General features: G+C 25.9%; 4 protein-coding genes across 6 annotated transcripts; 3 read left to right on the top strand and 1 right to left on the bottom strand.

Annotated features, from left to right (window-relative positions):
- Positions 1–9,393: 9,393 nt before the first annotated feature.
- LOC145836846 (uncharacterized) lies at positions 9,394–10,083 on the bottom strand. Its single transcript, XM_082944618.1, has one exon. The coding sequence runs from the start codon at positions 10,081–10,083 to the stop codon at positions 9,394–9,396; it is 690 nt and encodes a 229-aa protein (XP_082800744.1).
- Positions 10,084–38,593: 28,510 nt separating this feature from the next.
- LOC145836845 (uncharacterized) lies at positions 38,594–39,199 on the top strand. The gene has a single exon (XM_082944617.1). It carries the CDS (start codon positions 38,594–38,596, stop codon positions 39,197–39,199), a length of 606 nt encoding a protein of 201 aa, XP_082800743.1.
- An 8,700-nt stretch (positions 39,200–47,899) lies between these two features.
- LOC145835623 (GPI-anchor transamidase component PIGT-like) lies at positions 47,900–50,244 on the top strand. Of its 2 annotated transcripts, XM_082943298.1 has the most exons (3): positions 47,900–48,032; positions 48,263–48,417; positions 48,662–50,244. In XM_082943298.1, exons 1-3 carry the CDS (start codon positions 48,026–48,028, stop codon positions 50,054–50,056), a joined length of 1,557 nt encoding a protein of 518 aa, XP_082799424.1. In that variant the 5' UTR covers positions 47,900–48,025; the 3' UTR covers positions 50,057–50,244. The 2 variants fall into 2 exon arrangements, with proteins under 2 accessions (XP_082799424.1, XP_082799422.1); XM_082943296.1 differs by lacking the exon at positions 47,900–48,032 and having other exon boundaries at positions 48,156–48,417.
- A 137-nt stretch (positions 50,245–50,381) lies between these two features.
- LOC145835887 (ribosome quality control complex subunit TCF25-like) lies at positions 50,382–68,748 on the top strand. Of its 2 annotated transcripts, none has more exons than XM_082943638.1 (15): positions 50,382–50,532; positions 51,641–51,781; positions 54,589–54,674; positions 58,786–58,974; positions 59,369–59,471; positions 60,956–61,055; positions 61,645–61,738; positions 62,252–62,344; positions 62,884–62,989; positions 63,615–63,734; positions 63,937–64,025; positions 64,881–65,039; positions 66,677–66,815; positions 67,355–67,458; positions 68,030–68,748. In XM_082943638.1, exons 1-15 carry the CDS (start codon positions 50,398–50,400, stop codon positions 68,232–68,234), a joined length of 1,863 nt encoding a protein of 620 aa, XP_082799764.1. In that variant the 5' UTR covers positions 50,382–50,397; the 3' UTR covers positions 68,235–68,748. The 2 variants fall into 2 exon arrangements, with proteins under 2 accessions (XP_082799764.1, XP_082799765.1); XM_082943639.1 differs by having other exon boundaries at positions 67,355–67,462; positions 68,030–68,062.
- Positions 68,749–72,089: the final 3,341 nt, after the last annotated feature.

The raw sequence follows: 72,089 nt of genomic DNA, 5'->3' as shown, positions 1-72,089 counted from the left end.
ATAACAAAACCTGTTCCTTAATACATAATTAATTGGCCTGTTAAAGTGCTTGGGGCCTTGGGTTTTTAAGTTTTGTTTATAGTCAGTGTTCTCAGCATTTATCAGCTACTACGAAAGTCCAACAAACGCTGGGTTATCTCAGTATTAAAGATTTGAATGCAAATATGAAGCAGGCTCTCCCAAGAAAAGTGAAACACGTTGTTCAAATAAAAGCGGTTCTAGTTATACAAATAAAAGTAAAACAAGTTGTATGGATAAAAGTTAAACTAGTTACTCAAATGAAGGCTGAACCAGTTGTTCAAATAATGTGGAGTCAGTTGTTCGAATGAAAGTGATACCAGCTTTGGAGTGAAACCATTTGTTCGGGTGAAGTTGGAGTAGGATATTGTTGTTCTCTTTTCGGAAGCACCAGAATTATAAATTTTGTGTTATAACTTTTGTGTTTTTATGTTAATTTTAAACCTTAATTAGTTAAACTCTTTTTTTTTCATTTTTAATGTACAATTTTTGTTTATTTTTGTCTTTTTGTTCTATGTCTTTCTGTATAAGTGGCCTAAGTTTTGATGCCTGGGTCCTTCGTATGACAATAAACTTACAATAATAATAATAATAATTCTAAAAATGGATCAAGTTAAATTATTGTTCATTTATGGAAAAGAAAGACAGAAAATTAAACTTTTATATTGCATTGAAGAAACCATTATAGCTAAAATAATGAAATTGGTGCCCAGAATAGTAGTTTACAGAGCTTCAGTCTGGCAAAGAGGTAATTTGAAACAAAAAAAACTACTTAAAAAAAACAGTTTCACAATTAAAGATATAGAAAAAAATATAAAACTTAATTATTATACCTTTAATGCAAATTTAAATGAAAATTAATTATAAAAATTTAACGTTTGAGATCATAGAAAAAATCTATTAGTGTTAGTCAGGAAATATCTGTAGTTTATGTAATGTAGAAAAATTAAAATAAAAATTTTTACCATGTTAAAGGATCATTTTGTTTTAAATCAAAACAATTCATTAAATGTAAACATTTAATCATATTTAGCTGTGACCTTAACTTTAAATTGCTTTCATATTTGTATATTGTGCCTTAATCAAAGCTTTTAGAAATTTTTAATTCATTTTATATGAGTATTTCTAGCAGCATTCAAGAAATTTAAAATAATGATTACAAAATCATTTTTGATATAGTTAATAAAATTTAAAGTTTATTTTTGTGTTTTGCAGAGTTTATCGTCTTTGCTATGAAAAATATAGTATTATAATAGTTTTATAGTTTATTGGATGACATAAATAATCCAATAAAAATATTTTATCCTTGGACTTAAAGCACAAAGAATCTTTCGGTTATCGAGTTGACACCAAAGATACCTTTAAAGGACTTGTCTAAGACAAATCTTTTTGTTAATTTTATCTTCTAGATCTTAACTGATCAAACTAAAGTTCAAAACTAGGCTCTTTATACTTTTGCGCATACTTTCTTTCAGAATATTCAAAACAAAAGCACAAGCTGTCTTGCCTAGTGGACAATGTTGCAAGTATCATAATATTTTTTGTTTGTTTATTATTCTCGTTAACGTCTAAGTTGCAATGTGAATACTCGATCCGTATAACAATATACATGTAGGTGTGACCATGCGGTTAACGGTTGGCGAGCTTATTTCGTTTTTATAACGAAGTCAGTGATGTAATAATACAAAAACTAATCTGCTGGTTAAAATACTATGAATAAGGCTTTAGTGGCTTTAAATATATAACATATTATAAGACATAATAATCTTTTATCCAATAATTAATTGATCAATGCTGGTTAAGATGTTTTTGTTAGATATCAGTAAACTAGTTTTTGTAGCTTTTAAAATAGTTTATGTGCATGGCTTATTTAGAACTTATACTTTCTTAATATTTTACTGCTACATTTATTCTAAAAAAATCACATATAAAATAGTTTCATGTGAGCTTCAGTTGTTTAAAAATTAAAGCTAATATCAATACAAAGTTTTATTAATCAAAAACTTCAAACTAACAATATAAAAATAACAACAATTTAGACGTAAAATAACAGTAATTAAAAATTTAAATCTACTAAAGGAATAAACATAAAGAAAATTATTTTTAACTTATTTTACTCACTTAAATTTTAAGATAAAAACTAAACATTAAACATGCTTAACTACAGCTATGAAATATAGTTTCATACCTTTTAAATCTAACTTACATTTAGTTGTTATAGTTTTAAAATTTTTAAACTAAAAATAACACAATTATGATCATTTATAAAAGAATTTAATAAAATAACCTCAAACCTTGGTGTTTTATTTACTTTCAAAAATGGTTATTTTATACTCTTACGGTAGTTATATTTTTATGTCTTATACTTAGATTATATTTGCGCATATTATTAAAATTAATCGAAATATATTAACGTAAAATGAAATATTAAAACTAGCTGATTTACTTAAAATAATCTAAATAAATGCAAAAATATCAAGTTACTAGTTAATTATACAGTTTATAATTTATATTCTTAAAATTAAATAAGAAATATAATTTAATAAAGTTACTAAGCATTTATGTGCAAAATAACTAACATTAAATAAATCTTTATGCAAAAATTAAATTAAAAAAAGCCGTTTTACACATTGAAAAAAATTGCAAAAAATATAAAAGCTTTGAAAGATAGTTTATATTTTTATTTTATGTATTAAACTTCTCGAGAATTTTTGAACTTTACTTGTGTTGTTATTGTTAGAATTTAATATTAATTTTCAAATAGATTTAATCGATGTTAAAAAAAAAAAATTTGTATATAACTCTCTAGTTTTTTTTTTAATTTTATGAGCGAACTGATAAAAAGTTCTTACTACAAAGTTTTTAGACTTGGTGAATAAATAGATATTTTTTGGTGAACTTATGTTTTTCTCAAAACCGCATTATTACAATGACATCAAACTATTGCAACATGAAGATTGCGTTAGTAAATTTTAATTTATCTTTTACAAAATTTGAATGTTTCGATTCAGTCTTTTATTTACCTTTTAAATGAAAGAAATTGATAAAGCAAGTTTTTACAACAAAAAAAAAACATATTTACTCTTTTTGATAAAAATAAGCAACCAACTTTAACTTTATTATGTGGTTTTATTCTGTATGTCTAGAAATGTTAAATACAACAATCTAAACGTAAATTACTTAATATTAGCATCAAGCTCTTTAAACATAACTTAAAACTCATATTTTTCAAAAAAGCTTTATGAATCAACTTTTCATGCCTCAAGTTTGATGTTTATCTAATCAGGTCGCTAGCTATATATACTGCCGTGTTAATATAATATAACATAATAAATTGTTAGTTTTGTATTACACTAATTTTTAAACCTTAGTAAAATTTAATGACTTCTAGGACAAAGTATAGTTCTACTGTTCTTTAAACTATATATTTAATATGAATTATCCTTGTATAGTGTATAGCTTCTTTTATGTTGAAAAAGAGGCAGTAACAAAATTAACTATGAAATAGAATGAAAGATAACCTAAAAAACCTTCAAAGAAAAAAAGTCTGTGCTACTAGAATTATATAAAAGTTTTTGTGTATATTAACCAACGCAAACGATAAAATTTAAAAATGATTCACACAGATTTCATTTGTATCAACATTACTTACTACCGATACAGATAGTTTGGTAATTATGTTTAAAGCTGGTTCAAATAATTTAAGTTTAAAAATAAAAAATTTACATGAAAGATTGTTATTGTCGTATTTAATATGGAGGAAGTGCAACGTATACGTCTTAACATTAACAAGTTTAACAAAACGATCGATCATACTAATTCGATGTTCATTTGTTTGATAAACCCTTTTGTTAAACTAAAGCATGTCTCCCGGCATATGAAAGTTCTTATGCTCTGCAGACTTTTGCCGATGTTTTTGTTGACCATAAGCAATTATGAACAGATCATTAGGTAGTTTTGCTAATCAGTTTCGAATTTTTCTTTAATTTACTATTAGTTTTAAATTTGCATTTAAATAATAAAGTTCTATTTTATATTATTTTATTTTCAAACGTGAAACGTATTCGTTTAATACTAAACACGTAACTGTTCCTACACTTAAAGTAAAAAAATTAAAGCTTAAATATTTAAAGAAAAACGAAGCAGTATAATAAAAGTTTTTCATATTAAATTTAATTAAATTTATAATATGTAATAATTGATTTTTTTCTGGTTTATGTTAAATTATAAACAACACAATATATAAACAAGTTTAAATTAGTAGTTTACAAGGTTCGATTTAAAAGTACATACTTTTTAGAAAATACAGTTTAGTTCATAACTTAACTTAAAACTTGAAAATTTATGTTTTACTTCAGCAAAAAAAAACATTTTTAACTAATTGAACTAGTTTTTTTTTTTGTTTATAATAGTCAAACTATGATAAATAGTATTTTTTTTACAAAAATTTATGCTTATAATTTTTTTTTTTCACAGAAGTACTACAAATAACATTACTTAATTTTATAAAAACTTATACTAACTTTAGAAGTTTCATTTAAGTATAAATAGATAGTAAAAGCTATAATAAAAGTTTCAGTTTTAATAAAATAGTTTAATTTCAGTAAATTAATTCAAAAAATCAAAAAAGTTATGATGTTAAATGCAATTAGTACTGAAAATAGTTCTTGATTGATAAAAATAATTAATAAATTAGATTTAGTTTAAGATATTATATACTGTGTTTAACTTTTTATTTGTCAAGCTCTTTAGTTGCTGATGATAACACTATCATAAACTGTTTGTTAATTTGAAAAATTTTACGGTTTTTACTTTTTAAAGTTCTAGTTTAAAGACCTGATTAGTTACTTAAGTTGGGTTACTTAAGTTGCATAAATGATTATTTTAAAAACAGGTGTTTGTTAGATATGCAATTTTTAATATGTATAGATTGATAAAAAAAAAACATTATAATTCGTTTTACCAATGCAGTATAAATATATAGTAAAAATTTATAAACCTTTAGGTGTTATTACATACGAACTAAATTTTTTTTGACAAATAATCTTGCTTTACTATAACACTGTTGAGAGTAAAGTGTAGCAGACAGTTATCAACTGTCATTTAATAGACAAATAAATTTAAATAACAGTTTAAATTTTTCCAGATTTTTTTTGCATACTTTAGCAGTAAAACGTTATAAAATAAGTTAAACTTTTCAACTAACTTTTTTATTCTATATTTTTATTTAAGCTAAAGCTAATTTGAGTTTTTATTTTTTCATCCTGAAACAAATGTATGAATGTTTAAATTATTAAAAACACTCAATTGGTTTAATAAGCCCAGAAATCTCTGACCAAAAATAAAATCATGTAGCAATTAGTAATTATTAGTTATCTATTTAACTTTTTCGTTAACTATAAATAAAGAGCAGTAAGAAAACCGCAAGTAATACTTAAGTAAAACCTTAAATTTGTTTCAGCATTTTACTATTTGTTTGTATGATTCCAAAATGGTTCGACTACTGAAGATCAGAACACAACCTTTTGAAAGTGAGGATAAAATGAGAGAAACTTTGGCTTCGTGGTGGGCAGATTTGTCAAGTGACATAACCATCAACATCCACGCTTGTAGTAGATGTTTCGCTTATATAGTTTTTATGACTGATGATGATACTATTCCCTTGTTAGAGGCTGTGCCTGCTTCACTAGATGGTCTAGGTAGTGTTTATGTTGAAGAGTTTTACGAATACGAAGTTTGGGAAGAAGTTTTACGCTCAGATACACTTAGTTATCTCAGGACAGACCCGAGGTATGTAATGTATTGCTACCCTAATCCACCTTTCACATATAGCCTGGAAGACTACCCTGGCCGCATTGATAAATCCGTGCCTGCTGATGAATCTGGTGTCGCTGATAAACCTGATATAAATAGTGAAGCTGATCCAACAAATGATTCTAGTCACACTAAATCTGGTTCATATAAAAATGAGAGCAATGATAAAAAAGATGAATGTCTTGATAAAACTGTTCCAAAGGACAGTTCTTCTCCTGTTGATGAGCTTGCCTCTGCTGATAAGTCGGATTCAAATGGTGAAGCTGATCCAACTGATGATTCTAGTCATACTGATTCTAGTCAAGCTAAAGACGGAAACGATGATGAAAAAGATGATAAATGAAGCTGGTATGAATTTTGTAGGTGTTGCTTGCTTATTCGTTGATTTCTTGCAAATGTTTTATGTTTTGTTGTTTGTTCTGTAATGAGTAATTGATTTAGGTTCGCTTTTGCATGCTTGTTTGTTAACGAATCTTCTTGTAATTGTAATAAATCACGAAAAATAAGATTATTGTTTGATTTATGGTTTTTTAATAAAATACTATATACAAGTTATGAACACCTAAGGTTAAAATAAGCTCTTATCTGCAATTGTATAATTAGTAAATTAGCTTCGTTTCAAAAATAGTTGTGTGTAGTGGACTACAGTTTTGGCAAACTCTACCTTTAATAACAACCAGTAACTAAAAATTTTTGTGTTTTTTCATTAAAAGTTAGTTTAAATTCAAAGCATCGCCTAACAGTTTGATACAAAACTTATACTATAACTTGCATGATCTGATTGTTATTCAAAGTAAAGTTTGCCAGACCTGTGAAATTTTCTGAGCTATAACTGAAAAATATGTGTGTTACAAAATTGTTAATAAATATATTTTATAACTGATATAATCGAGTATGAGACTTGATAGTCATGTTAAATCTATCTAAAATAAATTTGTTAGACTTAGAAGTTCTAAACACAGTCATATTGTATTACTTTTTGTTGTTGTAAATTTAAATTTTTGCTTAATTAAAATAATATCGTTTAAAACATTTCTTTTGAATACGGTTTAAACATAATCATAATGTTTGAAATAACAAAAAAAAATCAATAGAATTTAATACTAAGCTTGGTTCTTTACATGAGTTGTTTAACTACGTAAAAACAATTCAATTCTAATCCTAATTTTCTATATATTGCAAAACATTCTTTATATGTAGATCATATACTTAGCATAGTCTAATTGCTAAACAAATGAAAATAATGTAAACGAATTAAGTACTATTTTTTATAATATACTACTATATCTATAATCGTTTTTAAGGACTCTTAAGTAACCATAAACACTGAAAAAGGAAATAAACTAATACTGACAGCTATACAAAACTCTATTTTTATCAAAATCAGGCCACCCAGATTTAACGTAGTATTATTCCTTACAAATAGGACTGTTAGTAAGCACCAAAACGTTTAGAATTAACTATACCTAGTAGGATTTAGATGTTAAAATGAAGTAGATAAACATCATATATTTTATTTATTTAAACTTGCTAGCTTTGTTCATTGCTGCTTGATATTTAAATTATTACTCATTAAAACAAATGTAATTTAGGACTAAGTTCGTAACATGACTGATAAAAACTGAAGTATTTAGAAACAAACAATTGAAATATTAACCCTTTTTTTACGAAATAAATAAAACTTTTGACAAGAATATAATATATTAAGCTCCTAGAACGATAAAAATTAACTATAAAATATATTCATATTTAAAGTAGATAAAAATATATAGAACTCACAAAAGTTTATGAACTATCTTTAATCCATTATGCTAACTTAGGATTAGTTCGATCTGATTGTTCAGCATGATCAGATTTAATAGAATTGCAAAACTGACAATGTTATCCTTACATTGAAAAGAACTAGTAAAATTGTTTGAAACACAAATAAGCAGAATCTTAACACAGTTTAGAAAGGAACACAATTGTCAGAGGCTAGAATCATCAGTTAACATAAGTTGACTTAGGTGATGCGAACATTGCTGACAGTTTTGAAATTATATCCCTTGTTGCGACAGTAAATACGCACTACATTAGTTATTTGTAACGGATTAAACAAGTACTAAAGTTTCCCGAGAACTATTGGTGTGTCGAGGTTTTACAAAAATTTCACCAATAGAAAATACGGCTTCAATTTTAAAATATCAAACTTGAAAAGTATGAGAAGTATCATAGTAGACAGTTTTAATTTTACCTTTCAAAAGATACAAACTACATTTTTATTACTATATAAACAGCTCAGATTTTTTAAGGAGTACTGTATTAAGTAAAGCTGCATGACATGTAAACAAAATTAATGGTTGTAGACAAATACAGATACCTTTTGATAAAAGCAAAATACTAAATTAAGTTTAAATAACACACATACTAACTAATACTGGCTTAACTTGATTTGTGCAGTTTTTGAGAACTTTTTTTTCAAAAAATTAAAATTAAGAAATAAACTGTTTTACATACTTTACCTATTCGAAAAAAATTATTTTAGCCAAAAATTATTAAATCTCGTTTATATATGATGAATTACCGTAAAACTTTTACTATGAAGCTAATATAGTACAATGTTTGAAACTTAAAACTTTTTATATGTTTTGTAGTAACATTTTTATTTTCATATTATATCAAAACGAATTAAAAAGCTAGGTTAGTTTTATTTCTTTTGGGTTAAAAGGAAAATGTTAAGTAGGTATAACAAACAAGTTTATCTGTTAAAACTAGAGATGTAAAAGAAATTAACCTGAAAAATATTTTATACATTTCTTAATTTTTTCTTAAGTACTGTCTATTTTAGAGCGTACAAGTACTAACATGTAAGGTATTGTTCATGATACATCTTGATCATATTTATAATTAATTTATTATAATCATAAATAAATAAAGTTCTAACGAAAGTCACTGGTTTACTGAAGGTTTTCACAGTAAGTTGGTTAATCTTAACTAGTAGATAAAAAATTTCTATTGGTTAACGTTTTTCTTAAGTTTTTTCAAGTTTACAAATTTAGATATTATAAATTTAATATTTATTTACTCGTAAGAAATTGTAAAAGGCATGTGATATAAGACTTGATAACCGAAAGGTGTTTTGTATATCCGGGCCTTCAGCTAACAATCTGCATAAATTTAAAAATTACTAGAAAAGGAGCTGTCTACCTATATTTTAGTATGATAATAAACAAAGATCAGTATTTATATATTCTCAACTAATGCTAATATTGCAATAATCATTTTGATGGTTTCCGTACTGATTAACTAGTTAATTACTTAGTAGAATTACCTTTTAATTTATTAGAATCATTGAGTAATACATCGAATTACGCATCGTCTTACTAATAAATTATTTAGCGTTTAGTTTTCATTACCACAACAATTAATAATTTTTTTATGAATTTATTGCATACAAAATAAAAACAGATGCTGACAGAAACATAATATATAGATAAACAAAATAATGCTACTCACAACAAAAAAAAACATTTATAACCGAAAGAAGCTAAATTATAGAAAAGGTCAAACTACAAGTTTAACTTATTGTTGGTCCTTGATATCCAAGAAGCTTCTCAAAGCTTCAAGTGCATCTTCCAATATCTGTTCACGACTTATTTCGTTTAAATACTGCCTTCGTATAACCATGCACTCATCATACGCTTTACGAACAATATCAACAGCTCTTAATTGGTCATTACGGCTTAAGTAAAGTTTAGAAAAAGTAATTCCCAGTCTGAGCCTTATTTGGTGACAAGGATTGACATTCTGACTTGCCCATTCCTTTACTTCCTCTAAGTTTTGCAAACTTTGCTCAACAAGATCTAGTTTCTTGTTATCAGGAGCAACACCAGCACTTAATGATAGCAAAGTACCTTTGAAAAGTTTGTAAGAAGCAGATGCAGTGTCGTTATTGTTTAACAACAAACAACTGTCAATTAATTTAACATATACATCTGTTAACTGTTTAATATCACTTACAACTTTAATCTGAAAGTTTTTGAGACTTTCGATTGCATCTACACTTGAAAAAGTCATCAAATTAATCAATGGCCCTAATTCTTTGTTCAAACATTCTATCAGTATGTTTGTTTCAGCAACTGTGAGTGGAGTTTTTGAAGGTGAGTTACTAGTAACAATGTATTCAATGAGGTTGCGAGCATACCTATACCAACCATTTCCAATACACATTTTGGCTAAAGCAACAATTTCATCTCTATTGGAGTCAACCATATTGTATTTATAATTATATAAAACACTGAACTGTTAAAATATATTGTAAAATAAATATAACAAGTTCAGTATTTCAAGAATACGCTAAGATAAGTACTTTTATTATCTTATAAAAAAAATCTTAATGTTATTTTTTTTAAGCTTTGTTAAAAGAGTTAAACACTTCTGCAAAACGTTTGATAGTATTTAAGTTATTCGCTTAATGAATAGATGAAAATATCTTGAAATCTCACAAGGAAGTCTAAAAATTTTATTTTATTTACAACAAATCTCTTACAAAATTCCAGTTAACCTAAATTTTCTTAAAAACAGTAGTAAAGATCTGTTATCTTAAACGTTAGCATATTTGGTAGAATTTAACAGAAGTATGTCGAAACTTGATTTTCTTTTAATCAATGAAGCAAGTGATTGAGTTAAAACTTAAAATAAAAAGCAATCACGAAGTCCTTGTATTGATTATCACAAGTAAATTCCTGTAGTATTAATTATACGTCTAAAAAAGTCTCAATTAGCTATTTCTAATATACAAAATCTAAAAGGTTGTTTTTAAACTGATATATTAGCATATATTCTTTTTATTGGACAGCAGTATTTTTGTTATAATCTTTTTGTAATGGTATAGTTTAATAATGTAGATATACTTTTTTTAATGAAAGTTACAAATGGGTAGAGGGTTTTCTACTTTTAATTGATACGAGTATCTTAAAGTAGATAATCTACAATTTATTTAATTTTGTTTAACACCTTAATTTTTTTAAATAACTTGATAATTACTGAGTTTATCTAATTCTTATATAAATGTTAACTTTGTATTATGTAACTACAAAGTATTATTTAAGTATGAATACTTTAAACTTGTTTCCTTAGGTTTTGTACCTTTTAATTTTTTACTCTTTTAAAATTAGAAACTTAAAAATACATCGTTCAGCAGTATACATTGCAGTTTCAAATATTTTTTTTCTTCTAATTAAGCAGTGACTGCGTGAAATTCTTCAAATTAAAATAATTAATTCTGTTGTAAACCTATTTTATTACTATTTTTACTAGTCATTTCCGGTATTTATAATTGTAAGTTTTTATGTTTTAATGTTTTAGCCGATAAAACTAAAAATAAAAAAGTATAAATTTTAGTTTTAACGGTTTGATAGCATAAAATACATTAAATCATTAGTTGTTTGTTCAGTAACATAATTTGTTGAATGAATTCTTATCAAGTTTACTATATTATAAAAAAGTTAGAAATATTTTTCTACCCGATTCAAAAAGGTTTAAAATAAGCTTGACATTGAGATTTAGATACAAATGGCAATTCTTATTATTACACTTTTTTTTAGATGTGGAAATCATTGATTTCTTATACTTTTAAGTTTTTTTAAAACAAAACTTTAAAAGAGCGACAATTATACTAGGAGTTCAGCAAATTCATCTATTAACGTATAAATTTAATAACATTTAATTAAAAACTTTAATACAAATTTAACAATTTTGAAACTTACTTTTATAAATTTCTTATTAGCTTGATTATTAAATGTTTGTGTTTTAGATTTATAAATATACATATTAAAAATAGTTTTTTCTTAAATTATTAGAAATTTAAAATATTGTTACGTTAGCTTAACAAAATTATACAGTTTTTAAAAGAGCAATTTTATTGTTATATACTTTTTAATGGTATATTTTAATTTATTTAGTAATTTGATCTATTTAAAATTTTTATTTATTTAATTTAGTACTTTTTATAATATAGAAACAGAAATATACATTTCATAAAAAAAATGCATAACTTTTAAAAGCATCTTTGTAACAAAATGTATATTTTGTTGTTTTTTAAATGACCACCAGAGGGCGTTACACTACTGTTTATAAAATCACGAACAAAACTTTAAAAATGTTTGTTATTGCGCTTTGTTAGCCATAAGACCGTGCGGACGGCACAGCAACTTTAAAACTTTAATACACTAATTGAATTTAAAACTTATTTTGTGATTTTCATTTTATAAGATCTCTGTGTTTATTTTTATTATTTTATTACATTATGCTTAGTTAGCCATAAGACTGGGCAGAAGACACATCAACTTTAATACACTAATTTATTTTAGGACCTTTTTTTATGATTTTCATTTTGTAAGATATCTGGTGTTTATTTGTATTATTGTGTTATATTGTGCTCAGTCTTGCTATCGTTGTGCAAGAAGCACATCACAACTTAAGACTACGTATTATTAGTAGTGATGTACCGGACCCGGACTTTTTTTTCAAATTAGAATCCGGCCGGAACCGGACCCGGACTTTTTTTTCAAATTAGAATCCGGCCGGAACCGGACCCGGACTTTTTTTTCAAATTAGAATCCGGCCGGAACCGGATCCGGACTTTTTTTTAAAATTAGAATCCGGCCGGACCCGGATATCAGACAAAAATGACAATATCCGGCCGGACCCGGACCCGGATAGTGAGTCCGCTACATCACTAGTATAAACTAGCCTGAGTCAGAATGAGGTTTTTAAAAACTGAAAAAAAAAGAACTTTAAACTAATAATAAGTAGAACAGCTAGCCACAAAGTTTACAAATTTAGGTGTTATTTACAATTAAAAATCTGAAATCAAGTTCTTGAACAAAATACACTAGAAAATTACCAAATATTTAAAACTGGATCAGCTCAAACTCATTCAAAATTTAAAAGAAAACTAGCCTGAGTTTTTATAAAAAACTAAACTAGCCTGAGTCAGTCCAATATTTTCTAAAATTCCCAAAAATTTTCAAACTAGCAGGGTTGCCACTGTTTAAGTCAATAAAACTAGCTAGAGTGAGTATAAACTAGTGATGTACCGGACCCACAATTTTGGGTCCGGCCGGATCCGGACCCGGACTTTTTTTTCAAATTAGAATCCGGCCGGAACCGGACCCGGACTTTTTTTTCAAATTAGAATCCGGCCGGAACCGGACCCGGACTTTTTTTTCAAATTAGAATCCGGCCGGAACCGGATCCGGACTTTTTTTTAAAATTAGAATCCGGCCGGACCCGGATATCAGACAAAAATGACAATATCCGGCCGGACCCGGACCCGGATAGTGAGTCCGCTACATCACTAGTATAAACTAGCCTGAGTCAGAATGAGGTTTTTAAAAACTGAAAAAAAAAGAACTTTAAACTAATAATAAGTAGAACAGCTAGCCACAAAGTTTACAAATTTAGGTGTTATTTACAATTAAAAATCTGAAATCAAGTTCTTGAACAAAATACACTAGAAAATTACCAAATATTTAAAACTGGATCAGCTCAAACTCATTCAAAATTTAAAAGAAAACTAGCCTGAGTTTTTATAAAAAACTAAACTAGCCTGAGTCAGTCCAATATTTTCTAAAATTCCCAAAAATTTTCAAACTAGCAGGGTTGCCACTGTTTAAGTCAATAAAACTAGCTAGAGTGAGTATAAACAAGCCTGAGTCAGAATGAGGTTTTTAAAAACTGAAAAAAATACTTTAATCTAATAATCAGTAGAACAGCTAGCAAAGGTTGACAATTTGGTAGTAAAGTTGTGGACTGGTTGTGGTACACTTAACTTATTATTACTACCCATCATAATTAAATCCTACCTTACTTAATTAATATCTAACAAATACTAAATTCTAACTGAGACTACTTTCTGTAACCAAACACGACAGTTTTGAGTGATGAATCTTTTATATAAAACACAACAAGAAATACTAGCATATACAAAATTATTAATTAATTTGGTAACACTTTGAAAACTGGAAGCTATTTAAATCTATATCAAAAAACTTAAAACAATAAACTAAAAATTAAATAAAACTTTTAATAAAGAAGTAACTGTAAAATTTTAAATAAACTATTAAACTATAAACCTGGCAAATATTTAAACAATTAAACACCAGTTGAAATATTCACTTTTAAAACACAACACTACTTACAATATTCAATCACTAAACAGTTCAAGATATTTTGTTGCTTCAAGCTGCACACCAAACTAACTAACTGCTTACATATAAACTGCCTGTCGTGTTCTGATGTTTTGTTGCATCAGTATTTAGTTTGAAACATTTCGTCATATGATTCTCATTGGCTCGTACATTCGACCGTATTAACTCTAAATATTCTTTGAGCTCAACTTTAAACAATAAATAATGCAAGTATTCATTCCAAAGTTTTCAATTTTACAACATATGTGAAGAGTTGCATTTCTGAAATGCTTATTTTCATAGTTTAAATGTAAACAAATGTAAATTAGTCACGTGTACAAAATGAGCCAATCACAGTAGGTGTTTAATTTCAACTGACGAAAATGACTCTTATTAATTTACACAGGGTTTGTTTTTATAAAAATACTTTTCAGTATGCCCTTTTTTACTAACTAGATCCGGGTCCGGCCGGATCTCTGTTAGGATCCGGCCGGACCCGGATCCGGACTTTTTTTTCAAATTAGAATCCGGCCGGAACCGGATCCGGACTTTTTTTTCAAATTAGAATCCGGCCGGAACCGGATCCGGACTTTTTTTTCAAATTAGAGTCCGGCCGGATCCGGATATCAGACAAAAATGGCAATATCCGGCCGGACCCGGACCCGGATAGTGAGTCCGGTACATCACTAGTATAAACAAGCCTGAGTCAGAATGAGGTTTTTAAAAACTGAAAAAAATACTTTAATCTAATAATCAGTAGAACAGCTAGCAAAGGTTGACAATTTGGTAGTAAAGTTGTGGACTGGTTGTGGTACACTTAACTTATTAGTACTACCCATCATAATTAAATCCTACCTTACTTAATTAATATCTAACAAATACTAAATTCTAACTGAGACTACTTTCTGTAACCAAACACGACAGTTTTGAGTGATGAATCTTTTATATAAAACACAACAAGAAATACTAGCATATACAAAATTATTAATTAATTTGGTAACACTTTGAAAACTGGAAGCTATTTAAATCTATATCAAAAAACTTAAAACAATAAACTAAAAATTAAATAAAACTTTTAATAAAGAAGTAACTGTAAAATTTTAAATAAACTATTAAACTATAAACCTGGCAAATATTTAAACAATTAAACACCAGTTGAAATATTCACTTTTAAAACACAACACTACTTACAATATTCAATCACTAAACAGTTCAAGATATTTTGTTGCTTCAAGCTGCACACCAAACTAACTAACTGCTTACATATAAACTGCCTGTCGTGTTCTGATGTTTTGTTGCATCAGTATTTAGTTTGAAACATTTCGTCATATGATTCTCATTGGCTCGTACATTCGACCGTATTAACTCTAAATATTCTTTGAGCTCAACTTTAAACAATAAATAATGCAAGTATTCATTCCAAAGTTTTCAATTTTACAACATATGTGAAGAGTTGCATTTCTGAAATGCTTATTTTCATAGTTTAAATGTAAACAAATGTAAATTAGTCACGTGTACAAAATGAGCCAATCACAGTAGGTGTTTAATTTCAACTGACGAAAATGACTCTTATTAATTTACACAGGGTTTGTTTTTATAAAAATACTTTTCAGTATGCCCTTTTTTACTAACTAGATCCGGGTCCGGCCGGATCTCTGTTAGGATCCGGCCGGACCCGGATCCGGACTTTTTTTTCAAATTAGAATCCGGCCGGAACCGGATCCGGACTTTTTTTTCAAATTAGAATCCGGCCGGAACCGGATCCGGACTTTTTTTTCAAATTAGAGTCCGGCCGGATCCGGATATCAGACAAAAATGGCAATATCCGGCCGGACCCGGACCCGGATAGTGAGTCCGGTACATCACTAATTATTAGTGAGACCTTTTTTTTTTCGTTTCAGCATTTTAAGAAATTAAGAACTTTTAAACTTGTAGAATATTTGTTGTGTTTATTTTCGCAGTTTAACTTACCAGTATAATACCTGCTTTATCACTTTCTCAATAAGCTCACTTCATTAAAGAGATTATATATATTAAGTTTATTACATACTTATCAGTTACTAAATTAAACTTTAAGAGTTAGGTAAGTTCAGTAAAAGCCTTAAGAGTTAAACGATCAAAGCGTTTATCACCAAATAGGGAACTTAACCTAATTAAAAGTAGTTCCTACTCCGTGCCTAGGACTACAACTTAAGTAAAGTTTGCATTTTTAAGTCCAGTAATAAATAAATAATAATATATGTGTTAAAATCAAGTTTCAATACGAATTAGTTAGAGCAGTGGTGTTAACAGTGTGAGCACAATAAAGTCATATTAACTATTTTACTGTGCGTTGAAGTTTTTGTCGACCGAAATAAAATATTTTTACCTATAATGTAAACTTTCCAATAGAAAAAGATATTTACAAGAAATTTATTGGTGCTTAACATATTTATTTATTATAAAGACTCTCATAAATAGAAATAGTGTTTATTTTTAACAAAAAAAAATTTAGTTTGAACAGCAATTATTTTTAGATAATTTAGTTTGCACAGCTTTTGAAAAGATAGAAGACATCTCGATCAGAGCTCAATAAATTAAACTGAACAATTTAAAATCATAAATAACTTCATTAATTTTTTGCAAAATAATTTTTAACTACCAAACAGTAAAGCATATTTTTTCCTCTTTTAACATATATAAATATATTAATATTTTATCAAAAATTATTATAATAATTTATTATATTAAAATTTTGTCTTAAAATAGGGGTGAGCAACTTATAAGTTTTGATTACATAAACCTTCTTCAATATAACAATTTAGCAAAACTTTTATAAATTTATAAAAAAAAACAAATTATTTCAAATTTTACATCAGTTCAAACAACAAGATGATTACGTCACATAGCTAAGTTACAAAAAATTTTCGAACTTTAATCATCAATACTCTTAGTAAAACCTTTATAAATTACAAACTTCAAGCTTTTTATTATACTTTTATCTTTTTGCAGCGAACTTCCATGTGAGTTCGGTTTATTACTACTTTATTTATTATTATTTTTAATCTAGTGTGTATAAAATTCCTAAAAAGATAATATAAATACTATTAAAAACAAAAATCCTAAACAATTTAAACGATTATCAAGCTAAAGTATTATATTAAGTTTTGTACACTATAATACCCTCATAACTTTTAAGATATGGCCTGCTTTATAAAAATTTTTAATAAAAATGTATGGAAGATAAGTTTTAGAAGTTAATTGTTGTAAATTTTCAAAAAATGTACAAAGAATCTACTTCTTCTATCGTTTTTTACTATTAAAAGCAATTTGTAAAAACCAGATTTTTGAAAATTTTAATTATTAAACTTATTACCAAAGTTGAAACAAATCAATTTATTTATTTTCAGTATTATGTTTTTTACAAATATTACATAAAATTTCAAAATACAAGGTATAAATAACTAGAAGTTTAGTTTATAATGCAGAAAATAAAACTAATTTAAAGTAAAAAAGTTATTCTTTCTTCTATGTGCTTAACAGGTTAAAACATTAATTATTGGAACAATTATCTTTTAGGGCATAAGTAGCAAGGACGAACCCATTATGACCTACACTAAATATAAAGTTCACTATTATTTTAAACAAAATATAGTTATCATTTTTCTAAAATGTTTTTTCAACTAGTTAATGCATTTCAAAAAAAAATATCTACTATTATTTTTGTGCGCCCCCTAACAAAATTACCACGCGACGCCACTGCTAGAAGCTATATTGGTATCTTTTTATTCTAAAAAATCTAGTTGTATGAACTTTTTTTCAAATTGGTTAGGTAACCAAAAGGTTTTTTAGTACATTAGGTCCTTGGACTTAACGTTTAGAACGCTGATTTTTTTGTTGTTAAATTAACAATTCAATTAAATGTATCATTTCAAATTTTAATAAAATACGATTAGTTTTATTGGAATATAATTGTTTTAAAAATTTAAGATCCTAATCAAAAAGTTATATTGCAAGTATTAATCAAACATGCTTTGAATAAGTTTTAATTTTTAATGTTTTAATATTTGTTTTACGACTTTGTTTATAAGTAATACTGGTAAGTGTTAACTATTTGTTTTTTACTTATATAATTTTACAATAATATGTTTTTAGTTAAAAAATCAATTATATAATGCAAACGAAATATGTTTTTTGTGCTAAATTACATTAACTTTAAATTGTGTAGGTGTATTGGTACTACTATGTAATTTTAACTAAAACTTTTTGTGTATGTATGTAATGAAAGTTTATTTTTATTTTTTGTGTTATTGTATTTTTAACGTGCTCGTTTTTAATATTAACAATAATTATAATAAATTAGTTATACTAAAAACATCTTGAACTCTTTTTATAGATAATGGTTTTTTTTTATGTAATCAAACTAACTAGAAAAAAAAACTCAATATTACAATGTACTTTTTCCCTTGTTTTGATATAATTTTAGATAAAGGCAAAATAAAAGTACTTCTTAAAATAATAGTTTTACCAAATTTTTCAAAAATTTGGAAATAATATCAATTAAAACTTATTCAAAATACTTTGCATTTGATATTTTTAAGAAATAAACGGTCAAAGATCTTTAATTTTACAATAGGAATGAAAACAGTATAATTTTTTTAAATTATATTGTGCAAAAAGTTATTGCTAGAAGATCTCTTATTAGTGCTTAAACTATAATCTTTTAAAATAATTTTAAAGTCATAAGATATTATAACTTTCATTTATCATTCAAAAAAGTATAAAACTTAACCGAAAACTTTGTTTACTTACAACAATAAAAAATAAATTTAATGATTACTAATATAAGAAGTTCACTGTTTAGTAATTTTCAAATTTCACATAAAGTTATCAAATTAATAACATGTATATTTCAGAAGTAAATAAATCAACTAGTGACAGCGTAAGAAAGAAATATCAATAACTATTCAAAAATAAAAAACGAGTTAATAAAATAGCTGAACTTGATGCTTTACTAAATTGTGGCTCTATTTTAATTAAACTTAATCAACTACAATTTTTATTATAAAATATAAAACAAGAAAACTTATTTGACTAAAATCTTTAAATTATGCTTGGCACTAACCACTTTATTTCACCAATTATAAATACGGCTTAAATTCTTGAAAATCAACTTGAAAAATTTGAGTAGTGTTATATTAGACTTTATAAATTTGACCATTCAAAATATTTAAGTTAACTATTCATTAATATATTAACAACTCGGATTTTTTAAGGAGTAGTGTATAAAAGTAAGATGAAAATACATAATTAATACTTTTTTTAAATACTTCTGTTTAAATTATATGTTCCACATTAAGCTTATAAACAAAATGAGAGGTTGTAGACAAATACGAAAATCTTTTGATAAAAGCGAAATACTAAGTTAATTTTTAAAATACTTTTTTTAACTGATACTGGCTTAACTGATTTGTGCAGTTTTTCGGTCTTTTTTTTTCAAAAATTAAAATTAAGTAATATACTGGTTTTCATACTGTTCCCATTCAAAAACAACTATTTTAGCCATAAAATTATTAAAGCTTTTCGTTATATGATGAAAAACAGTAAAACGTTTATTTCGGAGCTAAGATAGTACAATGTTTGCAACTTAAAACTTTTCTTTATATTTTGTAGTATAGTTTTTATTCTCATAAAATATCAAAATAAATAACAAAAACATATCGCAAACATAAAGCTAGGTTAGTTTTATTCTATTTAATTGAAAGGAAAAATGTTAAATAGGTATAACAAACGTGTTTTAAGTTAAATATTTTAAAATAAAAGAGGTAAAAATAATTAATCATTAATATTTTTCAACATTTCTTAAATTTTTTAAGCAATGTTGTCTACTTTATTGCGTACAAGTACTAACATACAAGTAAATGTTCATGTTACATCATAATCAGTTTTATAATTATAAATGAACGAAAATCATAGCAACCACTTGGTTTACTGAATCTTTGCACAATAAATTGGTTAAACTTAACTATTAAGTTAAAAAGTCATATTGATGGTATTTTTCATTAGGTTTATAAGTTTATATTATAAAATTTAGTTTTTACTTGATCGTAAACAATTTTAAAATGCATGTTGTGTACAACTCGATAACCGAAAGGTTTTTTCGTTTACCAGATCTTTAAAACAACCTTTTTTGGCGTTTTCTTATCGTTCAATAAACAGTATGTTTAAATTAAGGAGCTGTGTACCTACTAAGAATGTTACTAAATTGAGTGTAGTATTAATACATTTTAACTAATAAAGATTCTTTAATTATGTTTTGGTTGATTTTCATATTGTTTAACTGGTTGGTAATTTATTAGAATACTTAAATTAACGAGTAATATATTCTACATATTGTTTAAATTACCATAACATATACAATTTTTTATTCGTGAATTTATTGCATACAAAGTAAAAACAGATGCTAACAGAAACAAAAAGTATAGATGAACATAATAATGCTGCTCACAACAAAATATAGTTATATATAAGCATAAGGGGAAAAGAAGCTAGATTCTAGAAAAGATTAAATTAACTCCCAACTTTATTTGTTCTTAGCGCTGGAATCCAGAAATTTTTTCAAATCTGTAAGTGCACTAAGCGAGGCTTCTTCTAATTGCTGTTCACGGCCCATATTGTCCTTATACTGCTTTCTTGTTTTCATACACTCATTATACGCATTACGAGCAATGTCAATAGCTTTTGTTTTGTCATTACGATTAAAGTAAAATACGGATAAAACAACTGCCAGTCTAAGCCTCATTTTGTCGGAAATACTCACATTTTTAATTGCCCATTCATTTGTTTCCTCTAAGATTTTTAAACTCTGCTTATACAGGAATTGTTTCTGGTCCAAAGGAGCAACAGTGGCACTAATTAATTGCACAGTACCTTTGTAAAATTTGTAATAAGCAGATGTATAATCACTATTGTTTAGCAACAAGCAACTGTCTATCAATTTGACATATACATCTGTTAATTGTTTAATATCTCTTGCAATTTTAATCAAGAAGTTTTTGAGGTTCACGCTTGCATCTTCTCTCGAAAAATTCATAACACTTATCAAAGGCTCTGATTCTTTGTTCCAACATTCTATCAGTATGTTTACTTCAGTTTTTGTAAGCGGGGTTTTCGAAGGAGATTTTCTAGCAATGATAGTTTCAATGAAGTTGCGAGCATCCCTATACAAACCATTTCCAAAACACATTTCGGCTAAATCACTAATTTCATCTCTCTTGGGATCAACCATTTTGAAATGTATAGTTGTAATAAACACTAACTGATTAGATATATTGTCATTAAACTTAAAAAAATTATGGATTTAAAAAAAAAAACTAAGTTAAGTAAATTTAATTATCCTAAAAAATTTAGTTTTAACTGTTATTTTTTTATTAAGCTTTCTTTTCTAGAGTAAAAACTTTCTACAATGTTTAATAGTGTTAAAGTTATTTGCTTAATGAAAAATATAAATTTCTTGAAATCTTAAACAAAAGTCTAACAAGTTAAATTTTGTTTATGAATTGGTTTTTCTTATATTATTCCAGTTAATCTAAATATAGTTAAAATCAGTAGAAAAGATCTGTTATACTAAGCTTTAACATATTTAGTAGATCTGAACAAGACACTTAGGTTCTTAAATAGCATTTTCTTGTAATCAATGAAGCAAGTGATTGATTAAAAATTTAAAATAAAAACGAATAATCTAGTACTTATAATGATAATCACAAGTAAATTCTTGTAGCATTAGTTATACGTGTAACGAAGTCTCAGTTAGTTATTTTTGATATAAAAGAGCTGACAGATTGTTTTTTTACGGATATATTAGTTTTTTTTCAATGTACGGCAATATTTTTTATAATCTTTTTGTATGGTATAGTTTGATAATATATACGTATTTTTTTTAATGAAAATTAAAAAAAGGGACAAAGGTTTTTACTTTAAATTGATTCGAGTATCTTAAAGTAGATAGTCAACAATTTATTTTTGTTTAACACCTTAATTTTTTTTAAGACTTGATTATCACTGAGTTTATCTAACTCTTATATAAATGTTAACTTAGTATTATGTAACTACAAAGTATTATATAAGTATAAATAATCTTAACTTATTCCCTTAGATTTTGTACTATTTTAATTTTTTACTTTAAACGTTTTAAAATATTTTTTTCTTGTTATTAACCAGTGACTGCGTGAAAAACTTTAAATAAAAATAATTAGTTCAGATGTAAACCTACTTTATTACTAATTTTACTAGTCAATTCCGGTATTTATAACCGTAAGTTTTTATGTTTATGTTTTAACCAATAAAACCAAAAATAAAAAAGTTTAAGTTTCAGTTTAAACGGTTTGATAGCATAAAATACATTAAATCATTGGTTATTTGTTCAGTAACATAATTTCCTGAAAGGAATTCTTATTGAGTTTACTATAATATAAAAAAGTTAAAAACATGTTTCTACCTGATGCAAAAAAAAAAATAAATAAGCTTGACATTGAGATTTAGATCATAAATGGCAATTAATATTCTTACATACTTTTTTTAGATGTAAAAATTATTGATTTCTTATACTTTTAAGTTTTTTTATAAACAAAACTTTTAAAGCGCGACAATTATACTTAAAGCTCAGAAAATTTATCTATTAACGTATAAATTTAATAACTTCAAATTAAAAAGTTTAACATGAATTTAAATATTTTAAAGTTTACTTTTATTAATTTCTTACTAGTTTGATTATTAAATGTTGGTGTTTTAGATTTATAAATAAACATACTAAAAAATATTTTTTGTTAAATTATTAGAAATATCGAAAAAAATAATTTAAATTCAAATTTTAGCATTGTTTAGTTACTGCCATCATTTAAACTTTTTAACCTTGCCACCACTTTTTAAAATTATAGTAGCATTTATTAAGTAAAAAATAAGCTCATATATATATATAAAGTTTTAAATTAAGCTAATAGACATCTTTCTAAACATTTTTACAGCATTTAAAGAATATAACACACCCTTAATAAGTTTCTAAAATAAATTTTTTATTTTGATTTACTGTGTAAACATTTAGAATCTGTTTTGGTTGATTCTACATTGTTTGCAATATTTAGAGAATGAACAACTTTCCCAGTATTTTGATGACGTCATTAAGATATATAAAATGAATAATTTTGCAAAATTTTTCAAAAATTAGTTGCTGCAACTAAGATACCCATAAAAGGATACCCATTAAAAAAGACCTACCGCAAAGTTTTGTATGATTCACTTCAGTTCGTTTATTGAGGAGATTAATAATGCAAGTATTAAAAAACAAAATAAAAAAACATCATAAACAAAGTAACTACCTTTGTTAAAAACAAGCTATTACTATTAGTTTTATTAAATAGGATTTTTCTGTATGTCAGACATTTTTAAATACAATTAATATAATTTGAATTCGATTCTAAAAAATCTAGTTGTATGAACTTTTTTTCAATTTGGTTAGGTAACCAAAAGGTTTTTTGGTACATTAGGTCCTTGGACTAAACGTTTAGAACGCTGATTTTTTGTTGTTAATTTAACAATTCAATTAAATTTATAATTTAAAGTTTTAATAAAATACGATTAGTTTTATTGGAATATAATTGTTTTAAAAATGTAAGTTCCTAATTAAAAAGTTATATTGCAAGCATTAATCAAACATGCTTTGAATAAGTTTTAATTTTTAAAGTTTTAATATTTGTTTTACGACTTTCTTTATAAGTAATACTGGTAAGTGTTAACTATTTGTTTTTTATTAATATAATTTTACAATAATATGTTTTTAATTAAAAAATCAATTATATAATGCAAACGAAATATGTTTTTTGTGCTAAATTACATTAACTTTAAATTGTGTAGGTGTATTAGTACTACTATGTAATTTTAACTAAAACTTTTTGTGTAAGTATGTAATGAAGTTTATTTTTATTTTTTGTATTATTGTATTTTTAACGTGCTCGTTTTTTTCAATATTAACAATACTTATAATAAATTAGTTATACTAAAAACATCTTGAACTCTTATTATAGATAATGGTCTTTTTTTATGTAATCAAATTAACTAGAAAAAGAACTCAATATTACAATGTACTTTTTCCCTTTTTTTGATATAATTTTAGATAAAGGCAAAATAAAAGTATTTCTTAAAATAATAGTTTTACCAAATTTTTCAAAAATTTGGAAATAATATCAATTGAAACTTATTCAAAATACTTTGCATTTGATATTTTGAAAAAATAAACAGTCAAAGATCTTTATTTTTACAATAGGAATGAAAACAGTATAATTTTTTTAAATTATATTGTGCCAAAAGTTATCGCTAGAAGATCTCTTATTAGTGTTTAAACTATAATCCTTTAAAAAATTTGAAAGTCATGAGATATTATAACTTTCATTTATCATTCAAAAAAGTATAAAATTTAACCGAAAACTTTGTTTACTTACAACCATAAAAAATAAATTTAATGATTACTAATATAAGAAATTCACTGTTTAGTAATTTTCAAATTTCACATAAAGCTATCAAATTAATAATATGTATATTTCAGAAGTAAATAAATCAACTAGTGACAGCGTAAGAAAGAAATATCAATAACTATTCAAAAATAAAAAACGAATTATTAAAATAGCTGAACTTGATGCTTTACTAAATTGTGGCTCTATTTTAATTAAACTTAATCAACTACAATTTTTATCATAAAATATAAAACAAGAAAACTTATTTGATTAAAATCTTTAAATTATGCTTGGCACTAAACACTTTATTTCACCAATTAAAAACACGGATTAAATTCTTGAAAATCAACTTGAAAAATTTGAGTAGTGTTATATTAGACTTTATAAATTTGACCATTCAAAATATTCAAGTTAACTATTCATTAAAATACTCACAACTCGGATTTTTTAAGGAGTACTGTATAAAAGTAAGATGAAAATACATAATAAATACTTTTTTTAAATACTTCTGTTTAAATTATATGTTCCACATTAAGCTTATAAACAAAATAAGAGGTTGTAGACAAATACGAAAATCTTTTGATAAAAGCGAAATACTAAGTTAATTTTAAAATACTTTTTTTAACTGATACTGGCTTAACTGATTTGTGCAGTTTTTGGGTCTTTTTTTCAAAAATTAAAATCAAGTAATATACTGGTTTTCATGCTGTACCCATTCAAAAACAACTATTTTAGCCATTAAATTATTAAAGCGCTTCGTTATATGATGAAAAACAGTAAAACGTTTATTTCGAAGCTAAGATAGTACAATGTTTGCAACTTAAAACTTTTTATATATATTTTGTAGTATAGTTTTTATTCTCATAAAATCTCAAAATAAATAACAAAAACATATCGCAAATATAAAGCTAGGTTAGTTTTATTCTATTTAATTGAAAGGAAAAATGTCAAATAGGTATAACAAACGTGTTTTAAAGTTAAATAACACAAAATAAAAGAGGTAAAAATAATTAATCATTAATATTTTTCTACATTTCTTAATTTTTTAAGCAATGTTGTCTACTTTATTGCGTACAAGTACTAACATACAAGTAAATGTTCATGTTACATCATAATCATTTTTATAACTTATTTTTTATAATTATAAATGAACGAAAATCATAGCAACCACTTGGTTTACTGAATGTTTGCACAATAAATTGGTTAAACTTAACTATTAAGTTAAATAGTCATATTGATGGTATTTTTCATTAGGTTTATAAGTTTATATTATAAAATTTAGTTTTTACTTGATCGTAAACAATTTTAAAATGCATGTTGTGTACAACTCGATAACCGAAAGGTTTTTTAGTTTACCAGGTCTTTAGAACAACCTTTTTTGGCGTTTTCTTATCGTTTAATAAACAGTATGTTTAAATTAAGGAGCTGTGTACCTACTAAGAATGTTACTAAATTGAGTGTAGTATTAATACATTTTAACTAATAAAGATTCTTTAATTATGTTTTGGTTGATTTTCATATTGTTTAACTGGTTGGTAATTTATTAGAATACTTAAATTAACGAGTAATATATTCTACATATTGTTTAAATTACCATAACATATACAATTTTTTATTCGTGAATTTATTGCATACAAAGTAAAAACAGATGCTAACAGAAACAAAAAGTATAGATGAACATAATAATGCTGCTCACAACAAAATATAGTTATATATAAGCATAAGGGGAAAAGAAGCTAGATTCTAGAAAAGATTAAATTAACTACCAACTTTATTTGTTCTTAGCACAGGAATCCAGAAATTTTTTCAAATCTGTAAGTGCACTAAGCGAGGCATCTTCTAATTGCTGTTCACGGCCCATATTGTCCTTATACTGCTTTCTTGTTTTCATACACTCATTATACGCATTACGAGCAATGTCAATAGCTTTTGTTTTGTCACCACGTTTAAAGGAAAATACGGATAAAACAACTGCCAGTCTAAGCCTCATTTTGTCAGAAATACTCACATTTTTAATTGCCCATTCATTTGTTTCCTCTAAGATTTTTAAACTGTGCTTATACAGGAAAAGTTTCTGGTCCAAAGGAGCAACAGTGGCACTAATTAATTGCACAGTACCTTTGTAAAATTTGTAATAAGCAGATGTATAATCACTATTGTTTAGCAACAAGCAACTGTCTATCAATTTGACATATACATCTGTTAATTGTTTAATATCTCTTGCAATTTTAATCAGGAAGTTTTTGAGGTTCACGCTTGCATCTTCTCTCGAAAAATTCATAACACTTATCAAAGGCTCTGATTCTTTGTTCCAACATTCTATCAGTATGTTTACTTCAGTTTTTGTAAGTGGGGTTTTTGAAGGGGATTTTATAGCAATAACAGTTTCAATGAAGTTGCGAGCATCCCTATACAAACCATTTTCAAAACACATTTCGGCTAAATCACTAATTTCATCTCTCTTGGGATCAACCATATTGAAATGTATAGTTGTAATAAACACTGAACTGATTAGATATATTGTCATTAAACTTAAAAAATTTATGTATTTCAAAATCAAACTAAGTAAAGTAAATTTAATTATCCTAAAAAATTTAGTTTTAACTGTTATTTTTTTATTAAGCTTTCTTTTCTAGAGTGAAAACTTTCTACAAAATGTTTAATAGTGTTAAAGTTATTTGCTTAATGAAAATTTATAGATTTCTTGAAATTTTAAACAAAAGTCTAACAAGTTAAATTTTGTTTATGAATTGGTTTTTCTTATATAATTCCAGTTAATCTAAATATAGTTGAAATCAGTAGAAAAGATCTGTTATACTAAGCTTTAACATATTTAGTAGATCTAAACAAGACACTGAGGTTCTTAAATAGCATTTTCTTGTAATCAATGAAGCAAGTGATTGATTAAAAATTTAAAATAAAAACGAATAATCTAGTACTTATAATGATAATCACAAGTAAATTCTTGTAGTATTAGTTATACGTGTAACAAAGTCTCAGTTAGATATTTTTGATATAAAAGAGCTGACAGATTGTTTTTTTACGGATATATTAGCTGTTTTTTCAATGTACGGCAATATTTTTTATAATCTTTTTGTAATGGTATAGTTTGACAATATATATATGTATTTTTTTTAATGAAAGTTACAAAAGGGACAAAGGTTTTTACTTTAAATTGATTCGAGTATCTTAAAGTAGATAATCAACAATTTATTTTTGTTTAACACCTTAATTTTTTTCATGACTTGATTATTACTGAGTTTATCTAACTGTTATTAAAATGTTAACTTAGTATAATGTAACTACAAGGTATTATATAAGCATAAATACTCTTAACTTATTCCCTTAGATTTTGTACTATTTTAATTTTTTTACTTTAGACGTTTTAAAATATTTTTTTTCTTGTAATTAACCAGTGACTGCGTGAAAAACTTTAAATAAAAATAATTAGTTCAGATGTAAACCTATTTTATTACTAATTTTACTAGTCAATTCTGGTATTTATAACTGTAAGTTTTTATGTTTATGTTTTAACCAATACAACTAAAAATAAAAAAGTTTAAGTTTCAGTTTAAACTGTTTGATAGCATAAAATACATTAAATCATTAGTTATTTGTTCAGTAACATAATTTGCTGAAAGGAATTCTTATTGAGTTTACTATAATATAAAAAAATTAAAAATATGTTTCTACCCGATGCAAAAAAAAAAAATAAGCTTGACATTGAGATTTAGATCATAAATGGCAATTAATATTCTCTCATACTTTTTTAGATGTAAAAATTATTGATTTCTTATACTTTTAAGTTTTTTCATAAACAAAACTTTTAAAGCGCGACAATTATACTTGGAGCTCAGAAAATTCATCTATTAACGTATAAATTTAATAAATTTAAATTTAAAAGTTTAATATGAATTTAAATATTTTAAAGTTTACTTTTATAAACTTCTTACTAGTTTGATTATTAAATGTTGGTTTTTTAGATTTATAAATAAACATACTAAAAAATATTTTTTGTTAAATTAATAAAAATATCGAAAAAAAATAATTTAAATTCAAATTTTAGCATTGTTTAGTTACTGCCATCATTTAAATTAATTATAGTAGCATTTATTAAGTTAAAAATAAGCTTATATATATATATAAAGTTTTAAATTAAGCTAATAGACATCTTTCTAAACATTTTTACAGCATTTAAATAATATAACACACCCTTAATAAGTTTCTAATATAAATTTTCTATTTTCATTTACTGTGTAAACATTTAGAATCTGTTTTGATTGATTCTACATTGTTTGCAATATTTAGAGAATGAACAACTTTCCCAGTATTTTGATGACTTCATTAAAATATATAAAATGAATAATTTTGCAAAATTTTTCAAAAATTAGCTGCTGCAACTAAGATACCCATAAAAGGATACCCAAAAAAAGACCTACCGCAAAGTTTTGTATGATTCGCTTCAGTTCGTTTATTGAGGAGATTAATAATGCAAGTATTAAAAAACAAAATAAAAAAACATTATAAACAAAATAACTACCTTTGTTAAAAACAAGCTATTACTATTAATTTTATTTAGTAGGAATTTTATGTATGTCAGACATTTTTAAATACAATTAATATAATTTAAATTCGATTCGAAAAATTTAGTTGTATGAACTTTTTTTTCAAATTGGTTAGGTAACCAAAAGGATTTTTGGTACATTAGGTCCTTGGACTAAACGTTTAGAACGCTGATTTTTTGTTGTTAAATTAACAATTCAATTAAATGTATTATTTCAAATTTTAATAAAATACGATTAGTTTTATTGGAATAAAATTGTTTTAAAAATTTAAGATCCTAATCAAAAAGTTATATTGCAAGTATTAATCAAACATGCTTTGAATAAGTTTTAATTTTTAAAGTTTTAATATTTGTTTTACGACTTTGTTATAAGTAATACTGGTAAGTGTTAATTATTTGTTTTTTACTTATATAATTTTACAATAATATGTTTTTAGTTAAAAAATCAATTATATAATGCAAACGAAATATGTTTTTTGTGCTAAATTACATTAACTTTAAATTGTGTAGGTGTATTAGTACTACTATGTAATTTTAACTAAAACTTTTTTTGTATGTATGTAATGAAAGTTTATTTTTATTTTTTGTGTTATTGTATTTTTAACGTGCTCGTTTTTTTCAATATTAACAATACTTATAATAAATTAGTTATACTAAAAACATCTTAAACTCTTTTTATAGATAATGGTTTTTTTATGTAATCAAATTAACTAGAAAAAAAAACTCAATATTACAATGTACTTTTTCCCTTTTTTTGATATAATTTTAGATAAAGGCAAAATAAAAGTACTTCTTAAAATAATAGTTTTACCAAATTTTTCAAAAATTTGGAAATAATATCAATTGAAACTTATTCAAAATACTTTGCATTTGATATTTTGAAAAGATAAACGGTCAAAGATCTTTATTTTTACAATAGGAATGAAAAAAGTATATTTTTTTAAAATTATATTGTGCAAAAAGTTATCGCTAGAAGATCTCTTATTAGTGCTTAAACTATAATCCTTTAAAAAATTTGAAAGTCATGAGATATTATAACTTTCATTTATCATTCGAAAAACTATAAAATTTAACCGAAAACTTTGTTTACTTACAACAATAAAAAATAAATTTAATGATTACTAATATAAAAGGTTCACTGTTTAGTAATTTTCAAATTTCACATAAAGTTATCAAATTAATAACATGTATATTTCAGAAGTAAATAAATCAACTAGTGACAGCGTAAGAAAGAAATATCAATAACTATTCAAAAATAAAAAACGAGTTAATAAAATAGCTGAACTTGATGCTTTACTAAATTGTGGCTCTATTTTAATTAAACTTAATCAACTACAATTTTTATTATAAAATATAAAACAAGAAAACTTATTTGATTAAAATCTTTAAATTATGCTTGGCACTAACCACTTTATTTCACCAATTAAAAATACGGCTTAAATTCTTGAAAATCAACTTGAAAAATTTGAGTAGTGTTATATTAGACTTTATAAATTTGACCATTCAAAATATTCAAGTTAACTATTCATTAATATATTAACAACTCGGACTTTTTAAGGAGTACTGTATAAAAGTAAGATGAAAATACATAATTAATACTTTTTTTAAATACTTCTGTTTAAATTATATGTTCCACATTAAGCTTATAAACAAAATGAGAGGTTGTAGACAAATACGAAAATCTTTTGATAAAAGCGAAATACTAAGTTAATTTTTAAAATACTTTTTTTAACTGATACTGGCTTAACTGATTTACGCAGTTTTTGGGTCTTTTTTTTCAAAAATTAAAATTAAGTAATATACTGGTTTACATACTGTACCCATTCAAAAACAACCATTTTAGCCATAAAATTATTAAAGCGCTTCGTTATATGATGAAAAACAGTAAAACGTTTATTTCGAAGCTAAGATAGTACAATGTTTGCAACTTAAAAATTTTATATATATATGTTGTAGTATAGTTTTTATTCTCATAAAATATCAAAATAAATAACAAAAACATATCGCAAATATAAAGCTAGGTTAGTTTTATTCTACTTAATTGAAAGGAAAAATGTTAAATAGGTATAACAAACGTGTTTAAAAGTTAAATATTTTAAAATAAAAGAGGTAAAAATAATTAATCATTAACATTTTTCAACGTTTCTTAATTTTTTTAAGCAATGTTGTCTACTTTATTGCGTACAAGTACTAACATACAAGTAAATGTTCATGTTACATCATATTCATTTTTATAACTTATTTTTTATAATTATAAATGAACGAAAAACATAGCAACCACTTGGTTTACTGAATGTTTGCACAATAAATTGGTTAAACTTAATTATTAAGTTGAAAAGTCATATCGATAGTATTTATCTTTAGGTTTATAAGTTTATATTATAAAATTTAGTTTTTACTTGATCGTAAACAATTTTAAAATGCATGTTGTGTACAACTCGATAACCGAAAGGTTTTTTCGTTTACCAGATCTTTAGAACAACCTTTTTTGGCGTTTTCTTATCGTTCAATAAACAGTATGTTTAAATTAAGAAGGAGCTGTGTACCTACTAATGTGTTACTAAATTGAGTGTAGTATTAATACATTTTAACTAATAAAGACTCTTTAATTATGTTTTGGTTGATTTTCATATTGTTTAACTGGTTGGAAGTTTATTAGAATACTTAAATTAACGAGTAATATATTCTACATATTGTTTAAATTACCATAACACATACAATTTTTTATTCGTGAATTTATTGCATACAAAGTAAAAACAGATGCTAACAGAAACAAAAAGTATAGATGAACATAATAATGCTGCTCACAACAAAATATAGTTATATATAAGCATAAGGGGAAAAGAAGCTAGATTCTAGAAAAGATTAAATTAACTCCCAACTTTATTTGTTCTTAGCGCTGGAATCCAGAAATTTTTTCAAATCTGTAAGTGCACTAAGCGAGGCTTCTTCTAATTGCTGTTCACGGCCCATATTGTCCTTATACTGCTTTCTTGTTTTCATACACTCATTATACGCATTACGAGCAATGTCAATAGCTTTTGTTTTGTCATTACGATTAAAGTAAAGTACGGATAAAACAACTGCCAGTCTAAGCCTCATTTTGTCGGAAATACTCACATTTTTAATTGCCCATTCATTTGTTTCCTCTAAGATTTTTAAACTGTGCTTATACAGGAATTGTTTCTGGTCCAAAGGAGCAACAGTGGCACTAATTAATTGCACAGTACCTTTGTAAAATTTGTAATAAGCAGATGTATAATCACTATTGTTTAGCAACAAGCAACTGTCTATCAATTTGACATATACATCTGTTAATTGTTTAATATCTCTTGCAATTTTAATCAGGAAGATTTTGAGGTTCACGCTTGCATCTTCTCTCGAAAAATTCATAACACTTATCAAAGGCTCTGATTCTTTGTTCCAACATTCTATCAGTATGTTTTCTTCAGTTTTTGTAAGTGGGGTTTTTGAAGAAGATTTTCTAGCAATGATAGTTTCAATGAAGTTGCGAGCATCCCTATACAAACCATTTTTAAAACAAATTTCGGCTAAATCACTAATTTCATCTCTCTTGGGATCAACCATTTTGAAATGTATAGTTGTAATAAACACTGAACTGATTAGATATATTGTCATTAAACTTAAAAAAATTATGTATTTCAAAAAAAAACTAAGTTAAGTAAATTTAATTATCCTAAAAAATTTAGTTTTAACTGTTATTTTTTTATTTAGCTTTCTTTTCTAGAGTAAAAACTTTCTACAATGTTTAATAGTGTTAAAGTTATTTGCTTAATGAAAAATATAAATTTCTTGAAATCTTAAACAAAAGTCTAACAAGTTAAATTTTGTTTATGAATTTGTTTTTCTTATATTATTCCAGTTAATCTAAATATAGTTAAAATCAGTAGAAAAGATCTGTTATACTAAGCTTTAACATATTTAGTAGATCTGAACAAGACACTGAGGTTCTTAAATAGCATTTTCTTGTAATCAATGAAGCAAGTGATTGATTAAAAATTTAAAATAAAAGTGAATAATCTAGTACTTATAATGATAATCACAAGTTAATTCTTGTAGCATTAGTTGTACGTGTAACGAAGTCTCAGTTAGTTATTTTTGATATAAAAGAGCTGACAGATTGTTTTTTTACGGATATATTAGTTTTTTTTCAATGTACGGCAATATTTTTTATAATCTTTTTGTATGGTATAGTTTGATAATATATACGTATTTTTTTTTAATGAAAATTACAAAAGGGACAAAGGTTTTTACTTTAAATTGATTCGAGTATCTTAAAGTAGATAGTCAACAATTTATTTTTGTTTAACACCTTAATTTTTTTTATGACTTGATTATCACTGAGTTTATCTAACTCTTATATAAATGTTAACTTAGTTATATGTAACTACAAAGTATTATATAAGTATAAATACTCTTAACTTATTACCTTAGATTTTGTACTATTTTAATTTTTTACTTTAAACGTTTTAAAATATTTTTTTCTTGTTATTAACCAGTGACTGCGTGAAAAACTTTAAATAAAAATAATTAGTTCAGATGTAAACCTATTTTATTACTAATTTTACTAGTCAATTCCGGTATTTATAACTGTAAGTTTTTATGTTTATGTTTTAACCAATAAAACTAAAAATAAAAAAGTTTAAGTTTCAGTTTGAACGGTTTGATAGCATAAAATACATTAAATCATTAGTTATTTGTTCAGTAACATAATTTGCTGAAAGGAATTCTTATTGAGTTTACTATAATATAAAAAAATTAAAAATATGTTTCTACCCGATGCAAAAAAAATAAATAAGCTTGACATTGAGATTTAGATCATAAATGGCAATTAATTTTTTTACATACTTTTTTTAGATGTAAAAATTATTGATTTCTTATACTTTTAAGTTTTTTTATAAACAAAACTTTTAAAGCGCGACAATTATACTTGGAGCTCAGAAAATTCATCTATTAACGTATAAATTTAATAACTTTAAATTAAGAAGTTTAATATGAATTTAAATATTTTAAAGTTTACTTTTATAATTTTCTTACTAGTTTGATTATTAAATGTTGGTGTTTTATATTTATAAATAAAAATACTAAAATATATTTTTTGTTAAATTATTAGAAATTTCGAAAAAAATAATTTAAATTCAAATTTTAGCATTGTTTAGTTACTGCCATCATTTAAACTTTTTAACCTTGCATAATTAAATGATACACTGAACTGTATAAATATATTGTCATTAAACTTAAAAGAGTTATGTATTTTAAGAAAGAGATTAAGTTAAGTAATTTTATTTATCCTTTGAAATATTTGTTTCAATTGTTTTTTATTATGCTTTTTATCCAAGAATAAAATTTTCTGCAAAATGTTTGATAGTAATAAAGTTATTCGCTTAAAGTAAAGATGAAAATATTATGAAAAATAACACAAAAGTCTAAAAAGTTTTTCTATTGTTAAGTAGTTTTTCTTACAAAATTGCAGTTAACCTATATCTAGTTCAAAGCAGTAGTAACGATCTGTTATACTAAACGTTATAATGCTTGGTAGAATTACATAATAGTGTGTAGACACTGAGGTTTTTAAATAACATTTTCTTGTAATCAATGAAGCAATTGATTGAGTATAAATCAAAAATCGAAAGAAATTATCAATTTCTAATAATAATTTTCACAAGTAAATTCCTGTAGTTTTAACTGTATGTGTAACAAAGTCTCAATCAGTTAACTTTGATACAAAAAAGTTAAAAACTATTTTTCAACTGATATGTTAGCATTTAATGGTGTATATATGTTTTTTTGAAAACTGAATGTTACTTAAGAAACAAGGGTTGTCTACTTTTTATTGAATTTGAGTATCCTAAACTAGATAAACTACAATTTATTTTATTTGTTTAACATCTTAAAACAACTAGATTATTGCTAAATTACAAATTTATAAATAAGTTAGAATGCGTTATAACTTATTTCTTTAGATTTTGTAGCTATTTATTTACAATATACTTTTAAACTCGAAACTTAAGTAGACATTTATCAGCAATATATATTGCAGTTTTTTAATATGTTTTTCTTTTAATTAATTAGGGATTACGTGTAAAACTTTAAATTATAATCAGATATTCAGATGTAAACCTGTTTTATTACTATATTTACTAGTCAACTCCGGTATTTATAATTGTAAGTTTTATGTTTTAATGTTAAAACCATTAAAGTTAAAAAGTAAAAATAATAACTTTTAGATTAAATGGTTTAAAAACAATTCAATGAATCATAAATTATTTGTTGTGTAATAAAATTTGTTGAACGAAATTCTTATATAGTTTACTATAATCTAAAAAAGATAATAGTATGTTTCTTCCTGGTTCAGCATAGTTTGAAGTAAGCTTGACATAAACATTTAGATTATAAATCGCAACTATTTTTCATACATACTTTTTTAGATGTATGTTTTATTGATTTCTTATAATCTTAAGTTTTTAAAAACTTTACTTTAAAAAAGCGGCATTTATACATCTCTTCTATACCGAGTTTAACTATCTTAAAATAGCTAAATAATATTTAATTCTGCTTTTTTTTCACTTTTCACTAAATTTTATAAAATTATTTATTATGAAGTTCAGCAAACTAATCTATTAACGCATGAATTTAATATCTTTTAATTAAAAAGTTAAATACAAATTCTACTATTTTAAAACATATTTCTATATATTTCTAACTAGTTTAATTATTAAATGCTTATTTTTAAGATTTATGAAAACACATATTAAAAAATCTTTTCTTTTTAACTAATTGAAATATTGAAAAATCATCGTTTAAAACTAATTTTTAGCATGTTTTAGTTAAAGTCATCATTAAACAATATATAATATGAAGATTAATTTTCAATACATACTTTATTTAGAATTCAATAGCTATAAGTGATAACTTGACAGTCTAAAGTTTAACAGACTAGTATTTTAGCTTCACGGTGTAGGCTCTAAAGTTTAGAGTCTAAATCGTAAAGCTTAAATTTTATTCTATTAATAACAGCCCGCATCATAAAAAGATTAATTTAAAAGTGTTGCAATAAATTAGAGGTAAACAGCCTACAGCCGAAATGGATAACTCGTTGAGCAGATATAAACGTTAGTTAAAATCTAATGACTTCTAGGTCAAGGGATAGTTATACTATTCGTTAAACTATGTAACTAATATGAACACTCTTTATTTATTATGCAGCTTCTTTTATGTTGAAAAACAGGCAGTAACAAAATTAACTATGAAATAAAATGTAAGATAAATAAAAAATCTTCAAAGAAAAAAATTCTGTGCTACTAGCAATATATAAAAACTTTTATGTATACTTATCAATGCAAACCATAAAATTTACAAATGGTTACACATCTTTTGTCTTTCATCGCCACATTGTTTACTACTGGTACATGATTATTTTAATTGGGTTTACTAGCTTTTAAAATATTTAAAGTGTAAAATAAAAATGTTACACGAAAGATTGTTAATGTCGTACTTTGATTGAAGAAAGTACAACTTAAACGTACTCAAGATTAACACGTTTTTATTATATTTCGTTTTTAAATAAGAATGTAATTAATCTTTAAAGAAGTATGTTTTTATATTTTTGTTAATCTGATTGGTAAAACAATAACAAAATAACTTAAAATGTTTTCAATTTTTCAAAAAACAATTATTGAATGCTTAGATGTTTGTAACTTTTAGTAAGTTAATAAAGCATTGTAATTTAATCATAGAATATAAAACAAGAAAATGTTTTGATTAAAAATTCTTATTTATGCTTGGCACAAAACACTTCATTTCACTAATTGAAACTACGTCTTAAATTCTAAAAAACAAATTTGAAAAACTGGAGAAATATCATAGTAGGCATTTTAAATTTCACTATTCAAAAGATACAAACTTCATTTTTATTACTATATAAACAGCTCGGATTTTTTAAGGAATACTGTATTAAGTAAAGCTAGATGATATGTAACAAAATTAATGGTTGTAGACAAATACGGATACCTTTTGATATAAGCAAAATACTAAATTTAGTTTAAATAATACATATATTAACTAGTACTGGTTTAACTTGACTTGTGGATTTTTTTGGAATCTTTTTTCAAAAAATTAAAATTAAGAAATATACTGTTTTACATACTGTACCCATTCGAAAACAATTATTTTAGCCAAAAATTATTAAATCTCGACTATATTTGATGAGTTACCGTAAAACTTTTATTTTGAAGCTAATATAGTACAATGTTTGAAACTTAAAACTTTTTATATATTTTATAGTAACATTTTTATTTTCATATAGTACTAAAACAGTTATAAAGCTAGGTTAGTTTTATTCTTGAGTTAAAAGGAAAATGTTAAGTAGGTATAACGAGTTTTAAGTTTATCTGTTAAAATTAGAGATTTAAAAGAAATTAACCTTAAAAATATTTTATACATTTCTTTATTTTTTATTAAGTATTGCCTGTTTTATTGCGTACAAGTACTAACATATAATTAATTGCTCATAATACATCTTAATAGTTTTTATGATTTATTTATTATAATCATAAATAAATAAAGTTATAACGAAAGTCACAGTAAATGGTTAATCTTAACTAGTAGATAAAAAATTTCTATTGGTTAATTTTTTCAAAAGTTTTTTAAAGTTTACAAATTTAGATATTATGAATTCAATATTTATTTACTCGTACGTTGTAGTTACGTTATACTAAATTAATATTTCTATAAGTATTAGATAAAGTCAGTAATAATCAAGTTATTTAATAAAAAGTTAAAGGTATTTAAGAAAATAAAATAAATTGTAGATTATTTACTTTAAGATACTTGTATCAATTAAAAGTAGAAAACCCTTGTCCCATTTGTAACTTTCATTAAAAAAATGTATATCTACATTAAAAAACTATACCACTACAAAAATATTATATAAAAATATTGCTGTCCAGTAAAAATTAAATGCTAATATATCAGTTTAAAAACAATATTTTAGCTTTTCTTTACAAAAATTAACTAATTTGGATTTTTTTACGCATATAATTAATACTACAGGAATTTACTTGTAATAATCATTATAAGAACTTGATCATTAAAAATTTTTACTCAATCACTTGCTTCATTGATCACAAAAAAAAATATTTGATAACCTCAGTGTCTACAAAATTCAGTTTAGTTTTAATAATTATGATGAAGCTTAATATAACAGTTTTTTCCTACTGATTTTTAACTATATTTAGACTAACTGGAATTATGTAAGTAAAATCATTTTATAATCTAAATTATTTTTTTAGACTTCTGTTAAAGATTGCATTAAATTTTTGCAAACAACTTTAATACTATCAAACATTTTGCAGAAAATTTTACTTTAGAAAGGAAAATTTTATATAAAATAACAGTTAAAACTTAATGTTTTATAATAAACAAAAGTACTTATCTTAGTTTACTCTTAATATACATAACTCGTTAAGTTTAATGAAAATAAATCTAAACAGACAGTGTTTCATACAATTATACATATCAATATGATTGATCCCGATAGAGCTGAAATTGGTGCTTTAGCCAAAATGTGTAATGCAAATGGTTTTTATGCATATGCTCGCAACTTCATTGAAACCATTGTTACTAGAAATTCACTTTTGAAACTTCCACTTATTGAAGCTGAAATGAACATACTGTCAGAATGCTGGAACAAAGAATCAGGACCATTGATTAATGTGTTGAGTATTTCGAGAAAACATGCAAGCGCATACCTCAAAAACTTCCTGATTAAAATTGCAAGAGATATTAAACAATTAACAGATGCATATGTTAAACTAATTGACCGTTGTTTGTCGCTAAAAAGTGGCGGTTATTCAGTTGCTTATTATAAGTTTCTCAAAGGTACTGTGCTAATATTAAGTCATGAAGTCGCTTCTGATGAAGATAAACTAGATCTTGGTGAGCACAGTTTGCAAAACTTAGAGGAAGCAAAGCAATGGGCAAGTGAAAATCTAAGTCCTTGTGACAGTATGAGGCTAACACTGGCACTTTTTTTGAACAAACTTCACTTAAGTCGTAATGACAAAAGAAGAGCTATTGATGTTGCCCGTAAAGCGTATGATGAGTGTATGGATGCACGAAGGCGGTAATTGAACGAAATGGGGCATGAACTGCAGTTAGAAGAAGCCTCGCTTAGTGCATTTACAGATTTGAAGGGGCCAAGAATAAATAAAACTTGAAGTTACTTTAATCTTTGCTAGAATATAGCTTCTTTCCGATGTGTTGATATTTAAATGTCTTTAGTTGTGAGTAACATCATTATGTTCATTTAACTTTTTGTTCTGTGAGCATCTGTTTTTATTTTTTATGCAATAAATTAACAAAAAAAACTAAATGTTGTGGTAATGTATACACGATTTAACTTAAATATTCTAACATTTCAACTAGTTAAACAGTATTGAAACCATCAAGAAATATAAGTTCAAATACCAAACAAATACTAGTGTCAGTTTAAAATATTTAACAGCTGCTTTATATTAAGTAACATAATAATCACATAACAAGAAACAGATAGACAAAACCTTATCTTATTTTTTTCAGTTTTAAGCATGTTATAATTGAAAGATAAAAAAATTCTTAATGTTTGTTCTAAAGACCTGGTGTATGAAAAAATCTTTCGGTTAGAGAATCGTATACCTTATGCTTTTAAAATTTCTTACGAGGAAATAAAAGTTTTATTATCTAACTTTTAAACCTTGAAGAAAAAACCAGTTAATAGAATGAATCTGAAGTTCAAATGATAGAACTTTTGAAAAATAAATTTTTAACGTAGTTATATTTTTAATGGTAAATGCAGTTTTCTGTACTAGGTAATTAAGGTTAGTCAACTAAAACTACAATCAATAAGTAAACCAAGTGATTGCTTTGACTTTTGTTAGAATTTTCTTATTTGCGATTAATTTGTAAATTATATATATCTATGTTATATTGATTTAAAAATGCTTATGTAGTATCATTGAAAATTAACTTAAGACTATACCCAAATACTTGCTTAATTAGTAACAAAACATTTTTTTTTATACCTTAGATTCAAAATTTCTGTTGTTTCTAACAAACATGCCAAAATTTAGTATAAGATATCTTTGGTTCTGTTTTTTTTTTAAATCTAGATTATTAGGATATTTTAAATTAACATCATATACTCTAATCATTATTCATAAGGCTTTTACAAATGTAAAAAACATTTTTTATCCACTTGATCGTAAAATGATTAACTAGTTTAACATTTCATTTAACTTTTGACAAATTATTAAGTGAAATTTAAAAAGTTTAAAGTGGTCAACCAGATCCAAAATTTCGGATTCGGCCAAATCCGAATCTTATTTTCAAATTAAGATTCAGCCGAACCCGAGTCTTATTTTGAAATTTAGGATTCGGCCGTATCCGAATCTTATTTTGAAATTAGGATTCGGCCGAATTCTAATCCGAGTCCAAAAAGGTCGGATTCGTTTGAATCTTGGATTTGGTAGATCACTAGTGTTTTGCGTACAGAACCTAAAAATATTTTGAAACAGAACAATCAAGATCATAAAGATAGTCAATATTTATTTCGATAAACATACTTTTAGTTTGGTTTTAATTTTTTATAATATTATGTTTATACCTTATGTTTTTATTCTTAATCTAAGGGTGTTTATTGTTGACATTTGATTGGAAGCACAGTTTTTTTGTGGTGATAAGCAAAGCAACTAAAATATAATAAAAAAATTGCTGTTTTAACTTAAATTGAAAAGCTTATAGAATTATTTGTGGATGTTTTCTAAAAATCTAAAAACTATGATTTAAAGTACTTTCCAGAAAAAATGTTATCAAGATGCCTATTGTTTTAAACAATGAATTTTTTTTGTTATTTTATTTAATTATTTATTTTCTTGTTAAAAAGCACAAAACGTCTTAATTTTTCTGCTACTTTTTTAGGAAGTAACTGTTTATCTTTATATTTAACGAAGTCAAAAAATTTAGTTTTGTTTCGGTTGTTTTTAACGGTATTCCCCATATTTTGTGAACACTAGATATATGTTTATTTATTAAATCTGTGCAAAAACAGCTCTACAAGCAAGAAACTTTAAATAATTGTAAAATATTTATAAACATTCACTCGAATTAAGTTTGTTTGTCAATTAAGAACATAATGTATTTATTTATAAATCTTAACTAAATAACAAAAAAAATATTTGTGTATGTGTTTACACTGGGTCTTGATATTGGAAAGTACAACTGAGAGAGTTTTCAAAGCCATCATTAGAATTTAAAATCTGAAAAAAGTGTGTGTCATTAGGATGCCTACCTTTTTATTGCATTACCAGGTTTGCTCTTGTATAGAAGGCAACAAGAAAAATGTAAACGTTCATGATCATAAAAGTTAAAAACTTTGAGAGGAGACGGTGTGGTGCCCATGATAGTCTACGGTTTTCACAGTTAATATTAGCAGTAATGGGTTTCAAAAAGAGTGCATACTATTTATTTTTCAACTTTAGAATTTCTATTTTTATTTATTTTAAGTAAAAAAAACAAAATTTATTAATACCGATGTTAAAGCTAAATTTTATTAAAGTTGTAGTTAAAATTTATCAAAGTTGTTTACAAAATATAATGTGTGAGGCTTGATGACTAAAAGGTCTTTCTAGACATCAATCCATTGATCATAGTTGTGAACATTCACATTTTTCTTTCTTTTTACACCATCCAGAGTAGCTACATAGTTAGGAAAGTAGGAAAGTCAAAAAAATCTGGAAAAGTCAGGAAAAACAAAAAAGAAGACAAAATTTGTGAAAAACAAGGAAAAAAGTAGCAGTTTAAAAAAAAGGAAACATTAGGAAATTTTATGTAAACAAATATTCAAATATAAAGTTTATCATCACATGAACTGCATTTTGTTAATGTTGTTTTCTAAAAAATTTTGCTTTCTAAATTCATCTTGTTTCAGGATCTAATTGAATTTTTGGAATAATAAAAATCTTTTATGACCTGATCTTTAAGTTTATTTACAGTGGTAGAGATTAATGAATTTTGCTGATAGAGGTGTATATTATAAATGCATTGATCATACACAGATGGCTCAAATGGTGCAATTGAAGTTATATGATTGAATCCAGCAAAAGAATTGTTGTTTCAAACTGTACAAAATTAAGACTGCAAACTTAATATAATTCCAATTCTATTAACTTATAATTAATAAAATCTTGGAAAGTCAGTAAATGTTTTTGATCTTGATCTATGGCAACCCTGACGATCAGGCCACATTTATCCCTTCTAGTAATTTGAAAAGTTAATCACTTTTACAAGTTTTTGATTATAATAAAGTTAAAAAAGCAGTCAAAATGACACTATTTTTATAACATTGGTAGTAAAAATTAATACTTTAAGAGTATAACTTGCTTATAGTTTTCATATAGAAATAAGTTTTTACAAATATTAAAATCAATAAAAATCAAAAATTACACTCTAATAAATGTGATCGAATTTGCTTTTATATTTACTGTTGAAAAATACAGTTTTTTCAATATAATTTAACAAAGTTAAGGGCATAGAGGGGGGGGGGAGGGTAAACACTTTTTTTTAATTTGAACTTATTTTATATAGTTTTTACTAAGCTACAATATGATTATATATTATACAGATTTTAAAAATTCAAAGTAAATTCTGAGATATAGCCGGTCAAAATCGGAGGCAACAGTAGGTTCCTTATGGGAGGTTTAAACTAAAACAGTAAATAACTAGAAATCACTATGAATATATCTCCTAACATTTTTGAGATAACTAACACAAATTTTTAGGAAATGTTCTTTAAAATATTTGAAAATTCTGTCTTAAGGAACTATTAAATTTATTAAAAAAAATACCAAAAATAAAAGATATTTTTTGTTGTTATAAAGTTTTTATTTTTCAATTTTTTTTTTATTTTGTTCCAACAGAATTTTCTAAATATTGCAAGGAAAATTTCCTGAAAATTTAAGGTAGTTATCTCAAAAAATGTAGGAGATAGATTTTTAGTGAATTCTAGTTATTTGCAGTTTAAGTTTGCGCCTCCCATAGGGATTATATTGTTGCCTCCGACTTTGACAGGTTATATCTCAAAAATTATTTTAAATATTTTAATTCTGTAAAAAGCATCTTTTTCTTAGTAAAATTTGTATAAAATAAGATCAATTTTCAAAAAAAGGTGTTTACCCCCCTATGCCCTTAAGAAATAGTTGTACAAGTTGGGTTAAAGATAAAAATTGTGATAGTGTGGTACCATTGTGGTTTTAATTTTTATAAGGACCTTGGTATTTTTAATCAGATGATTTTATTGCTTATAAAATAATATTGTATTGAAATTTAATTAACAATCCTGTCAGCACCTAATTGTACTAGTTGTTTTATTTATTAAAAAGTGTAAAATATTTTAAACAATTGCATTTGAGTTTTCTCTTCTAGTTTTAAAAATTAAGGGCATGACAGTTTTTTACTTGTGAACTCAATTTTAAGATATTAAACTTGATTAAAAGTTTTTATTTCTTATTTAACCAGTGTTTAACCAGTCATTCTAAAACTTTCTCATTATAATCTCAGGTCGGCTATTTAACCTGTAATCCTGGAATAGTATAAAATTAAAAAACAGGAAAAAATAACCTATAAAAACCTATAATTTTATAGTAATCAAAAAATCTAAAAAAAACCTCAAGTTTTAAACAATTTTTACTTGTAACTTTATGGTATTTAAGATAAAAAACTTTAAAAATAAAATTTCTTTTGAATATTTTGTTTTAAAACATTTTTTAAGTAGCATTTTTGTATTTTTTCATTTCTTTTTAAGTTTTACAAAACATTTTTTTACCTAAAATTTATTTTTTTATAAGTAAGACAAAAAAAAACTTGTACTTAAAAAACCTTGAACAAAATCAAAAAATCTGGAGAAGAAACTACTACAAAACCATTGACTTCTCTGTTTATACTTTTTACAACAAACAATTACAAAATAGGAACAACTAAATTTTAGATTTTTAAGATTATAAATAACATGTAATTTTTTTTTGTCAGAAAACTTTTTTACAGGGTTGCCACACACTCAGGATACTCATGACACTCCAAATAACTTACAACATTTTGATTTAAAAAAAAATCTGGCCAACTTTATGATTTTGCTTTTTTATAAAATACTCAGTATGGTTTTGATATTTTGTAAAAATCTCAGGACATATATTTTTATAGAATTTGAATGACATTTAGTTGATTTGGTTGCAATAACTTGTTATTTTATTACATATTTTATTGAAGATTTTGAAAAGTTAAGGCCATAGGGGGGGGAGAAGGACAAAATTTTTTTTTCAAAAATTAACTTTGGCTTTTATAAGAAAGCCTTAAGTACAATCTTTAAGCCAGTTTTTATAGAATTCAAAAATACCATTTAGCTTTTAAGATATTTTACTTTTTGTAAAAAGTTTCCAATACAAACATATGGACCGTAATTTTTTTGAGTCAATTTTCTTGGATATTTTAAAATTCACTAAAAATCTGTCTCCTCCTTCATTTTTCAAGCAATTTTTTTCACATTTTTAGGAAATTTTGCTCAATTAATTCTGTTAATAATTTTAAAAACTAAGATTCTATCACAAAAAAGTTTTTCTTTTTTTTTAATTTTATATATTTCTTTTATTTCAAAGTAATGTTTTTTTGTTATTGTACAAAGATTAGACTGTGAAAGTTTGAAGAACATTGCTTGAAAAAAGTAGGAGATAGAATTTAAATAAAATAGTCTTTTTTCGCTGTTTTAGTTTTCCTTTCCCATTGGGAACCTATTATGCAGCCCAACTTTGACTGGTCATATCTCAAAAAATAATTCAATTTTTTAAGTATAAAAAGCATCTTGAAGCTTAGAAAAAACTATATAAAATAAGATCAACTTGTAAAAATATTACATGGCAACCCCCCCCTATAGCCTTAATTTTTTTAATGGACTTGAAAAAAATCAGGACAGTTTTTTTTTGACTCAAATAGTGGCAACCCTGTTTATTTTTATATTTTTATTCAATGGCTACTATAGAATTTTTTCTTATAGTGCAAGAAATGTTTTCTAAAACTTGAAGTCGATTTAGTAAAAAGCAAAAAAAAAGGGTTCTAAAAGTATATATAAATTCCAAAGAAAGTTCACATTAAAAAATTATAGTCTATGGTTTTTTTTTGTGACTACATCTCAAAATTTATGAAACACTTATGTTATTTAAAAACCTATGTATAATTTGTTTTTAAGCCTTCTTATAATGTTGAAGTTGTTTTTTTTGTTTTTATCAAAAAAAAAAAACTGCCCCCTACACACCACACCCCTAAACTAGAACTTTTGAAATTTTTGCTACTTACATAGTTATGCAATGTTAAAGAAGCTTTTATTTATTGATTTTTTTAATATTAAAACGTTTTCAACTATCAAGTTACTTAAACTGACAGTACATAAAGTTATTTATAGAAGGAGCAAACCTGGACTCATGCTTTAATTTGAAAAAAAATAGTATATCTTGAAGTATTTTTTACTAATGCCTTGTGATAATATTTAAAACTAATTTGGTAGACTTAAGACATAGACTGAAAATTTTAACAATTTATAGAGTTGTCATACACTAAGAATACTCATGACAGGATAACAGAAAGCAGTTAGAAATTATTAAAAAACTCAGCATGACCAAAGACAACTCATAATTACCCAAGATATTTTTTTTAACTCATTGTAGTTTTAAGGATTTTGAAAACATCAGGCTTGTTTTTTTCCAAGATCTTAAATGAGATTTAGTTGATCTAGTTTAATTTTTTTTTAAACAAATTTTCATCAAGAATTTGTTCTTTATTGGTTTTGAAAAGTTTATTTAATATTTTTAACCTTTAGCTAGCTTTTCAGTACTTCAAAAAAAATTGAGGTTTTTATTTCAAATCTAAAATTAGTATTTATCCCATATTAAACAAGATAATAAGAAAGATGATTTTTATGTCTCAGAAATATTTTAACAAACATGATTTGCTCAAAGAGGTTGTCTGTGCTTAAAATAAAAATTTCGTAATAAAAAAAAAAATTATAAGAAACAGTTAAGAGATACAAGTATTAAATTACATGGTTATGTTAAAGTATCCACATATGTTTTTTAAATCTTAATTGATTTAAACTTTAAATATTAAATCTTTAAAAATTAAATTTTTCATAAACATCAAATGCAGAAGCATATATACAGTTTTATCCTTTTTATTATTTAAAAGAAAAATGGTCCAAGGTATAAGTAATTTGCAGCAGAGGCTCTAAAATACTTTTAAGATTTAAAATATTTCAGAATAATAACTCAGGCTATTTTAAGGTCACTTAGGATAGTTTTTTTATTCAAAGATTGGGAACCTTGGAATTATTTAAATTTATAAAATCAGTTAGTTTTGTTAGAATATTTTCTTAAAAACTAAAAAAGAAAAAATAAGATTAATTGTCTCAAAACAAAGTGTTACTAAACTCTTTTATTTTTAAGATTAAAGAAACTTTTAAATGTTTAACAGAACTTTCAACTTTATATTTTTTGTTAGCTATTCATTAAAATATATGTCTGTGACTTGTAAAAAAATGCTTATCAACATTTTAGCAGAGAAATGACACACAAATTTTTTTTTTAATTTAAAATAAATGTAACACAGTTGCTTTATAGCAGTTTAACAAGTTATTTTGTTTATTTTGCTTAGCAATCTTTCAAAAGCTCATCAGCTAAATATATTTATTGTTTTACAAGATGCCTTACTAACCTTTTTAAAGCCATATAGAGAATTTTTTTTTCTAATCAACAATAGCTTTAATAGAATAGGTTATACATAAAAATGTTTATATTATGTTTTTAACTCTTTGATATGTAGTCAGTTTTGTGAAAAAAAAAACTGTTATGTAAACTAATTTACTTGAACTTTTTATTTTATATTTTATCGGAAAGTTAAGCTTCATCAAAAATTTATTTGCTATCTTAAAGCTAAAGACATAGATTTTTCAAACAATCATTAAATAGTAAAAGATATGTTTGTGACAGAGTTACCACTTTACAAAAAATCCTGGAAAAACCTGGTTATCACAAAATTCTGGAAAAACCTGGAATTTGAAAATTTAGGCAAAAAAAAAAACCAGGAGTTTGGGAAATTTTGAAAAAAAACCTGGAATTTTGAACTAAAATCACTACAAAAACCTGGATAAAACTGGAATTTTTTTAATTTTCACATGTACAGTAGTAAAATTTGATAGGACTCAAAAAACTATCATATAAATAAAATCTTGTCATTATCAAAGTTTTTTTTATAAAAAAACATACTTGAAGTAGATTTACAGTATCTTTTCAATGTTTTTATATTGTTTAACACAGATTTTTACCTTAAACATAACTTTAAATTAAAAATAGACCCAAAGATGTATACTTTTAGAAACCAGGAAAAAATTCAGAAAACCTGGAATTTCTTTGAAAAAACAAGTGGCAACCTTGTTGTGGTGGAATTTTAAGATACTAAAAAATAAAGTTGTAGATGATTTAGTTTATTCAAAAAAAGTTTATTTTGGTAAAATGAATTTAATATCAGTAGTGTACTAACTATGAAAACTTGAAAAGTACTCCTTAAAAATTGATAGAGAAGGTTACTCTTTTTGTAAAACAGTATTTTTTTGTCCTTTTAATTTGCCCTTTTAACCTAATTAACCACCATTTAGTATTTAAAATTTTTACAATGTGTTTTTCCATATAATTATTTTATCATAAGTTTAACTACTTTTTTTGCACGGTTTGTCATTTTATAAAGTTTTATATTACAGAACTGCAGTTTGATATTCTGTTTGGCAGTGAAACTTAGTAACTGTCTGAATATTGTAATAAGTATTTTGTAATGTATAAATATTCATTTTGAATTGCTTCCTTTGTTAAATTTGTATCAACCATATGTTTAGTAAGTTTATCTTTACTCTAATTAGCAATCAACTTTAAGTTTAATTAAGTTTATTTATTTAAAATAAATTTAGGGTAGTTTTTAGTAGCCTCAAAATAAATTTACTTTTGTTACAGACAATTAATTAACACAATGAAATTGTAATTTATAAAATACAATTAAAATGAATTTAAAACTACTTTTCATTGTTTACATCTTGCATTTGATCTTCAATAACATTAACGCTTCAGATAAGTTTTATGAGACGGCAAATTTTGATGTCTTGAACAAAAATCAGCTGTACACCTACTTAAACTTCACTGTAAAATCTCCACAATCAAATTTCCAATCAAAACACTATCACCTTTTTCCGCGCTCCTTGGGTGAAATAGTAAAGAAGTACAAGGTAGTTTACTTTAACTAGAGTTGAATAAAATTTATTATCTACCATGTAGTATAATTAAAGTTGTTCAATTTAAAAATTAGGTAATTTTTTTGTACAAAGTTTTATTTTCCAATCATTTTTTGTTTTAATAAAGTAGTTTCAATTTTGAAATTGCTACAAAAGCAATTTTTAAGACAGCACACACAGTAAAACGCCATACAAACATTTAGAGTTATTATTTTTTATCAAACATACGCCTTCCCAGGTAAACGAGCTGCACTTCACACTGACCAGAGGAGTGTGGAGCTGGAAAAAGCAACGGGATTCCCCGTCACCAGCCGGCGCTCAAGTGTGCGCCTGGTTCAAAAAAGACGCATTGGACGTTGACAAGCGGTGGAAGGGACTGATCGCCTCCATATCAGCTCTCCTGTGCACCTCCATTGCCGACATGCCGCCAGACATGACAATCACCACAAGCAAGAGTTTCAAGCCTCAAGGTCATTATAGTGAGAAGGATTCTATGTACATGAGGTACACAAACGTGCTGGGAGAAAACATCTGCACAGAGAACTTGACCCCCTGGAAGAAACTGCTCCCATGCTTCTCTTCCAAGGGAGCCGCCTCCCTCGTGGGCTCCATGGCCTTTCACAAGAGCTACTACTTCTCAATAGGTCTCCACTTTCATTCTGAATGTGCTGATCACGAATGCAGTGACAGCTTGGTGGTTTTGAGACAGGATCTGACGTCTGTTGTGAAGCTGGAAGGTGACAAGTCACCCAACAGCGTGTTCAACTCAAAAGCCACTTTTGGCGTGAACCTGGCATCTTCTTGTGGACTGGCCAGCACCAGTGAAGTGAGGATTGCAGACAGCAAAGGCAGCTTTGTCACTCCGAAGGGTTTTGAGTTCAATGATGGTGAGCACACTTTGGACATGCACAAGAACTTCTCTAAAGTGATCAAGCTCAGAAAGGAGTCAGGTGAAGTAGAGCTGAATTCAATAGGGGAGAATGGCATCACAAACAAATGTTTTGTGGTGGAAAAGGACCTGAACGGCCGCATGGTGTGCACAATCAAAAGTTTGTATAATGAAAAAGTTCCTGTTTCTTTCCTGCAAGTGTTTCCGTGGCTCTTACACGTCAGGTCGAGCTCTTTGGAACTTAAAAACAGCGAGAACGTTGACATTAAACCAGCTTTCATCAGCTACAAACCCAGCGAGTTCAGGAAGTCATCGTCAGTTCTGACCGTGGACTTGCTCATGGAGCCGGGATCAGAAGTCACTCTGAGTGTTGAGTTCCAGAAAGGGTTCCTGAAATGGTACGAGCATCCGCCGGCAGCCCACCAAGGGTTGTACATCAGCCCTTCAGTGCTGACCTTCGTCCTACCCAACAAAACATCAGCTCACAACGTCTACAGCCAGCCGCTGCTGGTCAGCTTGCCAGTACCCGACTTCTCAATGCCCTACAACGTCATATGTTTTGTGTCAACTGTGATTGCCATCTGTTTTGGCCAGCTGTACAACATCAGCTCCAAGCAGGTCAAGTTTGCTGAAAAACCCAAGCCTCCCATAAAGAAGTTGATTGACGGTGTTGCCGATAAAGTTAAAAAAATTAAACACTTTGTCAGGAAGCCAGAAGTGACTGTAGACAAGAAAATTAGTTGAAACATTTTTTTAAGCACTTGTTTTGTTATTTATTAATACATCTAAATCATATTGCTTGTAAAACATATTTAAGTGTTTGTTGTTATTTTTTGTAGCTTAAAGATTTATATTTTTTATGCACATTTTAATACACATGTTAAGTTATAATAAACAACTTGAGACACTTTATCCACTTTTACTTCTGTATATAAAGGTAAGAACAGGAAATATACTTAAATTTACATTTTCATAATATATTATACAGTTTAAATCTAGTTTCATCTATAAAAAATATAAATACATTCCTTATGATTTTTACTCAGTTTTTTGTTTTCCACAGCAACTTTATAAAACAAATTAAAATGTCTTCGAGAGCGTTGAGAAAGTTACGAGCTGAAACAATTGAAGACGACCTCAAAGTTGGAGAAGCTGAAAGCAAAGAAGAAGTTGAGGAAGAAGAAGAAGTTAAAATGACTTTCACCAACAAGTTTTCCATGGTTTGATTTTAATGTTAATTAGAATTTACTTCGATTTCACTTTAGGTTTTTAAAAATTAGTTGGTTTTAACATGCTTCAGGCTTTTAAAGTTTTGTGAGGATAGTTTTTAGTGTAAGATTTATTATTCAAATTAATTTACCTTGTTAAATGTATTTAATGGTTTTATTTCATAGTTTTATTAAAGTCTATAAGAAAGTTGATTTGAAATTAATGTAGTTTTGCCAATATTTCAAAATACAATATAACATTTTAAAATAGTTACACGAATAATATTTTTTAGCTTGTTTTGTTATTTATATATCTATTTTTTCCAAAAGCATTCAAAGTTAAATTTTTACATGTTTATCAAACTTCAGTTTTTGTTCTTTCAACACTTTTAATAACATTATAATTTGAATATGCATCATTTATCTACTGAAGTATATATTATGGGAAGGGTTCAAGTATGCACGATGGCACTTTTGGACGAGGGGCCATTTTTGCAATAAAAATAAAGAAAAAAGAAAAAATAAATAAAAAGAAGAAGAAAGTAAAAATAAAAAATAATAAAAAGACAAGTTAAAAAAAAAATTACTAACCAAGGGTAAAAGTTAGTGGTAACAGTTATAGTAAAAATAAAACCAAAAATAAAAATAACAAAAATTAAGTATCAAAAAATAAATAACTAATAAAAAAACTAAAAAAACAGTAACCGACCTCGGGTAAGATTTAAAGATAATAGTGATAGTAAATAAAAACTAATAAAAAAATAAAGTAAAAGGAATAAATAATTTTCAACTTGCGCAAAAGTGTCTTCGTTTAAAATTGACCCTTCGTGCAAAAGTCTCTTCGTGTAAAAGTGACCCCTCTTGCAAAATTTAGGCCGTGCAAAAGCGTCTTCGTGCATATTTGACCCTTCGTGCAAAGGTGTCCCTTTGTAAATATTAGACTCCTACCCACATATTGTATATCTTCATGTTTTTATAATCTTAAAATAAATTTATAGGATACAAGGTTTACCTTGTAACACTAGTAGTAAACATTAACACAAAAAGTAAAGTTTTAAATTTACATTTTCAAATGTTTTTTTCTTTATGTGTTACTTAAGTTCTATAATGACTTCTTCAGATCCAAATAGACGACGATTCGGAGCCCGAATCGGAAGACAAGGAAGAAGAAAAAGTAGAGGTGAAACCAGCAACGAACAAAAAGAAAAAGAAGAAGAAGAAAAAGAACAAGAAGAATATGGATAAAAGGCAGCAGGAATTAGTAAGACTGTTGACTAAAATGCCCGACGCCCCGTACCTGTTTATTGACAATAATAACGTGTATCCTGTTAAAAATGTCAATACGAATTTAAATAGTTGCGAGCGGGTAATTGAATAATTTTGTTTGATGTTTTTGCATTATATAAATTTTTATAATTTTCTTTAAAAATTAGATAGTTATTACGGACACTTTTATAAGTGCTTTTTTCTATAAGTTTAGTCCGGATTAATAAGTTTATTATAACTAGTGATGTACCGGACCCACACTTTCGGGTCCGGCCGGATCCGGACTTTTTTTTTCAAATTAGAATCCGAGCGGAACCGGATTCGGACTTTTTTTTTTCAAATTAGAATCCGGCCGGAACCGGATCCAGACTTTTTTTTCAAATTAGGATCCGGCCGGAACCGGATATCAGACAAAAATGGCAATATCCGGCCGGACCCGGATAGTGAGTCAGTATAAACTAGCCTGAGTCAGAATGAGGTTTTCAAAAACTGAAAAATAAACTTTAATCTAATAATAAGTACCAGAGCTAGCCACAAGAATGTCAAATTTAGGTGTTATTTTTAATTAAAAATCTGAAATCAAGTTCTGGAACAAGATTAACTAGAAAATCACAAAATATTGAAAACTGGATCAGCTCAAACTCATTCAAAATCTAAAAGAAAACTAGCCTGAGTTTTTATAAAAAACTAAACTAACCTGAGGCAGTCCAAGATTTTCTAAAATTCCCAAAAATTTTTTAAACTAGCAGGGTTGCCACTGTTTAAGTCAATAAAACTAGCTAGAGTGAGTATAAACAAGCCTGAGTCAGAATGAGGTTTTTAAATCTAATAACCAGTAGAACAGCAGCAAAGGTTGACAATTTGGTAGTAAAGTTGTGGACTGATTGTGGTACACTTAACTTATTAGTACTACCTATTATAATTAAATCCCACCTTATTTAATTAATATCTAAAAAATACTAAAATCTAACTGAGAATCTTTCTATAATCAGACACGATAGTTTTGAGTGAAGAATCTTTTATGTAAAACACAACAAGAAATACTAGCATATACAAAATTATTAATTACTTTACAAAAACTGGAAGCTATTTAAATCTATATCAAAAGACTTAAAACAATAAACTAAAAATTAAATAAAACTTTTAGTAAACAAAAAAATGTTAAGTTTTTAATAAACTAATAAACTATAAACCTGGCTTAAATATTTAAACAATTAAACACCAGTTGAAATATTCACTTGAAAAGAAAACACTACTTACAATATAATAAGCATTCACAAAAAAGTTCAAGATATTTTGTTGCTTCAAGCTGCACACCAAACTAACTAACTGCTTACATATAAACTTCCTGTCATGTTCTGATGTTTTGTTGCATCAGTATTTAGTTTGAAACATTTCGTCATATGATTCTCATTGGCTCGTACATTCAACCGTATTTACTATAAATATTCTCTAAGCTCAACTTTAAACAATAAATAATGCAAGTATTCATTCCAAAGTTTTAAATTTTACAACATATGTAAAGAGTTGCATTTCTGAAATGTTTATTCCATAGTTTAAATGTAAATAAATGTAAATTAGTCACGTGTACAAAATGAGGCAATCACGGTAGGTGTTTAATTTTAACTGACGAAAATGACTCTTTTAAATTTACACAGGATTTGTTTTTGAAAAAATACTTTTCAGTAAGCTCTTTTTTACTAACTAGATCCGGGTCCGGACTTTTTTTTCAAATTAGAATCCAGCCGGAACCGGATCTGGACTTTTTTTTTAAAATTAGAATCCGGCCGGAACCGGATCCGGACTTTTTTTTCAAATTAGGATCCGGCCGGACCTGGATATCAGACAAAAATGGCAATATCCGGCCGGACCCGGATAGTGAGTCCGGTAAATCACTAATTATAACATTTTTTTTGAAATGGTAAAGTGTACATTAGTTTTTAGTAATTGTTTTAAAAGTAATGTTTTCAGCAATTTTATTTGCTGCTGCATTAATTTTTATAATGAAATTTTTGTTTTTATATGAACAAAATAATTGAAAACTTTAAAGTTGACAGGGTTGCCATTTACTGAGGATATTTCAGGACAGTTTGAAATATTTGAAAATCTTAGGGTAATACAGACTAGTTTAAGATTTTATTAGAAAATTCAGGTCGACTCATATCAGTTAAGATTTTTTTGAATAAAAAATTCAGGATAGTTTAAGATTTCTGTAATTATCTGGTCAATTTCTTTCTAGGTTTTAAATGAGACGTAATTGAATTAGTTTTAATATTATCATATTTTATAACTGAATTTTTTTGAACAACTTGGTCTTTATTGATTTTAATACAATTATAATTTTTTGAAAGATATACAAACAACTCAGGATGACTCAGGCCAGTTTAAGATCACTCAAAACATTTTTATTGATATAAAAAGGGAAATCCTGTATTTAGTTTAAGTTTGTTGCAAAAATAAAGATAAAGATTCAAATAAATAAATAAATTCCATACTTCAAAGAAAAATTCTACTTTTAGGTTCAAAAAGATTAATCTAATCATTTAGAAAGAAAATAAATTTTGACTATTTAAAACTTACTAGATTGAAGTAATATTAATAACAAATTTTTTGTTCACTTTTGGATTGAAATACTAAAAAAGTTATTAACTTTTTCTAAGCAAATAATTATTTAGAAAAGATTCTCCTAATAAATATTCTATATTTTGATAATGAAGTGTAATTAGTATTTTATTTATTTTTACTACTAATATAAGTAGGGAAAATGATTAAATTATATATTTAAGTTTTAAAATTTTTTAGGATAATGTAAATGAATCAATTTCATCAAATTCTACCAAGAAACCAAAAGTAAAGCAATACAAATCAGTTTTGGATGTTGAACACAGGTTTGTTAAAATTTTGTAATTGTACTTGATTATGACGACATAGTTTTTTAAATAATAAAAATCTGATGGTTTTAGTCTACATACGTTCTTTTGGTAAAGCTTAAAGCAATTACCTATCAGTATAATTTTATGTAATATATAGCTTATTAGCTTATTTGTAATTTTTTTTTAATTAATCGAGTTTAAGTTGTAAAATAGCTTCTATATCTATAATATGAATAAATTTTGTAATTTTTTATAAGAAAATAACAAAAAGTTATTTATCTGTAACAATGCTTTATTCATATAAAAGCTGTAATAAATTAATTCTGTAACTGTGGATTACAGACATAAAGTATTTGGGTTAATTGAGCATTGATAAAAACCTATTCTGATTCAGTAAACTAAAAACCTTTTTATTATTCTATACTTTAAGGCCATAGGGGGAAGGGGTGGGGGGGTAAAACACTTTTTTTTACAAAAATTAACTTTGGCTTTTATATGAAAGCTTTAAGTTAATACTACAAGCCAGTTTTTATAAAATTAAAAAATTTCATTTAGCTTTTGAGATATTTTGGTTATCGTAAAAAGTTTCCTATATAAATGTATGGACCGCAAATTTTTTGGGGTAAATTTTCTCGGATAATTTAAAAATCACTAAAAATCTATCTCCTTCTTCATTTTTCAAGGAATCTTCTTTAAATTTTTAGGAAATGTTCCTTTTATTAAAAGTAAAAAAACTTTGCTTATAAATTTTAATAATTTAAAAAAATAAAAATTTTATGTAAAAAAAAAAAATTACAAAGTAATGTTTTTTTGTTATTGTATAAAGAATAAAATATAAAAGTTTAAAGAAGATTGCTTGAAAAATCTAGGAGGAGATAGATTTTAAATAAAATAGTCTTTTTTCGCTGTTTTAGTTTTCCCTTTCCATAGGGAACCTATTATGCGGCCCGACTTTGACTGGTCATATCTCAAAAAAAATAAAATTTTTAAAACAATAAAAAACATCTTGAAGCTAGTAGAATCTCTATAAAATAGTATAAACTTGAAAAAACATGGCAACCCCCCTATGGCCTTAAAATCAAGTTAAAATATTCAAAAGTAGTTTTCAGTTCAATTCAATATGTTTTCATTTAAATATATTAATAAACGGTTAATAACTACTCAATACCTTATCAAAATGAAATTTAAACTACTTAGAAAAATGTATATTTATAAGATTTTTATGACTTAATAGTAATTGGTCATTAAAAAGGAAAGTGTTTAAATGAAAGATTAAAACAAAAGTAAGTTAAAATATTGTGTTATAGCTTAGAATCAATGCTAATCGAAGTTAAACACACAAGTAGTTGCAAATTAAAAGATAGCTTTATATGCAATGTTTTACTTGCATTTCTTTTTAGCATTAATTTAATCAGTTGTTCCAAAGCAAAGGGGGTGATATCGTCCCTTTTTGGAAACCATTCATTTTTGATGAGAAACTGGTCGTTTATCAACGCTTAGAAATAGGTCATCTCTTTTGTCTTTCTGCAACCAGGATTGGTATCAATGATTTTCAGCGAAGTTAGAAAATATTTAAACCAGTAATGTTTTATAACAAGGAGTGATTAGGATGGTGATTATTGAGGTGATATTTTTTCACTAATTTTCCACTTTATTTTTTTAATACTTTTTGTCGAACTTTGCTGTAAAATTAATAATACCACTGTTAATTAACTTTTAATATGGTTTTAAGAAACATTAAATCATTGAAATTTTTACAAGTGCTTTTGGGCCATAGGGGGGGAGTCCACCTTAATTTTTACAAGTTGATCTTATTTTATGGAGTTTTATTTGAGCTATCAGATATTTTTAACCACTTGAAAAAAATCCCCTATGCCCTTAAATTAAAATAAACCTGTGCTCAAAATTTGTTTACTTATAGTCATAATTATTTATACAAAACAAAAGATCGACATCAAAAATGATTTACGTACAACTTATTGAATATTCAAAAGTTTAAGTATAACTTAACACCATTGCCAGATTAATTAATTATAAACTAATCTCAATTGAACTTAAATATACATTCCATTATATATTTACTATTTGAAATACATTTTAAAATTATATTTTTCCAAGCTCAATAAATTATAGTGATAATTAGCGTCAATCACTATAAAATTTATTTTAATGTCATCTTATCCTCTCCAGAAGTCAGAAGAAGAAGAGTAGCACGGCGTCACTTTGGCACGGTGTCACTTTAGCGCGGTGCGTCACTTAAGCATGGTGGGTCACTTTTACATGGCGTCACTTTAGTACGGGGATCACTTTTGCACGGTGTCACTTTAGCACGGGGATAACTTTTGCATAGCGTCAGTTTGTCACTGAGCGTCATTTTCGCACTATTTCTTTCTCTTCTACTTTTGCTTGAACCGTCTTAAAAAGTTCTTTTTTTGAATGAGCATTATCTTGAACAAACCAAACCTTTTTAAAACTTTATTTGAAAATTTTTCGATAATACTTTAAAATATAGAAATTTAGAACTCGGTAGTATATAAAACACGTATTTAAAAACTAGATTGAAAATTAAAAGTAAACACGCATTAGATTCATTATAAATTGAGACTTAATTTACGACTTTATTTTGGAACTGTTTTTATTTTTTTTTAAATGTAGTATTAAGGAAAGTTCAATCTCAAACATTCAATAAACAGTTTATGTTGTATAAAACTAAACTCAATAATTTAAGAAATATAGTTGTTTCAAAAAATAAGTATAAAGTTTTAAAGTTTTTTGGTCAATGATTATATTAATAAGGTTTATATTAATTAAACAGGGATTATATATTTATATTTACATTGAACGACAAAAACAAAACGCTGAAATCATTCGGTCCTAGGACCTGGTGCACGAAGAACCTTTCGGTTATCGAGTCGCACACCACGGATACATTTTAATGTCATGTCCGGGACAGTACTTGAAAGCTTTTCTTACTTTTACTATACTTTTTAGCCTAAAAGTATGAAATTGAAAACTTAAGAATGTTAAGGTTATTATATTACCAAATAAAATAAACAGTGTAATAAACATTATACATTAATAACCAAATCGGTAACTAATAATGCTCTAAAAGTCTCTCAAATCAGACTTTAATCTGTTTTTAACCAATTTTGCTTCGTAGTACTTTGACTTTTTATTTTATTTTGAAAAATCTTAGCTTTCTTTTAATTGAAAAAAAAGTATGTTATTACATTGATTAGTTATTATCTTTACTAACTTATTGTATTATATTTTTAATTTAAAATGTAAATGACTACTAAGTAACAAACTTTAACATTTTTAGTTTTGATATTAACTAGCGTTAAAATACATAATCTATTACATCTACAAAGTACTAGAAAATATCAAAATATCCTTAGAAAACTAATAGACAAATTAAAACAAAAATCAAGCTTAAAAATCTTACAATTTTACAGTATTAATATATTTTGTTCATCTGTTAAATAAAAAGTTTCAAAAGTCTTTCTATTTAAAAGCTTTAGTTCTTGCAAAAATAAGGCTTCGTGCAAAATTGACCCACCGTGCAAAAGTGACCCTCTACTAAAAAGATTCCTTTCAAAAGTGACCCACTGTGCTAAAGTGACGCACCGTGTGAAGATGACGCCGTGCAAAAGTGACCCACTGTGCTAAAGTGACGCACCGTGTTAAGATGACGCCGTGCAAAAGTGACCCACTGTGTTAAAGTGACGCACCGTGTTAAGATGACGCCGTGCAAAAGTGAACCCTTGAGCTAAAGTATTGCGTGCAAAAGTGACCCTCCATGCTTAAGTGACACCGTGCAAAACTGACTTAATGTGCAATAGTGACTTAATGTGCAATAGTGACGCACCGTGCTGAATTGACGATCCGTGCTAATGTGTTGCTGTGCCACTCGGACACCCACCCAGCTTGAAGACGTAGATGTTTTGAAACTAAAAAAAATTGATTATACTTTCAAAATAAAAAACAATTAAAGATACCGAGTACCATCTTTAAATCTCTTTCGGCACTGGAAGACTACGAACAAATTTTTGGCATGTTAAATGCACCATATTAATTATAAGAAACTTATATGAGTAAAATCAAACTCTTAAACATAATTTAAAAGGCACCTGAAGATCGAGAACGAGCAGCAGAAGATCTTCGGGGTGAAGAGGAGCGTGGCGAAGAAGAGGGGGAGGAACCAGCACCAACAAAATGGCGGGAACATCAACGCCACCATGTGGCTGACCCAGATCAACGAGTTCGTCATGCTCAAGAGCGTCGGGCTGACTATGAAACTGCTGGACACCGATGGGTTTGTTGTAATGTTGAAAATATGTATGAAACTGTTAGAAACTGAGAGATTAGTAGTTTTTTTGGTTTCATATTTTGATTGTAGTTGTTTATAAATAGTGTTGGTGCATGATTTACAGAGAAGGTAAATATAAAAGCAATTAAGGTATTTTTAAGTTGCTAGATAACAATATTTTGTGATTTTTTATCGGTGTAGATTTAAACATTTGTTTTATCATTCATATAAATCTTGCATACACTATCTTAACTGAAACTACTATGATTTACAAAGTAAAAATTAGTTTATAATAAACTGCATACTGAATTATTAAATTACATTGACAATGTAATGCATTTGACTAGGAACACATTCTTTAATATCTAATCTAAAGCTTATAAATATTAATTTGTTGCAGCGACGGTACGATGCATTTCAAATACGAGCACAGTAAAGAGTACCAACAATCGCAATTCCAACTGATTGATGCGGTGGAATCATACCACCACGCGCCTTTGGAAGTTTGTTTAATTAATTTTTTATAATAATTATTTTATTATTTTGATATTTATTAGTTTGTATAAGTTTTTTATTTTCGTCTCAACTATTTAATCTCACGTATTATATTGTTAACTTTGTCAGTTTTCATGGAAAATTCTTGTTAGGCTGTGTTGATTCATATAAGTATATTATATAATTAATTATATATTATTATATTATTATAAAATAATGTATATGTTCTAAATGATAGATTAACATTAGTTATTTACAAACTGAAACGTTTAAGGCTGCAAGAGAACAACTTGACTTTTTATTTCTACTCAGCAAATATATTTTTATCACGGAATGTTATATTTTTTATTAACCGTTGAACATTGTAGAGTTAGCTATGCACATCTGTACTTTTTTACATTAGTAATTGGTTATATTCGTCATAAGTAAAAATAAAATACAAGTTGTGTGTGAAATAGTTTTAAATATTATAAGTCAGCAAAACAAATGTTGATGTATATGTTCATAATAAAAATAAAAAATCATCTTAATTTTATTCTTTCATGGCAATTTATTAATTTCTGTGAAAACATTGAAAAGGATTATTTTATTCTTACAGAAATTGCTCTTGTCTATACAGTATACTACCGCTTAAGTACGCACTTTTTTTGGTACGCATCACGCCTTAAGTATGCACTTATCCAGAAAGACAAAGTAAAGGATGTTATACTAGAACTTCAAGAAATTCCAGTTTTTTTGCTTAAATTTTCAATCATCAAGTTTTTCCAGATTATTTTATGTTTCCAGGTAGAATGGCCAACCTGCTGAGTTAGCCTGATACTTACACAACTTTTAAACTAGGGTGAGTAATCCTGAGTAGGCCAAGTGGCCTGAGATTGAGACAGTCCTGTTATCAAATGTTAACAAACTAAATACTTATGTAGTGGTTGCAGAAAAGTAAAAAGTATAATGATATTTGAGCTGTAATGCTATAAAATAAATAAATCTAGATGACAAAGTTAAAAAAACCTACATATACAAAATAGTTAAGTCATAATTTAATTTAAATGCACATACATTGATGTTTTGAAAATGTTTGGTAAACACAAAGTAGTTTGGTACTTTCTCTCTAACAAAACAAAATGTAGCTTAATATATTTTTTAAATCATTGACTGACATTGACTTTCTATAGTAAATGTATGTATTAATTATGTAGAAGCTTTTTAAAGAAAAAATAAATCATATTAAAGCCTATTAAAAAAATTTGCCAATTAGAATTATGTTTTAAACGTTATTTAAAATAAATGACTTGTTATTTGGCTTAATTATTTGGTGGCTAGTTGTAAGAAAGAAAACAAACAACTAAATTTCATATTATACTATATCGTCAAAAAGTACGCACTACCCGTGCTAAGTACGCACTTTTTGGTCGGGTTCAATTTGCGTACTTAAGCGGTAGTGTACTGTATTTACAAACATTGAATAAGTTAATATTGTTTTTGTTTCTCACAGGACCTAATACGGGTTGGAAAAGCTAATGTGGATTTATTTATTTGTTTCAGCAATTACCTTTCCATGAACGAAGAAATATCCCATGCAAGGAGCTATATTGGTATGTGTTTGTTAGAGAAAAAAAACATTTATGATGAATAATTATTTTTAACAATTTGTTATAGTCCTATTGCTAGTTTTAATTGGATGCAAAAAATTTTATAGGAATCAAATTGTTTTAAAATTTAAAACTTTTTGTTTGTTTATGCAAATAGTTATCCTGAAAAAAATAATTGCACATAGTTTTATTAGTTTTTGATTATAAATATAGTATAACATGATTTCACATCTTTGTGCATAAGTATATTGGTAAAAATGTATAATTTGTTTTTGAAAACTTTATAAGTATATTGAAAATTGTTTTTTTCAGCAAACAAAGTCAATTATTTAATGCAGCTCAAAGCACTTTTTCGTATTAGACTGCATGTAATTTTAAAATGTGTAGGTGTAGTAATCCTACCATGTAAAAAATTAAACTAAAACTTTTTGTGTATGTTTGTACATAGTTCTTACTAAAATGTATTTAAATCAAATTTAATAAGTTTTGCACATAACTATTTTATTTTATTTAAATTTTATCGAAAGTCTTAAACGATAGAAACTTTTTGCAACCAAGTATAAATTATAAAATTGAAATATTTTTTTGATAGAAAGAGCATTGTACGTACTGGAGAAAAGTTTTCATTCCTTGTTCAATCTGGCCACTGGAAAGTGCCGTCTGAGTTATTTGTACCCCGAAAACAGGTTATAAATTATTATACGATAGTTATAAGTTGTAATTGGAACAGTGTTTAGGTTGAAACAAAAATAAATAAATTTTATTTACTTTAACAGATCAACTTTTTCGTGTTCATACAAACATATTCATTATTTAGATCCATAGATAAATTAAATAATTTTAACATATCAATTTTTGTGTTTATACAAACATATTCATTATTTAGATCAATAAATAAATTAAATAATTTTAACAGATCAATCTTCTTGTGTCTATTCAAACATATTCATTATTTAGACCCATAATTAAATTAAATAATTTCAACATATCAATTTTCGTGTTTATACAAACATATTCATCATTTAGATCAATAAATAAATTAAATAATTTTAACAGATCAATTTTCTTGTGTTTATTCAAACATATTCATTATTTAGATCAAAAAATAAATTGAATTGATTTTTACAGATCAATTTTCTTGTGTTTATTCAAACATACTCATTATTTAGATCAATGAATAGATTAAATAACTATAACAGATCAATTTTCTTGTGTTTGTTCAAACACATGCATTATGTGGCCCAGAGAGGTTGCAACAGAACTGCGCTGGAACTTTGCAAAGTTTTGTACAAGTTAGTTTATAATCTGCTATTGAATTATCTTTATATTAAGTGTTTAACTCCGTTTCACCAGAATAAGATTGTTAAAGCTTTCAGAAACATTCCTGGTTTTTGAATAAACTATCATTTAGGCTTATAGATTTCATAACGTTCTTATTCTTAAATTTTATAAGTTATTCTTTTTAGTCTTGTTCTATCAATTATGTGTTAAAAAAATGCATACCAAGACTAAGTACTAGCACCAAAATTTGTACTATTATTCTACTTCTTATAATATAAGTTTAGTTTTTTCATATTAAAATATCAAAAAAGAGTAAAAAATGGTATACATTTGACACAGTGTTTTAAACTCCTTTAATTGAGTTTCTAGTAGTTTTGGTATTTTAAGTAAATAAAGTTTCATGTTGTCTTGATTGTTTAAATTAAAAGTATTTTATAAACCATATAGTATAAGTAAAAGAATAGAACTTAAATACTTTATGGTAAAATAATGTTTCTAACAGTTAAACAGATTGTGTTTCTAATATTTTTATTTATATATTTTTACTTAGTTTCGACCCGAAAGAAGATCCACTTGGAGCCACACTTTTATTGGATCAGTTCGCTATAAATTGCGGAAACTTTCAATTCATTAAAGATTCCATGGAACAGTGGGGTGTTAGTTGTTGTAAATTTGCTGCTTTAATGTTTTCTTATAACCCAACGAGTTGTAATTAATATCAAGTTACAGTTTACAAAAGATTCTATGTATGTAGTTGTTAATAAATTATTTTAATTTTTTATTTTTTTGTTTTTTTCTAACAAGACGTTGTTTTGTGTTTTCCTGTATTAAATAACTTTTGTTAGAAATTTAATGTTTATTCAATGAAGACTGATAAAGTTATTCCAATAACATATCCTTAAAATTTGAAATCACTTAACTATCTGGAACCAAATAAAAATTTGGTTACCAATATGCTTTAGAAGTAACCAGTAACTCTATTTGAAAAATTCATAGCAACTAAATAAAGTTTTTATTTAATTGTTATCAACTCTCTACTATAGGTAATTTTAGTAACAACTTACTTCTTATCAGGTATTAAATCAGTAAAATAAATAAAACACTGATTGGTAATATCAATATACTTTAGCAGTCTAAATAGTTAGGTAACTGAGCTTTTACTTAATAGAAGTGTAATAAATCTTATATGTTAATTAGAAAAATCAAAGTAATTATATAGTTACCGAATAGTTAACTTAAAAAGCATAATAAATTTAATTTAAATGATTAATATAACTTCAGAAATGGAAACAACTGGACAAACTGCCAAACTGGGCTTTTTCATCTGCTTTGGCTGAATGGCATTTAGAAAAAAATAATGATAGCAAGTTATTACAGAAGGCAATTATTAACTTCCCTACTGTAAGTTTTACATTCAACTAACTCAATATTTTGTATATATGCTTGATATATTCTGAGCTGTAAGTTTTATACTTGAGACTTTATAAGTAATAAAGGTATATACCGTTTGCAGTTTTAATTTTTTTACTCGAATTTTAGATTATCTAATTAGATAGTGTTAGTTTAATAATTGCAAATATTCAATGACGTCATTGCATTACAGGTTGTGATAAAATTGTTGGAAAAATGCTCCGTACAGCCAGACAAGCGGTTAGCAGAAAGTGTCGAGTTTAACTCTAAAGCTAATGAAAGGTAATTGTATATATATTTTTTTTTTTCGATTTTAGTATTTTTTTGTTATGTGCTTTTGTTAAGACCTTTGAATGTACAATAAAAACTGTTATTTTTTTAGTTTTAATAATTAAAAACTAAATTATTTGAACTTTGTAGAATATGTTTTTCTTTAATGTTTATTTGAAAGATGTACTATACAGGACTGCCTTAAATCCTAGAAAAACCTGAAATTTGACAACTTAGGTTAAAAAAAACCTGGAACTTTAAACAATTTTTACATTTTAAGTGGTTAAATTTTGAATTGATACGAAAAAAATCTTTCATATACATAATTTTTTTATCAAATAATATATATCTAATGTAAAAACTTATTTAGAGTAGCTTTACAGTGTCTTTTCAATGTTATTTTACTATTTAAAGCATTTTTTCTACTTTAAGTTTAATTTTGTACCAAAAATGGACCAAAAAAATGTTTCTCAAAAACCTGGAAGAAATTTAAAAAAAAACTATGACAATATGAGTATATAAATATCCGAAGTTGATTAAAGACTGAAGAGTGTTTGTACGTAGCTGCATAACAGTTTGATACTTAATTAATATTACATTTTTTATTAAAAAAAACTTCAATATCATACCACACATATGCGTTGAGAAATAATAATTAAAAAGTTTAATTTTTAATTTATTACTTAACAATATTTCTAATTATCAAATTACATAAGACTGCTTTATTTATTTCACTTGTGTGTTAAAATGTGCTACATTCCAAATGCTTCAACTTCAGTTGTATTGTAAAATAAAAAAACCTTATTACATCACCTGCTATAATTTTTTTAATTTTCATCATGTTCATTATTACGTCACAATACGCAGCACGTCGGACAGCCTGGCCCTGCTGGTGCACCTGTACGTTGAGAGGTGCTACATGAGCTGGAAGGACGGGGAAGTGTTGAGGTGGATGGAAAGCAACGTGAACAAGGTCCTCGACATGATGGAGGGCGAACAGTGGGAAAAAATATGCGACGTTGTCGGGTATATTTTGTTATTATGTTTGTTTTTAACAGGTTGCCAAAAAACCTGGAATTTGACAATTAAGGCTAAAAAACTTGGAATTTTTAACTTTAACATGTTAATCGAAAATCGAAATAATAAAATTTCGATTTGACACAAAAAATCTATCCTATAAATAATTAACTTTTGTCTTAATCATTTTTTTTTTTTAAAGTATTTAAAATAGCTTTAGAGTATCTTTTTAATGTTTTTATACCATTGAACACAGTTTCTTACCTTAATCTTAACTTTAAACTGAAAATAGACCCAAAAATGTGTACTTTTAAAAACGTGGCGAAATTTTGAAAACCTGGAGAAAATTTTCCGAAAACATTTAACAACCTTGTTTAAAGTAAAAAAGCGCATAAAACACAGTTGCTGTATTTAAATATTTAATGTTTTGTGTTAACCAACTACGTTTTTAACAACCTAGCTTATTAGATACTGTAATAACTAAAACAATTAAAATTTTTATGTTATGCAACATTTTCAGATTCGTAAGCACTTGTGATTATATTTATTTTTAAAATTGATTAAGTGCAGTTTGATGCAACGAGACAGTTGCAAAAGTTAAATGGTTAAACTAATCAGAAAAAGTAGTTTTTTAAAACAATAGTATCTAATATTTGCATCGTAGATTAATTTAAGTCTGTAAACTTTTATTACTATTCAAATTTTCTAATGATTAAAAGCTTAGTATTTTGATGTCAAAAAATTGTTGCTAAATAATTACATTAAATAAAAACAATTTTTTTATCCATATTTTTCACCGTTTTTGGAGTTTATCTGGGCAGAAGATAATTTATTATATTTAAAAACACAGTTATTGAATTAAAACTAGCATATATAGTGATTTGTGTTACAAAGTTAGTATTTATAGAACTAAAATCGGTAACATTTGGTAAAACAGACATACAAAAAGATTTTCTTTTCCTTTTCTTAAGTCTTAGACTGTTTAAATCAGGGTTTTCCAAAGTGGACCATTTTATAAACTAAGGGGCCATAAGCTGCACAGGGGCCTAGGGGGAGTGACTAGTAAAGGGGCCATAAAGACACAGTTTAAAAAATACACTGCATATTTTGAGTTCATGATAAAGAGCAAAAAAAAGTTTCAGGCGTATTTAAGGGTATTTTTTGATAAATCTATTGGAGGGGGCCATTGTTTTTTCTTTATCTTCAAAGGGGGCGTTATAAAAATGAAGTTTAAGATATCCTGAATTGAATATTTTCTGTAATTTATTTTGGTTGTCTTTCAATTAACTATATGACGTTAAAATATGCAATCTTTTTGTTATTTTTCAAAAATCAAAAAACTTATACTTTTATTCACGACAAAAAGTACCAGTTAGATGTGTAGAATTTTAAGTAGAAAAAAAAATATAGTCTATTTTTGAGTTTTTAAGGTTTGCTTATTATCATTTTAAAGCATTTTATATTTTTAAACATATTTAATAAAATATTATAGTTTTTTTACACTACGGAGTACAATTAAATTCCTACAAATAATGCAGAAAACAAAAGAAAATTTTTAGTAAAAAAAATTAAGTTTTTGTAGCAAGCCAATAACTCGTATGAAAGCATGTAAATCTGTCAGACTAAAAAAACTTTTTTTTTCACAGGATGGAATACAAGCCAGACATGTATGTTTTGTTCGAAATAAGAAACAAAAGAAGGCATTTGTATCAGAGAGCCCCACTAAATATATACAGACACGCAACCATATGCAATGTCGATGGAGTTACCAAATACATACCCCGCGTTTGCCTACTTTATATTTACAATTTAACAAATACCTTATATTTGTTTCCTATCATTTTGTTTTTGTATCATTTATCACACAGTAATGTTTCACTGTGTGTAAAACACAATAGTCTTATACATATATAAGTTAAATAATTGAGGCTAATATTGAAAAAAAAATAAATTATCTGTGAACAAAACTTTTTTTTCACATGTGTTTTATAGACAGTTAGTTTTTATAAAGTGTCAACTAGATCAGTGCTTCTGAAATGGGGTTCCGCGAAGCCTTTCGAAATTTAAAAAACAACATTTATTTAATTAAACATTTTATGTACGATTAAAATTAGGGGTTCCGCGGAAAAATTGAACTTTGGAAAAGGATTCCGCTACTAGAAAAAGGTTCAGAAGCACTGAACTAGACAATTGAATAAATTGAAAAAATTAATTAAATGTAAAATTAAAAAAAAACTTAATTTTTTCCACTAAATATGTTCTATAGACAATGAATTTTTATAAAGTGTCAACTAGACGGTTAAAAATTTGCATTATTTTTACAGAACATAAAGAACAAATCGTATGTTGCTTATGACCCGCTGCCCCCTCAAAACAGTAAAATTTCTTACAAGAGAGACGCCACTAATAGCACCAGGAACAACAACGCGTTGGTTTTTATATGTTCAAGTTGTTTTATTAACTGTTTTTTAAAAGTGTGTTTGTACATATAAACCGTAATTGCTGTCAAAAGTTTGTTGGTAAATAAATTTCCTGTATTTTTTATAACCTAAGCTAGTACTAAGAAAAAAAATAAAATGCTAACAAAGTAGATGAAGCTTTTGTTCAACTTAAATTGACTGTAAAAAAATTTGTAACAAAATAAAAGTACTTGAAATTATTAACGAAAGTCAAAACTGTAGTAGAAATATTTTATTAATAAAAAAATGATATCCTTTCAATAAAATAATGAGAAAAATAAAACACTCAAGTTAAATCACTCTTAATTTTTTTAGCAAATAAAAGTTAAGCTGTTTAAACAAAAACAGCTGTCAATAATAAAAAATCTTCAAAGCAACTTATCGCAGTCTTAAGCAAATTACAACTTAATTATAAAATTGAATAGAAAACAAATAAATTTAACTAAATTAAGGTAAAATAACTGAAGATTAAATTGTAGAACAAAAACAAGTAAAAATAAATCACAACTGTTTAATAAAAACAACCAAACCAATCAACAGTTCTGGTCATTCTAACTCCTCATTGGTCAACTCATTCATCAGGTCGATGATGCCCGGCTACGATGGGGAAAATCCCCAGAACCGGGAGGACACGAGGGGCTTGCAGGAGGGACTTTTGGAAGCGTGGCGTGACGTCATGGACGCCTTCAACGTTCAGGCGAACAATGAGGAGGGTGGTGCGGAGGAATTCGAAGAATTTGAGTAAAAAAATAATTAATTTAAAATAGTAAGATTAATTATAATAATAAAATATTTAGATTACTAAGATTTCTAGTTGAAATTTCTGATACAATTTTTTTGGTTAAGTTGAAAAGTGGAAGAAAAGTTGATCAATTGTTTAAAAAAAATGTGTATTAAGGTATACTTCAATGTTTAGCTCATTTTTTTATTATGTTTTTGTAAAATAAAAGTACAAATGGGGGGATTTTTATAATTAAGACTAAGATTTATAGGTTTAGTAAAGTTATATATTTTAGTTAATTATGTTAAAAAAAAATTTTTTTTGAGAAAATTCTTTCAATGGTCAAGTTAAAATGAATATATTTTAGTACAAAAATAACCAACTTTATATTTTTTCATTTTTTTATGATGAGCAAAACAAATTATAACTGTCAGACTCTTTAAGTGCATTACAACAAATATTTTATTAGAGTTTAAAGTTGATATACTATTTTGTAAAGGTATTTATTTGAGCTTTAGAAAAACTTTTATGATATTATGCGAGTAATTTCAATTTATTTTCTGAACTAAAAATATTTAAGAACTTTTTGTTACATAATAATTAAAGTTCCTTATTATTTTATTTAATTATTAAAGTCAAATAAAGCTTAATTTTTCTTGTTTAAGCGTTTAAAAGTTGATAGTGTTCTAAAATTAAATACATCATAATGTTGTAAGCTTCTTTGCAAACTATTTTTTCTATCAACCTAAAATGTTTCAATTTCTATTAAAAAAAAGGAAAATACATTAAATTTGGCGGATATGGTGTATTAACAATTTGTTCTAAAAAACATTTGTTACAAAAACTAGTTTAATTTTTAATATATTTAATTATATGGTGTCGACACTGCTATTTGTTTTCTTTTATATTTTTTGTGTTTATCTCTCTAATAAACTAACTTTAGTTTAGAAAATAAAATATCGAATCTAATTTTTAAATGTTATATTACTTAGAAAAATTAAACAAAAATTATCGACCTCTTTTTTTTCTTAGTTAACAAAATAAATAATTATATACTCTCAAGTTGCTTAAATGTTTATTAATAACTTAGATTAATATAAGTTTCTGCATTTTAAAGTTTAGACTCATCAAAGATACAATCTAGCATATATAGACGATTTAAGTAAAATTTTTTTTCTGATTTTAATTCATTTTTTAATCTAATAAGGTTAAAAGAGTTCAATTTAAAAAAAGTTTAGTGAATTTCGACTTATTTTACTACAAGGTTAAGAAACCTTTGTCAAACTTGTCAACTCAAATTTAACTTCTACTATTCACACCAGATATATTTCTTGATCTTAATTCAATTCTGAAACTTAAACTGGAAATAATTCTGAAAATAAATATGGTTTATTTAGAATCGATTGTCATACAAACAAAAAGGATATTTGTACGGCAGCATGATAGTTTCGACAAAAAGAGAATATAAACTATACATAAAATTACAATCATGTTTAAACAATGAGAAGTTAACATGTTTTACAAGGTATACATTGTATAATAATAAAAATTTTTATGGTAATCCTCATTAGTTTTTACACTCTTTTGTAATTGAGCTACCTTAAAATTTGCAACGTAAGTGATTGATGTCATTTGAATTTTGTTGCATAATATATGTATAAGACTCAACAAGTCTTAACTTGAGTAGAAATCCTGAGAAAAATACTTTGCAGAGGCCTATAAAAATTATTGCCTCCAAGTATTACTCAACTAGGTTTTGCTGCTTAAAATTGTTCTGCCATTTAAAAATTAAAAACAGCAAACTTGTGTCTATGCGGAGAAACATTGAACTGTGCATGGGGATTTTGTAGACAGCAGTCTTGAAACGTTATTTTTAGGGCGATATATTTTCAAAGTGTTCTATAAAATATGTTCTTTTAAAGCAAAAAGAAGTAATAGAACTATTTAATAAACACTAATCGATTAGTAAAGCGCTAATTTTTGGTACATTAAAAAAGCATTTTGAATTAATTTTTAGTATAAATTTTACTCCTTGTTTTACTTTTACCATAAGTCTTTAGGCAAATGATATGTTCCTAATCAGGGTATCTGTTTACAACAGGTTTTCGTCCCACGTTCTTTGCCAACCCCTGCTGTAAATAAAAGTATTATGAGGTGATGTTCAGACTATTGTGACGTAATTTGAGTTGTGCGCTTAAGTGTTGCCTTCTGCTAAGCATCTAAATTTTATATTAGGCCGGGTTTCGAAAGGAGCGCATCAGGATAGCCTGGCGTCACTTTGGCACAGTGCGTCATTTCAGCATGGACGGTCACTTAAGCACGGTGCGTCACTTTTGAATGGCGTTATTGTAGCACCGTGCGTCACTTTTGCATTGAGCGTCACTCTTTCACGGCGTCATTTTTCCACTATTTCTTTCTCTTCTACTTTTTCTTGAAACGTCTTTATATTTATTTTTTCTTTTGACTGAACTTTATTTTGCACAAAGCAAACCTTTTTAAACCTTCATCTGAAATTATTCGATGATACATCTTATTTATAAATATTTAGAAATATATAAAACACGTGTTTAAAAACTAAATTAAAAGTAAACACGAAATAGATTCATAAAAAATTAAAACTTAATATTCAACTTTACTTAGGAAGTATTTTGATAGTTGTAGTACAAAGTATAATATAATTTAAAACAAGTTTATGTTGTATAAAACTAAATTCAATACTTGAAAGAATATAGCTGTTTCAAAAAAAAGAGAATAAACTTTTCATATTTTTTATCAATACAACAAAGTTTAAAAGGTCTAGTTTATTTAAATAGGGTTAATACGGTTAATCTTTTCTTGGTTATCCTAAACTCTCTAGCCTAACAAAACAAAAATGAAAGCTTTGAAATGTTAAGATTGTTATATTACCATATAATATGAAAAAGTTACAATACATTATAAATTATTTACAAAATCAGTAAATAATAATACACTAACAGTCTTTAAAAGCAGATTATTTTTAATTATTTTGTTACTTTGTATTCTTGAGTTTGTTTTACTAAGTTTTGGAAATCTCAGCTTTATTTTGAAAAAACAAGTATATTATCGCATTGATTAGTTATTATCTTTACTACCTTATCGTATAATTTATTGTTTATTTAGCTTAAAATGTTAATGACTATTAAGTAATAAACTTAAACGTTTTTAAGTTTGATATCATAGGGTTTTAAAATATTTAATATTGTTATATCTTCAAAATGCTAAAAAACAAAAAATTAAGTTTTCCTCAAAAAAAACTAATAGTAGGCTGACATATCATATGCATATGAAGTAAATAAGTTCTTTTCATTGATTTCTTGAGTATTATAAACTTAAAACTATTCTAACAAAATACGTACTAAAGATATATGACCATAAGCTAACTATGTACTTAATTTTTTAAATAACCACAACCATATAAAATGCTTGCGTACAAATGAAAAAATAATAACTTTAAATGACAGCGAAATTTCGGAGTTAATACAAATGAGCTTAAAAAAATAGGAAATTAAATAATATGATCAACACTGTTCTGTTAGAACTTTCATGTTTGAAAACCTCATGTTTGAAATAAAACCAGGTGTGCTAACAGAATTTTTTCAAAAATTTGGTTTAGTATTGTTAGTTATAGTATGTGTTAATGACATAAACATGGAACACGCTCTAATTTTAGTGTCATATAATAAGCAGTTTGTTTAAATTTAAGTTAAGTAAAACCTAAAATTTCCTAACTGTACATTAATACATTGTTTAAGAAACTGATAAAAACGATTTCTTTTTAAATTGGTTAGGATATTTATTTGTTTAAAACTAATAAAAAGATGTTTTACTTCGTTGTTTTTAATACTGATTCATTTTAAC

The sequence above is a fragment of the Thalia democratica genome, chromosome 5, assembly GCF_965202585.1.
Source record: "Thalia democratica chromosome 5, ktThaDemo2.hap1.1, whole genome shotgun sequence".
Taxonomy (NCBI): domain Eukaryota; kingdom Metazoa; phylum Chordata; class Thaliacea; order Salpida; family Salpidae; genus Thalia; species Thalia democratica.
Note: the sequence above shows the minus strand (reverse complement) of the source record. Positions and strands in the feature narration are given on the sequence as shown.

What these genes read in the sequence shown, in the direction of transcription:
- LOC145835623 (XM_082943296.1), top strand. Translation starts at nt 48,196, where the DNA reads ATGAATTTAAAACTACTTTTCATTGTTTACATCTTGCATTTGATCTTC. An exon ending in AAATAGTAAAGAAGTACAAG is followed by an intron (nt 48,418 to 48,661) that starts GTAGTTTACTTT and finishes ACGCCTTCCCAG; the next exon opens with GTAAACGAGCTGCACTTCAC.
- LOC145835887 (XM_082943638.1), top strand. Translation starts at nt 50,398, where the DNA reads ATGTCTTCGAGAGCGTTGAGAAAGTTACGAGCTGAAACAATTGAAGAC. An exon ending in TCACCAACAAGTTTTCCATG is followed by an intron (nt 50,533 to 51,640) that starts GTTTGATTTTAA and finishes TGACTTCTTCAG; the next exon opens with ATCCAAATAGACGACGATTC. An exon ending in AAAATATGCGACGTTGTCGG is followed by an intron (nt 65,040 to 66,676) that starts GTATATTTTGTT and finishes TTTTTTTCACAG; the next exon opens with GATGGAATACAAGCCAGACA.
- LOC145836846 (XM_082944618.1), bottom strand. Translation starts at nt 10,083, where the DNA reads ATGGTTGACTCCAATAGAGATGAAATTGTTGCTTTAGCCAAAATGTGT.
- LOC145836845 (XM_082944617.1), top strand. Translation starts at nt 38,594, where the DNA reads ATGATTGATCCCGATAGAGCTGAAATTGGTGCTTTAGCCAAAATGTGT.